Here is a 56,612-nt window from a genome sequence, read left to right as displayed (position 1 = left end):
GGAATTTAAACCAAAACATGTCTTTAAACTAATCATATTGCTTCAAGAGATCAAAGCCAGTCTAAATGTGCATTTGTTATTTAAAGGACTTCTGCTGTAGGACAGACAGTAAATGTCACTTGCACATTAAGACGTGGATGCTCTCCCTGTAACTTGAAACAACGGTGAGAACTACATTACAAATGTCATTGCTTCAGGCCCCCTTTTCTGCCCCTTCACAGAAAGAAGTTGTTCCACATTGTGACTCAGTGTCATCAGTATTTCAGTGATCCTTTGAAAATTCCTTTTTTATGCCATTCTACTCTAGACAACTTATTCCAGCTCCAGATAGAAGCAAACAGTCAGAATTCAAAGATGTCATTAATCTGAGATCTGAGTTGTTTTACAGTCACAACTCTTCACACAAGGCTTGGTTTGCTTTGGGCTGTGTTGAAATATTTCATCAACAGCCCAGGCTGATGCCAGTTAAGAAAGTGAACTGCTCTATTTCAGGAACATGAGTACAATCCCACAGATAGCCTTGCTGCCTATAGGCACCAGAGCCCATATAATGTGTTGTAAAAACATTACAATATAAATGAATTGCAAATACAGAGGAAAGGTTGATTCTTCTTACTACTCGTTAGAGTAGCTGGAATTAGAGCTTTGGGTTATGTTTTCAAATCTTCTTTTAAGCACTTATGCTGGGTTTAGGACAAAGGAGACACATTTTTTCTATACATACACCTAAAGCTAGACAGCACCTTCATTCATACTTAAGCAGCCTGTTTCAAGCCCAAATTTTCTCAGATTCTTCCCATTCTTAGCACTCCCTTTAAAGGGATTCACATATTTTTTTATCTGAGATCATCCCCACATACTATTATGGTATAAGTGCATCCTCAAGGCTCAGTGTCTAGAGGAGACAATGTGGTTTTATGGTAGTAATGCTACCCAGCATGGACTAAAAAAACAAGAATCAGGTACAACCTTAAGGAATTACCTGGTACATTAAAAGCAAGGCAGTCAGTAGCTGAGAAATTCAGCCACCTCCTCCAGGTCACAGTCACAAAAGTGGCATTGCTGGGCACTGTAAGCAGAGCTGAGACATTCCACTGGGGGCAAGAACAAAAGAACAGCAGTGCAGCAGAGAAATAATGGCTGCATTAGAGGCGACAGTCTATCTGCAAGTTTGTCTGCTTTTGTTGCTATTCAGGATTTCTAGTTTAAATTAACACTTTTCCTTAATCTACCCTCATGCACTTTCAAAGGCTCAGAAGCAACCCAGCAGACAATGGGGCTTTCAAGTATGTTTCACAGCAGGGCTGCCCAGTTTAAACTTCAAGACACTTAATGGTCTTCTCATGACATCAGGTACACCACCCTGGCTGTCCATTATATTTTTTGACAACTTGTAATTTTGAATTGTATAAAGTGCTTCTATGCATGTCAAGTTGTCATTATTATCCCATTCTGAGAACATTAGCAAGCCTATCCTCCTTAAAGAAAATATAAAATGGCCGTTGGAAAACTAGAGACAGTTTTTTTTCAGATCCTTGAGAATGGTGGAAAGTATGCAAGAATGAAAAGGGAGCTGCAATTCCTGCCTTCCATCTACAGGAATAAATCATCACCTGGACAGGTGCTGGAGCTTTGTAACCTTATTCTGGGTGTATGAGAAGAGGTATTTTGATTAAGGAGTTTAATCTCATCCCTAACTGAGGCACTTGCATATACCAATGATCTGATTCTGGTCAGACCTGAGTATGGGCTATGGGAAAAATGGGGAGAGAAAATCAGCACAGGATGCCAGCAACGTGCTTTTTCCTTGTGTAAGGTAGCATGAGAAATACTTAACTTCTTACTGCACCACAAAGGGAAGAAACAACACTCAAATTGGATTACTTCAATACTTTAAAAGATTTCATCCAAGACTGTGGGGATTTGTAGCTCAAAGCTAGGTGTGCATTAGTGGAAGGGAGAAACAAAGTTAATATTTGCATTTAATTCCTCCTTGAGTCAAGCCTGATTTTACATTTCATTTCCCTTCTCATTCACAACTTTTTAATATAAAGCTTCTTGTCAGGGAGCAATGAAGGCTGACAGCTCCTAACATGACTGACAGGGCAGGGTCTCTACTCTCTCCAGGTCTCTGTCCTACAGGCCATGAGCAAGGTGTGCAGGGAAGGCCTGCAGACAGTCACCACATTCAGCCACAAGCCCAGATCAGCAGGCACGTTTATAAGAATAAGGCATTTCTAAGGTCAAGCCAGGACATCAGCCCAAGGGCTGATGCAGAGCAGAGCTGGAGACCAGGATCCCATCTATGTCATAGGGGCAGGGACTTATGGCCCCAGGCTGGGCTGAAATGGTGCTCCTGGGCCATGGAGAGGCCCCAGGGGAGAACAGGACTATCTCCTCTGTTTACATAAAGCAACACTGTCAAGTGAGAGCCAAACAATGTACACAGAGACTTTCAACATGGACACCAGGATGAAAATTCCAGACATTCCTATGCTAAGGATTAGGGAAGTAGTTGTTCTTATTATTGCTACTAAAAATTCACAGCACAAAATATCATGGGTCAGAAGCAGCCAACAGATGCAGTTAAAGGGACAGTACACAGTAATTTGTGCTGGGTTTCTGGGAAGCAAAACAGGCTTAGTTTCAGAAGTTTTTTCCACAGCAACATCTTCATATTATTTATTTGCATTATGTTATGTTTGGAAGCTGTGACGGGGGCAGGGACCCATGCACTGGACACTAGATGAATACAGAGGAGAAGAGTGCCCCTGCTCAATGAAAAGTGGTAATTAAAGAGATGTGACTGGCAAATGGCAAGAGAAAAGCTATATCATTAACCCCACATCACAGAGGTATGTGGAAGCAAAGTGATCAGACTTCAGCCAAACAGCATAATCTGCTGTATAGTCAGGACCAAAGAGAACTGAAGGGAGGTGCAATGTCACACTTGTAGAGAAGATAGGAGCACATGCCATAAGATGCAATCCAAAACCCCACAGTCTGCTTAACCCTGAATGTGTCTAAGCAGCCTCCCTCTTGCACCAGGACAATATTTGTACTGCTGCTGAGCATGCCCCAGCTGAGGCACTGTGCTTCTTCACTCCTGCTGAGTCTGACAGAGGCCCAGGAATCAGCATGGTGGCATGTAATACCCCAAGATCACTCAATCTGCCTGATGTGCTCCAATGTATCCTACTGTGCTGAACACAGAATCTTGAAAAAAAGGCCACTCTCCTTCAAAAAAACCCTGTTGGGGCCACTGAATGCCTTTTGTATAATCACCTGTTAGTTAGAGGGAACTGGAAACCTAGTCTTACATTCTCACAACACCTTACATCCTTCTTGCTCACCACACAACAAAGGATTCAAGAGGCCTGGGCTCCATTCCCAAAGCATTTTATGCATTTAGCACTGGGTGAAGACAACCAACAGAAAAGGAGACAGAAGCTCCAGCATTTGTTCCCAGACATAATCCCCAGCTACTAAGTGACACTGTTCCAGCACTCTCAAGCTGTCTATGGATTAGTGTCCAGGGTCTCTTTCTCAGTCAAGTTATCATATTCTGCAGAAAAGTGATCAAAGCTAATGGTACAGGATATTAAAGAGATGCATATACTCATCACAATATTATTCACAGAATTTAGGTGTTCCTTTTTCTATATCTAAACCTCTCTTGGCAGTCCTTTCATAGAACCTGAACTTTTATAAAGGAAGTAAAGAAATAAAAAGTATTGAAAGGTGTTTCAAAATTGGTCTTAATTTTTACCTTTCCTATTACTTTTCTAAATTGTATGTTCAAAGCAGGGTAAAATGCAACTTGCAAGAGCTAGTCTTTACAGCTTGTTAATAGTGGTTAGTAACTACAGGTGCTCCACTGTCTTCTTTGATTGCATGAAGTCCCTTAAAAATCACTGTGGTTGGTTGCTGTGTTTTTTTCAGAATACTACAATGTAATTCCATTTCCTTATTTTCCTTGCCTCTCAAGTTGGATGATTAGCCAGCACAAACAATAAAATGCTGTGATTCTCTGGGGCTCTTATAACATTTCAACAATACAAGGAACCTTTTAGCATGCAGAATAAACCAAACACCACAGCCAACAGCAGGTGAACCCACAAGTGCCTTTTGATAGTTTCAATACTACTATTACCACCATACTATGACCAGCATTAGCTGGTTGATTTTTTTTACCAGTTTTAACCCCTCACTTTAAAACCTCTGTTATTTTTAAAGAGCAAGCTATCAATCTATGCCTAAGCAAAAATGGTAGCTCTCTAACTCCCCAGGAGTACCTCATCTCTTGTTTGGTTAGATACAGAGACTGGGCAGCTCATTCCCTCAGAAAAGCAAGGAGGTGTGGCTTTAGTGTTCAACCTTTAAGCTGATTCACTTGATCTCTGAATTTGGATAGCTTTTTACAGCTTTACAAGGCTTAGGGATGGGTTTTGTTCAACCCAATAAATTCTGTAATATGTGCCCAGAGTGCTCTAACAGGCCCCTTCATGAAATCTACATGAGCAAACAGGCTGTGCCTAACCATTAGACATGTGTGCACTTCTCAAATGACTCAGTCAAGCCACTGCAGTGCCTTCTCAAACAAAACTCATATACAAAAGCATCATAAAACAGTGAAGGAAAGTCAGCTGATAAAGAAGAAAATCTAGCAGGATTTGGAGATGAAGCTCAGTAGATATTTTTCCTCTCATTGCTCCCACCCTCAAATTATCATATAAGCCTTCTGTGGTACACATTCTAGGTACAAGTGGTTTTGAGCACTGTTATAATGTAAGCTGAAATCCATACCAAAGACAACCAGCAATGGTGTCCATCCCATCCCACCAACACTCGTTGAGCTTAGTCCATGATCTTGGCAATGGCAAATGTGCCCACTGCACAAAGGCAGCCTGTGGCAGTGCATGTTTTCCATTTTCTGCCTATTCTTGTTGGAATCATGGGAGTGGCTCCATGCTCAGTCACCATTTACAGATTTTCACAAAGGACCTATCTGTTAATCTCTCACAAGTCTAAATGAAGGGAAATGCTGTTTAACTGTGCCAAAGTAAAAAGCTGTGCTTGTTTCCACAGAGCCGCTTCAGATTAAATACATCTGTAATTTAGGAAGACAGAAGCTATCACAGATGTCCTGAGTATGTATTGGTCAGAAATGGATTATTTTAATAGATCTTCCCCATCTTACATTAATCAGCAATCCTGTAACACAAAACAGATTATCATCTGAACAGCAAAAAAAAAGTGAACCCAGACACCCAAAAGGTGTGGAGAGGTGTTGAGGAGATACAATTCTGTCTTGCAACAGTGATTAAGAAGGTTTGCCTAGAGCTAGGGCAGAGAGGCTGGGAGAAGGACAAAGGCCTCTTGCAAAGTTGGTGGAGTTCACGGATGCAAGGACATGTTTCTTAGCCCTCACTAATCTAATTAATCCTGACAGATTTTGGGATGATGTTCCTACCCTGCATCCTTGCTAACAGCTCAGTCTGTTCCTGCAGTTCCAGGGCCATGGCTTACCATGAAACACAGCCAAATGGCTATCCTGCAGTAGCCACTCTCCAAACCCAAGCACACCAACTTCCTTTCACCCAGTAAATAATCAGGGAAGGAGGAATGGGAAAGAAGCAGTCCTGGCTCCTGAAGGCATGCATGGACAGGGTAGGCATCAGAGTCTTGGTTCCCCTTTCCCAGGGCCATTTTCCCAGAAATCTGCCCTTGTGACCCACCCAAGCACAGATGCCAAATCTACATGATTTCTGCAGGTGGCAGAGATTATAATATCACCATTCCAGCAAAACTACATCAGCTGCTTTCATTACCTTGCAGATTTCTAACTCATGAATGCTATGAAATGCCACAAAGCACTAGTGGTATGTCACTAACCACTCCAGCTTAACCACAGAGATGCAACTCCTGACAGGACTACTATCAATAGTCTCTGAATCATTTTGAGATGAATCAGACTGTTCAAAAATGTAATAGTCATGCACCAGCTTTCTGCTTCCTTACAAATTATGAGTAATACTTGCATTGAACAAGGAACTAACATTTTGAAGAAAAATAATCTCTAATTCTCCCTGCTTTTTCTGCCACTGGCTAATATCAGGGCAACAATTTTCAGACTGCTGAATTAAATCTTCTCACTAGAAGTTATCTTTAAATGATGTGGGGGAAAGATCATTACATGAATGTTTTCCAAGTAGTTTTTATCTTCGTAAATATATTCTGCCATACTACCTGCTCCCCAGAGGATGAGGAGGCTAGGTGGCACTGCAGACTAATGGACTAGCTTATTATTATTGGAATTAATTGAGTTTGGTGATCTTCTCAAAAAGACCCATAACTAACATAGATTTCTTCAGTCCTCAGTCACAGAAGAAATCAAAGGCAATGGACCTAAGCACATAATTTCTTATGGTCAGTGCTGGAATGAACAGCCAGGGGGAGAGAACCCACTGCTCAGTCTCATAACTTTGCTTGATGTAATGGAATAAGGATATAAAAATACTACTTCAGTCAACATTGCTTCAGACATATATCAGAGTTTGCCTGTTCTGTGAGTTCCTCATATAAGGATCATGAACACCAAAGAACACATGCTCCCACCTACAGTCATAACCTAACAAAGAGAGTGATATTTGCTTCTTTCTGGTTAAAAGATATCTTAATAAAAATTAAATAAAGTTTAAAATAAAATAATGGAGCATTTTTCTTCCTATGTTGCCAATGCACTATGCCAGTATCAGAGGACTATCTATGCTCCTATTAAGAAAAAATTATTTTATCAGTAAATGTGTTATGCACATATCATCCTTCTGGCTCAAAAGAATATACACAAGAGTCTATTTCCATCAACAAAACAAAAACCCCGTAGCAGGCTTGTTCCTCCCTGTGCTTTGCTCTGTCAACATTACTTCCAACACCTTCCCTCTGTCTCACCTGATCCATATACACACATGTGCATCTTCAGTTCTCTGCATTTTCAGACTTGCCCAGACCAAACACTTTAGCCTTGTTCAGGCCCCTTCCTAGAATCTACTGCCTGTTGATGCCACCCCCTGACTCTGGTTATTTTATTCCACAAGGATATTTCATTTATCTTTCTGCATCTTGAAAAAACAAAGAGTGTCTGCCTTGCCCTTACTGGCATCTTAGCATAGCAGTAATCACATTCACCTTCTATAGCAACAATAATTCTCATGTACAAAATAACAGCAAGGAAGAATCTGCAACCCTAAATTAGGGTGAAGATCTTAGTTGAAAGGACAGGTGTTTCCAGAAGAAGCTCCGACATGATTATTACTTAGAAAATGACTCCTTATTCAAAAACCCAAAACAGTCTTAGCGGTATTCTGACAGAGGCAAGCACAAGTCACAGCAGTGGAGGCCAATAATGGCTTGAGACAGGAAATAAAAAATCTTCCAGCTTCTCAGATTCTTCACCTACTTCTATAGTGTAATTTTTCTTCCCTGCTTTAGGACTAATATTTTGGTTGTCACATGTTAAATCGAATGTTATAACATGCCTTAGAATCACAAGAGGATTGTATCCTTCAGTCTCCAGTAGACCTTGTCTAAAGAACCTGGGAATTTCAATTATGCCACCTGCTCTTTCATCTGCTCCAACAGGATAATGCTGTGATCCTCAAAGCACATCACACCTGCTACCTTGATTTCATAAGCACTGTTGTTGCAGTGACACCTGAATATTCAGTAAAAACTTAGCCTCACTGCACTTAAAGAGATAAAACGGTTGTCCTTAAGCCAAAGTTCCAAAGATAGCAATTACACCCAGACTGCACTCATATCCTTCGTATGTGTTACTGGAGCAGAAGGGTACTAACCTCCTTCTCAGCCCTCTCCCTTTCACTCATCAGAGGGCTGTGAATTCCCAGACCAGCACACCTCTCTTCCATTTTAACTCCTAATGTCACCCACCAGATGTGGGGAATGGCAGAAGGATTAAGAAATGTGCAAGAAGAAATAGCCTCTATATATCACCACTACCCCTGAACCAGCACCACTGTCCCTTCTCACCAACAGGATAAGAAAATAACTTATGTTTTCTAATCTTATCTAATTTCCTCCCAGTTTCCTCTTACCACAGAAGACATCTGAATCCAAAAGGAAATACTGGCCAAAGAGCTCATGCTGATGCAATGACTTCAACATCTCCTCTGCAAGGCCAGAGGGCAGCCCCTCTTCTTCTGTAACACTGAAGCAGCCAGAAGAGGGAGATGATGTACAGAAAAGCTAATGGGAAAAGGGGAAGGAAAGGGGAAAAAGGCAGAGGCAGCAGCTGAAAACTGACCCTTCTTGAACCCATCCACAGCAGGCTCAGCTTTTTATCTGTTCCCACTCTCTGTTTTGATTTTCACTATGAACTCTGCTTAGTCCTTACTATCTATTATTTGATGAAGGGTAGGGAACTAACTGGACTGCTGGCAGATTTTTTTTCTTTTCAGAAGTGATAAAAAATTAGTGGGAAAATAAATCAACTGGGTTGTAAATTAATTGAGTTTAATGGCCAGTCCTTGTTGATCTAGAAACCAAATATGTCAAAGTAGCCATGGAAATAACAACTGCTTCTGGTACACTTCAACAGCTACAAAGCTCAGTCATAGCACTGCAGTAGCACCACCTGTGTCCTTTGTGAAACAGACCCAAATGGTGTGTCCTAAACATTTTCTGCTCACCATTAAGCAAGAAAGATGAAAATGGCTGGCAGGAAGCAGAAGCCCAGCACAAACCCTTTTTTGGCTTAGATGTGTGTGGGGAGCAAATGAGAACTACACCACACTGGCACTACCATCAGAGCATCCTAGCTGGCAGACACACCAGCCTGCTCATGCCCAGGACACAATTCTAAGTGGGAACCAACAGAGACTGCAATTAATCTATTTATACCAAAGGGAAACTTTACTATCTGAGTGAAAAAGAAGAGACAACTCTCCCAGTGCCAAAGCAGCAGAACTAAGTTAGGCTAAGCTCTGCTATAACACAAGGGCATGCTTCTGACATAGCAAGAACTATGGAGTGACTAAGCCAAGGGAATAGCCTCAACAAAAGAAAATGAAAACAGTTTCCAGAGACACAATGTGAAGATATGCTGAAATAAGTGGGTAGAGGGTAATGAAGGAGAAACATGTGATTAAGATTCATCAGGCCTCCCCCATCCTGCCCTGAAATTACCATCTGAAATGCTCTGGAGGCACCTCTGGGATGACAGAGACTGTATCCATTTCAGTACACAAGGATTCAGAGATTAGAGGCCACACACATCACCAGAGAATGAGGGAGAGGGCAGTCAGACAATGAAAGGGTTTAATACAACTTAGAGACTGAAACTAAAGGGTAAAGTTACAGGTACAGATTTTGATTATCTCCAAAGGAACATGGATTATTAGAGCAGAAAAGGAAAGTCTAATGAAACTAAAAATATTGGCAAGGACATTTTTCCACAAAGGTGCTTGGCTTTCATTAAATATATATGCAAATAAGTGTATATGCACATCTACATACAGAATCACGTACATATAACAAACTTTTGACTGGAGTTCAGTGCACTGTTATTCTCTGAATAACACTTTGCTATAATTCCTTGGCTCACTGCCCCAAGTCTCTTCCTGGAAAATGGAGAAGAAGGGAATTTGCTTCTTTTGGTAAATCCTACTGAAACTGCATGGGAAAAGAATGCCTCCTGGAAAAGGAGAACAATCAAACAAGCAAAGGATCCCAAACAACTCCAGCCTTTTGGATGAAAAGCACATAGCAGTAGAACAACTCTTGCCAATATAAAGAAAGGAACTCCTTGCAAAATGGAATTCCAGCAGGAGATCAAACTTTCTCCTTCCTCAGCTTAAAAGCATCCTGACCTCACCAAGCATTAAGGCCTCAGTGAATTAATCCTCAGAAATTCAAGCAGTGCAACTCCCCTTTAGCTACCAAGTCACACAGCCACATCACCCACTCAGAGAGACATCTTGTAAAAATGCAGGGGTGTTGGCTGTGTTTTATGTTCTGGGCATACTCCAGAGGGGCTCTTGAAATCTTGCTACACTGATGGAATTCACCTTGGCCACATTCAAAATGTTACCAAGATCCCAAATGGAATCAGATACAGGTCAGTGTTTTCCATTATACAGAAGTGCATTGCTTCTGAAATCTCTGTGTTAATCATATCCCTTGTACCTGGTATGAGAAGAGAAATTCAGATGCTAGATTCTAAAAACTGTTGGTTTGAATGAAATTTCTTAAAATCTGCTTAGTGGCATCTCCTGTCCCTGCCACTCAGTTAAACCTGTCCAACCCAGAAATGCATCCTGACCCCAGAAGCTGAGGGAGAGTAAACAATATCTTTTGCTCCAGCTCAGCTATGTTACTGCCAAGATACCCCTGTATCAACTCAGAACACCTGATCTATCCATCTATGAAACCTACTGCTAGCAGAAAGGAAACTCTCACGTGTGAGGTCTTTCAGAAATCCCTAGGGTGTGTAACAGCAGAGAAGTAACCTTACTTTCAATTCCAACAGCATTTTCATCAGGCCTACACATACCCATCTCCCTTGTACTTTACCACTCATCACTGGTGAAACATGAGCCTGCCTTCCTGGGACTACAATGAAAGAGGGAATCCATCATTTCTGTAGGAACTGAAGAATCACAACAGAATGTAATCTGAAGAGCTCCCTGTAAACTGCTCTGCATTGCCTCATCACAGCTCTAGAATCTGTGAGGGAGGCAGCATCCAGCAAGCAGGAAATAGTTAAAAGCAGAAAGTAGAAATATTTCAAAAACACCATCCAGTAGAGTCCCTGAGTTTACAGAGATTGGCTAAGGACCACAACAGCACAGAAATGGCAGTCAGTGGGTATAAGTAGAGCAGGTAGGCAAAAAATGAGGATTTAGAAAAAAGAGACAGAACCCAGAGCTATGGGAATGCAGCTATCAGAGGTATGTTTCACACGTACACAATGGCATCTCCAACCACTCAGGACTGCTAGGGACAATATTTGTACAGGTGCTTGCCACACCTTGCAGCTCTGCTTTTCCTTGATGTGTGTTCTATAGAACAGTTACAGAGTCTGTTACCAAAATTCTTTAGTAATCTCATCTTTAGATTTATTCAACAAGGGTCATACCCTATCCACTGTTTGACTTGCTCAGGTCACTCTATAAGGAAATGAATACCTTTGCTCTCATTCATACCAACCTCATCCTTCCAGCATGCTGGCCTAAACCATACTTTGTTCCTTCCTGCAGAGTCAGTAAAACACTAACAATACACAGGTCTTAAAGTTATGCTGGTCCTTGCACCTGGAGTCTCCCCATCTCACTGAGTCACACTAGCTTCTCAAGTGAAGAGAGAACATGCATAGGCTCAGCAGGAAACATTCTGGTTTGGGTTTCTGGTGGATACAACACATTTCCTGGAAGGTGCCACTATCAGTGCTGCAAACATGATGCTGTTTTCAATCATCTTCCCATTTCCCTTTTGTTCAGCTCACATACGCAGACACTGCCTGGGAAGCATAGCACCCACTTTTGAGCAAAGGCTGCAGACTGCAGCTGTTGCTGCTCAGAAGTGGGGGGGAGACACTTCACTCTGCTCTCGAAAGTCAGCAGAGGTTGTTAGATTTATCTCCAGAATAAAGCTCTCTGCACTGACAGAAGTGAGAGGTTAAAAGAGATCAGATGAAAACTCTACAGGGAATCATTTCAGAGCCAGGTCTTCTAGGAAAGCTTTCACCTCTCTCAGAGAAGCCCTGGAAGATCAGGAGAAATAAGCTTAGCTCAGCTCAGCTTCGCTCAGCCTTAATGTTGGAAGTCTTCTGTTTGCTGGAAAAAAGCCAGGCCAGAGCTCTGAGCACTGGCAGGAGAAACTTGCTCCCACTCAGGCAAGAAGACAAAGTCAGCAAGAGGAGAGGACGTAGCCACAAACATTTTTCCTTACAGCAACTCTAACCCAGTTCTAACCCAGCTCATGTCGCACCTCCAAATTGCAGAGGTGACAGACATGTTCTGCTTAGCACCTATAAAAGAGTGCCAAAGAGAAAGTATTCACTGATCTTACCTTCTTCCTTCTCCAGTATAAAGGAAAATGCTGTTCACCTAAATGAGGAGGAGGCATTCAGCCACATGAGACAGCCACGGGATGGGTGCTCAAAGAATGGATACATCCAACTGAGCAATGCAGAGTATGTATAAAACAGAAGCCTGCTGCCTGAATAAGCCATACCTGCCAAACAAAATGTCTTTAACACATGGTGCCTTTGACATTTGCCTTCAGTTGTGAGGAGACTTACAATGCATAAGTGCCATAACTATATATATAATTCATCAGCTGTCTCCACAGAACTGGAAAATAGATTATGATTTTGATGTGATTTATCTTAAAGATGCTTATTAACATGTTATTCAATGTGTCAAATTAATTTTGCTTTGTGTAGTTAAAGGATTCCTTTTTTAAGGATTTTTCTTTGTTTTTGAAAGCACTTTACCTTAAAATGCATTACATTTTGAAAGGGGTTTCCTGCTCAGAATTCATGCTGATTGCTTTGCTTTTTAAAAGCAACATCCTTCTCCCAATATATTGAAACTATGTACAGAAGCCTCACTGCACTCAGAAGCAAAATCAGACCCAAAAGACATAAGGAGTAGAACAGATTTCAGTGCTAGAAAACAAGAGCAATTTCACAGGTTTGAGAATTGTGGCATGGGGGAAAAAAGGAAGGGTCCTAACCATGCCTGGAGAGCAAGGCAAGTTGTAGGAAAAGAAGGTAAGTTCATGTGGCAGTCAAACCTGCACAATGAGGTGCAGCCCAATTCTGCAAAGTGCTGAGGGCTTCTCACAGTGATGAGAACTTGTGGTGCCAAGCTTCTGTTCACTAAAGCCTAAATGCTCCTATAATGCTTTTAAAAAGAAACTGCCAGGGATTCCTCCCACAACAAAAAGAAAGAATACCCCTACTCGCCCTGCTGCTAGGCCTCCTTACAGTTTTCAATATATGCCCACTGGTTGATGCCCACTTATTCCATCTGAACTCACCATGCTGTTTATAGACAGTAGCAGAGTCTGGATGTGACCATGATTCCCGGGGGGCAAGACAGAATAGGCCCTGAGCAGCCGCCCCTGGGTCACATAGCCAGGACTGCATCACTGTGCACATGCTGCTCCATAGAGGAGATCCCTGTCACTGCCTCTACTGATCCCCACACTGCAAACATGCTTCCCAGGAGGCTTTGATTCATGGCCTCTATGTGAGGAGCACTACTAGACTTTATAGGGGAGTTTGTAAAGACTGTAACTCCTTTTCATTCCTGAAAAGCTGGGGCACAGCTTGCCCTGAGCACCACAGAAAATTAACTCAGTATTTTTTCACCGCCACATGGTTTCAGGCAGCCCAGACCCTGATTCCTCCACCCTTCCAACCCCAGTGTGCTGTAATGGTTCCAATTCCTTCTGCTCTGCTTCTAAACGGCTGGGAGTAGAAGCTAGCAGGGGACGAAGTAAGGCTTTTAGCCTCTCAGTGTAAGAGGCAGCAGCTGCAGTATTCTGGGATGTCCCAGCACTAAAGTAGTAGTGGCTCTAGAAGAGCTATTCTATTGACAATTGCCACCATACAGCTTGACACATGCTGAGCTGGCGATACCCACTGCTGCTTACAGCAGCTGTGTTTATAGCTGCAGCCTGGATTAAATCCAAAGTCTGCCACAAGAGACACATTCTCATACCTTACATGTCTAAATGTTGACTTTTGAATAGCTCTCAAACAAATGGATTTTGTAGGTAGTTCATACCTAATACAGGCATGCAGAAGTTGAGATATTTAAGATTTACCTTTGCAGGGGATGCTTAGAAACAAAGCTGAGTGCATGAAAATGGAGGTGAAGCAGTTGTCAGCCAGAAGTGACAGCCTTCAAATACTATCACTCCTGGTTTAACTTCCATTAAAAATGACACGATAAAATGGCTTTCACAACAGTGGTGCTGTGAGAAGGAACCACTACCAGAGCAGGTATCTCCAAATAGACAGGAGTAGTCTGAAGAGGAACTCAGATTATCAAATTTGTGTAGCTCTACTCTGTTGTAGTGTGTTTTTATGTTTCATAATGGTTTTGTCTTTGTATCCCCTTATTTTCCCCAAATGGTTTACCCCAGATTATATCCTGTCCCTCTACCTGCATAATCTCTTTCCTTTGCTGAGATCATCCCCAAATCCCCACCCTGGCTCTCTGTCAGTCACTCAGCATCCCATCCCCTCCATCTAGAATTTTCGGTCCAGGACATCGAGTGATTAGCTAGAGGCTAGGGGTCAGTCCCCCAAGTGTTACCCCATATGCTGTCCTAATGTCCATTCCCCAGTATCCATCCCTCAAGTTTACTTATTGGCAAGTAAAATGTTACCTATTTTAGGTTTCCACCTCCCTTTAAATGTAACCTCGGCACCTCTCCCGGGGCTCTCAGCAGCAGGCCCTCTGAGGCGTAGAGGGTCCCCGGAGCTCCTGAAATAAACCTTGGATTAACTTCTGCTAAGAGTCGGTCCCTTCACCTTCTGCCGTTGTTGCGGCGTCTCCTGTGCGCAGGCGATCAGCCTGGCTGCCTTCTGTACCCCTGGGGCACAGCAGAGTGCCCCCTCCCCTGCTGTTCACCGTCTGCGGCTGGCCGGGGCTCCCCCAGTGGCACGCAGAGAGACCAGAACACTACTCCACTTAATTAAAAACACTTCTAGTAATTAGGGAACCCCACTGGCTTTCCCTCCTGTCTACCTCCAGATCCTCCTCCTTCTTGAAATTCAGATTTGAACTGCCATGAAGCATGGAGAGTGTTTAAACTCAGGATTCATTTCAACTTAATAAGCAGATGATGGCAAGCAATGGAGTTTGGATTGACACTTCAATCAAAGTTCAAGAGAGTAAGACTGAGATCAGAAATATGCATTCACTTCCATCCACAGACAACTATGGACATTCAGCCTTTCAATCATATCAAGAATTAATCTGCCACATTAAACCTGGTAAATCTGCATAATTTAGATGTGTGGTCAAATAAAGGTAAGTTACCAAACATTGTCATTTTATTGGCAAATTGACTGTAAAATGACTTTTTTTTATCCTATAACTGGGAACAGTCTGAGCTAAAGAAACTCTCAGCAGGCAAAAAAAGAATGGATTCTTTTTTTCTGACATAATAGAAATATGTCAGAAAAACAGTCTGCAGAGTAAGGGTCCAACAAAAGACACCAGCAGCAGAAGGGATTAAATACAAGTATATTGGAAATCAAACCCTGGAACAGCAGTATTAATTCCATAGTTGTCAAACCTACTTCCCCCTACACACACACACTTCCTCTCATTTGTGGAAAACCTGCAAGGCTAAAAGAAGGGCATTGTACTAAAGCCAGATTAAGAGAGGCAACCACGATGTCCCTCTTTTTTCCTTCTTGAAGTAGTCCAGAATCAACAAGTAAGCAACTAGGTCAGACAGAGTTTTAGAGCCCAAACCATATTTTATCAGTTCATTCTGAAAAACAAATAAATAAGGAAAGCCATTTTAAAACCTTAAACTACGTTTTCTGCATTTGCATGCATCTCATTGTTTGGTAGAAGGTTGGGCACAAGCAGTACCTCACCTCATTAAACCCAGCTACCCTGCAAGCACAAAATGCACTCTATGCCACTGTTAGCAACGTTAGTGCGGTTCTACCACCGTGCTGTTGAATTCAGGAGGGATTCCAGCCTGTGTTTCTGCCCATTAGGAAGACTGCCAGCTGCTTATTTGCCTCCCACCCTCCTGTTGCCATAACAGTTGATGCTTGAAAGAGGGAAAGATAAAGCCAAGGAAAGGAAAGGAAAGGGCATTTTGCAGATAAAAGAACCTTATCTGCCAATATTCTTAAGTGATCTTCAGTTCTGAACAAGATGCAAGAGTGTAACAACCTGTAAATGGAAAACAGCTGTTGTAACACCACCAATCACACTGTTCTCCACAGAAATAAGATAACTACCTCTAATGGTTTACATTTATTACTCCCTCAACACTACAGGGTCACCATAGCTTTATTAAATTGCCCCAGAAAACAATTCACTACCTGTTGGGAGATCTTCCACTTGCTTCACTGCAATATTAATAGATCACCCCTTCCTGAGTCTTTCTCAGTGCCATCATCTGTAGAGGACTGGCTCTGACCACCATAGAGCTTCAGAGTTCATGGGAGGCACAACTCAGTGACTCTTCAATGAGCTCAGAACTGAAAGCCTCCCAGAAGAGTCCCTTAAAGAGAAGCTCCTTCCAGAGGCAGGCTTTTGGGTTGGCACTCTTCTGACCTGCAAAGTATCAGGAAAAAGACTAGAGAGTTAGCACAGCTTTCCACTTGCATCTCAACCACAAATCATACCATCTCTTAAGATCAGCTTCTTCTCTGGAGGATAGGAGCATAGAAAACACTGTATTGTTATAAAAAGGCAAAGGAAGCAATCTGGAGAACTATAAGCAGAAAGAATCTTACTTTCATTTCTGGTAAATTTGAGTCGTGAAGGAATAGGAAAACCTCAAGTTCATGGAGGAGTGAAGCAACAAGAATCTCCACCCAGAGCTCACATGCAGAAGGAGACTGGAGCTCTCTCTTTGGGACAATCTTTGCAGTCAATGACACACAACCAGCCACATCAGCACCCTGAAGCCTATCCCCATGTGTGGAAGTTTAGCTGACTTGCAGTTTGATAACAAAGGTAAGAATCTGTCATAATCAGCATAGAATATATTGAAACTAGTAGAAAAGCTAGGAATTATTTAATATGCTCTCTGAAGGACTTTACAGTCTGCACTCCAAACATGAACACACATCACTGTCCAAAACAAAGGCATTTCTGGGGTCACTCAGGCACTCTAGAAAGGAGGCTAAGGATTACATTGCTTTTGGCAGAGGGCTGCACATACAGAGGTGCAAGAGAGTGAGAGAGACGAGTCAGGAGAAACACCACAGGAACAAGGAGAGTAGGAGAAGAAAGCAAAAAACCTGACAGAACAAGCAAATCTGTCTTGAAGAACAACTCAGAAAGAGAGCGTTGGGGTGAGATCTGGGTAACTCCCTGAAAGAGACAAGGAGCAAGCACAAACACTAGCTCCTGTACTAGATGAGAAAAGGACTTTAATAGCTTTTTTTAAATTGAAAGGGAACATCAAAGATTCCTATCGTTCCTAAATTTTATTATCATGTTATTTATGAATAACAACCCAAAGGGATTTGGACTGTGTGCAGCAAAGGGTGAGGCCTACATTTTGAACTTCTAAGTGACTAGATACACAGTAAAAACACACAGCCTTATTAGAGCAGCAACTCTTCCAGAGAGCTGGATAACGTGCTTGCTTTACCTAATTTCAAAAGGTTCCAATAATAACTTGGGCAAGTTATGCCTTGCTCGCTTTCTTAATAAATCAGTTGAATGGCTCCTAGAAAGCAGAATCCCAAAGACACCCTCCAGAATTATGGCATAAAGAAAAAGCATCCTCTATTGTAAACCTTTGATTTTATCAATAAAACATTTAGCAGGAAAGAACAACAGAACAACTCCTCTTTTTTGGAGGCATCTAGTGAAATTCCTCATGGTGCAGTAATGAATAATTTTTATTTGAGTTGCAGAAGTAAAATTTGATTATTCTGACCCATGACTGAGGGCAGAAAAAGGGGAATAAATAATAATAAACTTTATTAAAATTTATTAATAAATTAAATAATAAATAATAAATAAACTTTCCATCAATGACAGAAGGTCAACAGTAGGATCCATCGACTTTTAACACTTGGATATATTTTGTTAAAATCTGAGAACTGGAGGAGAAGACTAGCAATAGAATAACAGTATTTTAAGTGATACCAATATGTAGGCTTTATATGGGGAGGTGATACCCTTACCTGACTAGCTTAAAATATAAAACTGTCTTAGCAGGTTTTCTAGTTAGTGACTTAATTTTCCCTTCTGCTAAGCCTCTAACCTAGTAAAGAATATCACCTATCTAGTTCAACCACTAGCTCTCCCCACCAAAATTTTTTTCAAATATCCAAGAGGTTTGATAAGGCTTTATCATTAATTTCTAGAGAATACAAAGCAGTTTTATACTGTTAAGAGCAAGAACTGTCATCAGGAACCATTTGGGAAGCCAAGTATACTTCTTCCTGCATCATTTCCCTGGTAGAAAAGCTAGTGGCCAAACTTCATTTTCATTTCAGAGAGAAATTTAATCCCCCACAGTCAGAAAAGCAGAGTTTCATGAAAGGGGTACTAAGATAGTTTGTCCTGTCTTATGAAGACAAGGCAAGACATTCGTGCCCAGAAGACATCAAAAGCTCCAAATCTTCATGTAGCAGCATATGTCACAGTTGAGACAGCCATGATACACAGAGTATCACCATACAATATCAGAAAGCTTTAAGCATTTACCCAAACAGAGTAACACCTACCTCACCAGAAGGCTTCAAGTATCTGCCCATACAGAGCAACGTCACTTCAGAAAGCTGCAAGCATCTGCTCTTTCTGGTTCTTTAGGCCAGCCTTTTGTACCCTTATGGTACATGCATTGCACCTTTGTGCTCTTCTGTGACTGCTCAGTGCACCTGGGCATGCTGTGTCTCATTACCTTCAATACTGCTCACCTGACTATAGCTGTAGCCCATTGGGGTTGAGGCTCTGTTGCAGCCCCAATTAGCACAAACTCTGTGCCTACACTTCATGGTGAGTTTTTACAGGTTGTGCTACTAATGAGTGAAAGAGCACCTAAATATATATTTAATATGGATGACTCTTACATGACTTCAGTATTCTAAGGCTGCTATTGTAGCAGGATTTGTGGCCAGACACAGTTGCTGTGGGTCATAGTCAAATCCCTTTCCACTTGAGAGCAGATGTTCAATGTTTGGGGCAGCTGTGCCTTTCCCCGAGTTCCTGTAACCATCTGAGGCAACTTTTGCAATAGCTGACCAGAGGCAAAGTTATCTGTATGAAGGTGTCTTCTATTCAGAGAGAGGACAGAACTTCAACAAAAGCTCTGCAAATCCAAAACCAGCAGGGATTTGGAAAAAGACCAGATTCCTAGAAAATAGTTGCTGCCTGTGAACTATTGCTCAGAGAGCTACGGCACTGTCGCCACTCCAAGCAAACACTTGGTCCAGCAAAGCATATTTGAATTTGTATGACATTTGGACCCAGTTCCCTTGTTTGGGGTTGTCCCTACCATACAAATGTTTATTAATATCCTCCTGAAAGAAGCACAATCAATGCAGCCTCTTCTAAAAGCAGGGAACTGTTTAGGCAGTGAAAGAAGTTAAAGGCAAGAACATCATCCCCTCTCTTGGACACAGATAACTCCACTGGTGGGCAGATTTTCCTCCTGCTGTATGTAACTAGATACTTCTAGTGTGCAACTTATTATGGTTTGTAAAGCTAAAGGTGTGCTGGGTGAAATATTAAAGCTCTCTATTCTCTGCCCTCTTCCTGCCTTTTTAAGGTTATTTCAATAATTGACATGTATCCCCTTAGCCAAGGGAAAACAGTACAGCCAGCTCCTGATTCTGGCATAGATCATCTTGCTGGAGAAGATCTCCATGCAGCCATGTGTGCAAGCAGCTGTGAGCAAGTGGCTATGAGTGTCAGCTCTTGAACAGTCTGTGTTGTTAAAGCCTGGGGATAAATACACAAGCCCCCAAATGATAAATTTAAACCATACTAACAACTATTTGAGAAAGAGTTCCTTCATCAATAACAGCTATTAGCACATCCGAGTCTGACTCATCCCTTTCACCATCTGCACAATGTGTCATTTGCACTAATCTCTCCTTTTCTTTTCTCTACATTCTTCTTAGCAGTCATGCTTCCCAACTTGCAGGAACATTTGTATGACCCTTCCCTATAAAACAACCACCACCAATGTGTATTTAGATAACAAGAACATTGCACTAATTTGATATTTCCACCTTGGAAATCAATGGGTCAAGAATTGCTAATGAATCACTAATGCTCAGTGATTGTATCTTCAACAGGCACTGATTGTTCAGATGGGTCATTTCTGTATTTACACAGTATTATTGTATTCTTTTCATCCATACTTTGCTACACACTTCAAGCTGCATTCAGATAGGTGTATCAAGCGCCCTCATGAAAAGTATGGGTGCTAAAGCAACTTTGCATTGCAAATTATTTATGTGGACAATTGTTAAATGACAGAAATATGCCATCACTGCTGGTTTCACAAAGCAAGCATTCTACTTTCAGCACCTTAGGAGTTAATCCATATGGGAGATGTATGGAATACCTTTGAAAGGCATGTCAAGCAAGCTGAGTTTCTCTCTGAATCAAAAACTCAGGAGGACAGGTATGTAGCACACCTGAACTGCCCTCCTGTTAACTCATCCCTGTCCCACAGCTTGCATTTCGGTGCTTTTAAAATAGATCAGCACTTGACAAGTAACAGCCATTTGACAACTATCTGCCATCCTCCTTCTCCTCCAACCTCTCCCCACTGCCAGAGGAATCCCGGTAGGAACATCAGCTTAAAACTGGGGGTTTTCCTCAATGCTAGATGTTGAACCTCTGTATCTTCTGCTGTTTAGCTCTGCATCAGGAATCGTTGTCCCTGTTAAAGGGCAGCCTACAATTTCACCTCTGAAATGTTAAATGCCATGACGATTGGAATCTATTTCAGTCAACTGCAACCTTTGAGAACAAATCCCTTTAAATTTAACTGCTTCAAAATCAAGACCTTATGCAAAAAAAAAAGCCTGCCTTTTGGGCAAGTAGGACCTGCTTTGCAAAGAATCAGCACAGATACTTCCAAGTCATTGACAGAAGCACAAACCTTGTCCTTTAGCAGCAGCTGTTGAATCCTCAGGGTTATCCAAACCCTTCTCCCTCTCCAGCCCATCTCACAATTAGGGCTTTCACAGCAACCCACATCTCCACACTGCACTGTTCACCTTGAACAGCAGCATACGTGTTCCGGCACCGGCATCTGAAACAGCATTTAGAGACAGCAGTAGCAAAGTGCTTTCTCTGATGTGGCATTTTGACTAAGTTTTCTTGTTTTATAACCACAGCCACAGAAGTCCATGTGCAGGATTGTGTTTGGTTTATTTTCCAGCTTCATTTCACAACTTCAGAACCACATATTCAGCTGATCAATGCTTTTGTGTCATGACAAAAAAAAATGCAAGCCAGGCACAAATGCTAGGCTGCCAAGAGGTGGTAAAGAGATACGAGAGGAAAGAGAACTCTACCAAATGGAAACATGGCTGGAAGACTGGACACAAACATGAGCATACCAGCTTGGTGACCAATCTCCTATCATTCACACACTGCTTTGAATAATTACCCTGCATAAACATCACAGTTACTCTTCCTTAGAGTTTCAGCCTAGGAAAGTTAGTTTGGGGCAGCCAGGTAGGAAATATACACTCACTCTGCAGTGAAATTTGCCCATGATCAGTTACAGCTGTAGCAGCAGGACAAAAGCTGTCAAGTATTGCAAGGAAAGCTATTTTGAGCCTGCTCAACACTGCTCTTCATTAACACCTGTGTATGTTCACAGCACACATAGCCCTGTCTTGAATGAAGCTTTGGAAGGCCTGGAGTCCCCCTCAGCTGCACAGGCAGAGAGAGCAGAGCTGCAGAGATGACAGGTACCACTCACAGCAGCATGGACGTAGCATGAGTCCACCTCAGTGTCACAAGGAAAACCTTGAGAACAAGGGTATAGTCAAGGCCCTCCTTCAGAATTCTCTGTGTAAGCCTTCCTTTGGGCCCCCAGCCTGGGGGACACTGTCCCATTAGTAAGTTATCTGTTCTTTCCTTCAACATAAGCAGAGAAAAATAATTTCCATAAGTAAAGCCCACATCAATAAGGTAGGAAAGAGGATGGGGAAATATACTGGCTCAAAAAGCTCACCTGACCTAATCCTTACCTTTGTATCAGCTCCTGCCAGCAAGAGAACAAATGAAGTTTACTTACCACTCAGACATAATCTACTTAGTACGATGCAACATGCTGAAAAAATTAATACACATTTTTTTTAAAAATCAATGCCATATGGTATCAAAATACATCCATTAAACAGACAAAGAATCCCAAAATCAGATGCCCACAGCTACTGAAAACTCATAACTGTGGGAGGAAGTTGCCCCTGTACCAAACTCTATTCACTATTTTTGTTGATGATCTAGCAGAAGGCAAAACCAGACAGTAACCTTGGCTGGTCAGTGCACAGTGAATGCAAACAGAAGGTCCTGTCAATTCAACAAAATGCAAAGTCAGACACCTTCCCTCACACCAGGCAGATTACATTGGGCATGGACAAGGATTTAAAAGTTGGAATATACAGGCATAACATGCTTCTTGTGTCCCACTATAACCAAATGGAATCACTCTTTTGACCTACAAACTAAGAGAAGTTACCCCTCACGGGGCAAGGGTGTTTTTTTAGAGACTCCTTAGGGCACTTGAGACAGCACATGAAGAAGGGCAAAGCTGTATGCCACTCCTAAGAGACTTGTAAAATCTAGTTAAGAAAAGCAAGCTCTTGGGAGTTGGCTTAAATGTACTTTGTACTTATCCATACTTTAACAAAAAAAAATTAAGTTTGCAGACAAAGATGGTGTTAAAAATTCCTTGTATGGGGCATTGGTATGGTCAACAGTAGGAGTCCCATGTGGTTGGGGTTGTGGTCTGGATTTTACATAGCAATACAGAAACTGGAAAGGGTACACAGAACCACAGAAACTACTAAAAGAGAGAAAGTACCCTACACAGAGAATCTGAAAAGGCTCACTTGGCTTCATCTCTTAAAAATAATGTGAGAGGTAAGGCAATTACAACACAATGAATTCCCTCAAAGGGAGGGACTATCAGTTATTAGAAGCCTCTTTAATCTAGCACTGAATAACCTAACAAACCAGTTGTTGGAACCTAAAGGCAAACTGAAAGCAAGACACTTCTCCCTCCCACACACTGCTTTCTAGCTTGTGTTAATTAAAAACTGCCAGAAGTAGTGCATCTACCAATCTTCAGAACAAGTTTAGCTGCTCTCTCTCACTGTTATGCTCTAGTAAAATATATATTATTAGCACATACAGTTCTGAAGACTGAGACACAAATGCTTAGAATATACATAAAGTCAAACTAGATAGATTTGTCTTTAAATTATGGACCTGAAAATCCATTTTTCAGCAGATCAGCACATTCACAATACATTTGAGGGAACAAATGAGAATGGGAGAGATACATGGGTATTTAAGAGTTTCAGATGCCCTTAGTATTAATGGCAAATGAGTTCTTAAACAGAACAAACACAAACGACAGTTAGGATGCTTTCTGTTTGTCTTCAGGATTTCAATTTATCTTTTGAAAAAAACCCGAGATGTAAGTTGTAACAAAAGGCAAAGCTCTCTCTGATCACTTGTGTTTACAAGCTGTCCTCACAAGATTTTTTAAAATTTGCTTCTTCTACAATGATAGAAAATGTATATACAGTATCTAGTGCAAAGATGAAACTCAAGGCTTCAGAAACCACATGGTGGAAAATACTTTGGAAAATCATGGAAAGGTTAGGTGAGACAGTCAGTCCAGTTGCTGAAAGAAAGTAGTATGAGCCACAGTTCACAGTAGAGTTTGGGACTGAGGTATTTTCCACTTAGGTTTTGTCAATAAAGGGGACAAGAGGTGGATGGGGATTGGAAAAAGAATTGTTTGGTACCGGGCAGGTACACGAAGGTGTTAGTCACTTTTAGACTGGATGGTTTAAATCCTCAGTAAAAACTACTACCCAGACTTCTGAAAAAGCTACTGAGTGGCAGTTCAATAATTGTGAATACTATGCACCAGAAGAGTCTTTTCTTTTTTAATAAGCCACATCAATTTTTTGAGCATTGACTATAACCCTTCCCCTCCCTAATAAACTGCCTGCAATATAGATGGCAATATAGTCTGAACAGTATCAAAGTCACAAAGCTGAAAGGTTAAACAAACAAAAAATCTCAAAGGTTTTGCTTTCTCTTACTTCAATGGGAAATGACTAAAACTAACCATTACCTTCCATAAATTCTCATCTTCTTAGCCTGTTCCGCACACTACTGCTCATCACAGAAACTCAACTCAAGCAAAAGCTAACAAGACAGGCTATTTTCTTAATGTCTGCCTCTTTATTCTGAAGGCTGTGATAAAACAGCATCAATTTCTAATCACCCATCTTAATACACACATGTGCTGCACATGGACACCACAGCCAAATATTCAGAGCACATCACAAACAAGCCAGTTCATGCTGTAGCTGCAAAGATCTGTCTACACAACAGCCCTTCTGCTACCAGGCACAACTGGTTTGCAGGCCAAGGCAAGTCACTGCATGCCTTAGCCCAGGCCAGTCAACATCAATATTGTTCCTAAAGTCCCTTAAGAACATGGAGCAAAATTCCTCCTGTTTCATCTTCCCCTTACACTAGAGCAGTCTATAGGCCAAAGCAAGATTTCATGTGATCCAAGTGCTTGGAAACTCCAAGGTGATTTAGGAATGCCATGTTCAACAGCATAACCACTTCTGTCTCCAGCAGACAGCAGGAACACAGCCCTGAGCAAAACACAACAATTTCAAATACATAGAGAATAGAGATAAGTAAAGCACCAAGACACCAGTTTTACTTTGAAAACATATATTGCATATGTGATCTCTTCTTTGGCATCATACAGACCAGACCATGTATTTTACTTTTCTTTTACAAAAACAACAAAACACATTGATTTCTTGGAGACAAGAGAAACAGGTCTTACCCACAGAGCCCGTATCAAGCTGGGGCATTTAAATCTATTCAAATCACAGTGAGGAGATGAGACCCTGGAGGTAAATTCAGCCATATACTTTCCACAGGAGGGTCTCTCCCCTCTGGTTTTACCTGCTAGGCTTTACCCTGGCTTAAAGCTGACTGTCCATCTCCTGAACATCACGTAACTCTTCACAAACAAGCAGAAGCCAGGACAATCCCAGCCTGCTTTCAGCTTCTCCCTTTCAATCATCTTAAGAGTCTCCTGACTGCAGAGAGCAAGTTAGCTGCTACAGAAAACTTTACCTGAAGTATTCCCTGTGCAAAAAATAACCCCCAAAACAGACCTCTAACCTGAGAGATGCAGACTTCAACCCACCTGATGAATGGAGGAACTATTGCTTCACTACTAATTTAAAACTCTTCTGCAGCTGCAGCATGCCTGAATCTCTTGCCAGCACCTATCCTTGTGATTCAGTTGTCTGTCTCTCTCCAGTATGCTAGCATTTTGTGGAAAACTTTCTCTTACAACTCTGACCCAAAAATGAGCAATCATTTTGACAATCAAAATCTTCTTCTAGCAGCAAGCTATCTTCTATCTTTCCACAACTGGCAAAATGTCTCACCAATACTGCATATTGCTGTTAAATCAGCAGCTACACTGAAGATTTTACCTGTGAAACCACAGATCAGATTTTACACATTTAAGGCATTTATTTAGCAACAACCAAGAAAATATCAATGGGAAAAATGATATATCCTTTGCATTGCTTCTCTTTATTCATGGTTTGGACAGAATTCATTAAATTCAAGAAAAAATTCTGTGGAAACAAGGCAAAGCCTCTAGATAATGTTTTTGATTTAAAACCACTCCCACTCCCTTTAACCAAAAGTTAAACCTTAAAATGTGGAATAGATGAGTGTATTTGAAAGTTCATGGTGCAAAATAGAGGAGGATGGCAAAGCCTCCTCGATTTGTCAAAAAATACAGCTATCCCACTCTTTACATAAACACAGTCCTCTCCCTTCCCTTTTTTCTCTCTGCTTCTACCCACCCTGCAACAAAATCAATATATGTGAACATCAGCAGCAACTTTGATGATAGGCAATGATCCTTTTTGGCATCAGTCTGTGACAAGATTGTTGATTCTCTATCTTTAAATTGCATCATAGCTGTGTAAAATATGCAGTGATATCCCAGCCGTGAACTCTTCACATCCGCTGTCGATACCTCAGCAAGATCCAGACTGCTGTCACAGCAAGCGCCAGGCCTGGCACAAGGATGGCTGCCAGAGGAAGCCCACCTGATTCTCCATCTCCTCCATGACCCACAGGGCCATTCTGTGGCTGCAACTACAAGGAAAAAAACATTATTTATGTCAGAAGCAATAACAAGAGAACCTCCAGTTCTGTGTCTGGACCAGGTGGTTCTGTAAGAATGGTAAAAATAGTTTCCCCAGGTACCTGCAGATTCCACACATGGAGGGTTGAAACAGCTTAGGATGGACTGAACTTAAATGCAGGGTACCCAGTCACTACCAGGCACCTTCACATTTCTCTGCCACTTACTAAACTAGGACTCAAGTGGAGCAGGATACACCTCAAACAGCAGAAAAATGACACACACATACCCAGTCACCCCTTGGTGCACTTGCCACCACACTATTTCCTGCTCTCTTTACCAGGAAAAAGACATCACTAATTCTCTCTGGTTTTCTTACCTGCCTTATACACCGGTCCAGCGGACTTATTCCTTTGTTAAGGGAGTAGAAAAGGGATCTCAAGCCATGTCTCCCCAGCATGCTTTGGGTAGATCAGTATTTCTTTTGTCAGCTTCCAAAATATCTGAGGATTAAGGGTTTATCTCTTTTTACATATAAAATGGTGCCAGTATATTTAAAGAATAGCAGACCATATTTCCTATTATTGTAAAATCATTTATGTTGGAAAGACCTCTAAGTCCAACCATTAACCCAGCACTGCCAAGTTTACCATTAAACTAAGCACCACATCTGCACGCTTTTTAAATGCCTTCAGGGATGGTGACTCAACCACTTCCCTCAGCAGCCTGTTCCACTGCTTGACAACCTTTTTTCAGTGAAGAAATTCCTAATATCCAATCTAAACTTGAGCTGATGCAACTTGAGGATGTCTCCATTTTTCATGTCACTTGTTGCCTGGGAGAAGAGACCAATCCCCCACCTGGATACAGCCTCCTTCCAGGCAGTTGTGGAGAGCAATAGGGTCTTCCTGAGCTAAACACCAGGCTAAACACCCCCAGCTCCCTCAGCTGCTCCTCATCAAACCTGCGCTCCAGATCCTTCACCTGCTTTATCATCCTTCTTTGGACACGCTCCAGCACCGAAATGTCTGTCTTGTAGCATTGGGCTGTACACACAGTTCAACACTAACTTGACTGATGGCCTCTGAAACAAAAGGACTTCTGTCTCCAGTAAGATTGTAGCCACTGAAATAAAACTGGGCAACTTGAGATTCTGTCTTCAAGCACAAAGCTCTTCCTCTGAGAAAGGACAACAGTGGGCAAACACAACACACACCAGCAAAACAAAGACCTGGGGACATCGCCAAACTCACCTTTTCACTGATACAAAGGTTACAAAGTTTTACAGAGATAATTACAGCTAAGGCAATGAGAGAACGTCATAGGTCAAACAAAATTTGTATATGCACATATCACACTGAGCATCTCGACACAGTGCTCTTCTTCCTCATGAAACAGCCACCAATCATAGAAACCAGTCTAAACTGAGCCAGAAACAACCCTAAGGAAGAGGTAAAACATACCCTGCGCTGAATTTTCAGAGACACGTAACAGCCTGCATTCCTGAACAGTTCCACAGCATCCTTGTGCCGCAAATCCTTCAAGTCTTTGCCATTGATCTAGCAGAAAAAGGAAAAGGAAAGCCAGATGCTGAAGGTAAAGAAAGCACATTTTTAATGATGCAGGCTAACATATGAAGGATAAGACATTAAAAATCTTCATGTTTCACAAAATTCTGCATTTGAGGCATAATACTATAAAGATCCTAATTAATTAATATTATGATGTATTTTTATATGTTGAGACAGAACATGAGAAACTCCAAGTGAAAACATAGAGGTACTGAAAAAAACTACCTAGAAGCAAAATAAGAGTAAAAGACCACAGTTTTGTCAACAGCAGCTTCTGATGCTGTTGCTTTACTGGAAAGAAATCAAAGGTGTGATTCTGACAGCTAATGAACATAAAAGAGTATCTACAGCAAAATTATTATTTTAAGTCTCTTCCCTTGTTTCATCTACTGGTATACCTTTGAAATCCCTCTGTTTGAGAGTGTTGTAAACACACTTTTGTAAGCACACTGATGTAGAAAACCAACAAAAAAAAAATTACATACATACTTCTAGGCATCCACTTGATCCACTTGCAAGTGTTGGGATTTTTCTTAATTTAAAGTAATATATCATGGCACGGGGTTTTATAACCCACTTGATTTCATTCAGTGAGTGAATTCATCATATCATTTTCACCCCCATTATCCCTAACTGTATCCCCACTGATCACATCCAGTGCCTCCCTTCTCTTCATATGCAGACATCCCAAACACAAGTACATAAATATTAACCTGTCGGAAAAAAGAGAATATTCTCTGTTTAACTTAGTATCACTTTCTGGATCAATAATAGGCTCCAATTAGTGCAAGGTAGTCTATAGAGGCTAAAAAGATCACATGTGGAACAAAATGAGTAAGTATAAAATAAAATTAGGGAGTACAAAAAGGTTGTGTATCATACTAGGAGAGGCCACTTCTTATCCCATCACTTTGTAAAGCTTTCTTGCATGATTGCCAGCTATCTGAAGAACCAGTGGGTGTGAACATCAGGCACTTGAAAACAATTTTCTAAAAGGAGAAGCAGCCTATGTTATTCTTGAGGAGCTTAAATGAAGAGAAGAATATTATGGCCAAGAAATTTTATCATCTAAAAACCCCCTGTGCAAAAGGATTAGAAATAATGGATTATCAGTCAAAAAATGGAAATTTAAGAGGTGGAAAAACTTTATTTACATGTGTGTAAATGAAAATCCATTGCATGCAAGAGAAGACTTGATGGATTCTAAAACCTTAGGGAGGCAAGACACAGAGGAAGCACAAGCACAGCACCACAGAGCACTTCTGTGGCAAATCAGGTGGAGATAAGCCCCATGTAGAGCCACTCACCTCCCTTGTGCTCAGAGCTCTCCCCAGACCCCCAAGGTGACTCCTCCATGGAGTTTGCTTGGGATCATCTAATTCATTCACCACATTCCTCATCTCTATGCACTGAGAAGGAAAACCTGCCTCTCACACCACATCACTGATCAAGAACACGGGACAACAGAAGAAAGGGCTTACCGCTACTATTTTATCTCCTTCTTGTAATCGGCCATCAAGGTAAGCTGCCCCATCCTTTTTGATCCAGCTGACATAGATGCTGTTGTCATTGGCAATGTACTGCTGATCTGTCCCCCCAACAATGTTGAAGCCCAACCCTAAGGCAAGCCAAAAAGAAAGCTCATGAGAAAAAGCTCAAAGCTTCAAATGTTCTTGATATTTTGTTTGTTGGGGGCTGCACCCTCCCACACTGTCTTGCTTTCTCCACCATACAAAAACACACAGCACACAAATCTCCATTTTCCTTTCCAACTACCTTTCCATTGTCTAGAAATGTTATTCGCATAAAACTGGTCTTGAAAGAAAAGGAGAGACATTAAATGCCTGAGGACCCCATTTGTGTAATACTTCATTACACAAAACACCTGTGAGCTGTTTCAGGTAAGGGCTGGGGAATAGTGAGGGGCCTGCCATTATTTTTGAGATGCTGATTCAGCCCTCAGCAGGAATAAACTTCTTCAGCACAACATGAAAGAAAATGAAAGTATTCTGCATTTCACATGAGATCATAGTAAATCACTACCTTTGAGCTACAAGAAATCATCTCTGACAAGCATTTTGTGAGCTGGAAAATAGTGTGAGGAAAGGCAAGGAGCATTAGACCCTGTCTACAGATGAGGAAACAGGCAAGGAGAACTGTGCTACCAGCTTGAGGGCACCTAGAGCTCAGAAGACTCCCCTTTCACATCCCAGGAGCTGGAAATGGTGTGCTTTGCCTCCAAGAAGATTAGGCTCCATGAAGCTACTTCAAATTGTACACAATCACTTTGTTCTGTTTTATGAATTCAAACATGACAGGAAATAAAGACAAAGTTTGCAGATTAAATGCAAACCAAAAGGGAATACACATACATTTATTAAAACAGATGTCCATATACATTTTTGCCATTTTGTATTATTCTTTAAAGACAGCCTCAGTTACAGATATCTAGCTGGATCCAGCTTCTGGATTAAAGTTAAGGCTTCTTGTTTCATTGAAAGCCAGAAGAACAAATTGAATTTAAAATTTGGAAACCCAAAGATTACGAGATTCCCCACTGTACATGCAGCTAAGTTTCTCTCTAAAAAGGGACAGGAAAGACTCCCTAAGAGGCTTGCAATAAAAAAGACAGAAAAGCCAAGGAAAAAAAAATCAAATACGCAATCAAAGTAAATGGAAAAGAAACCCAACATTTTTTTCTGACATGAACCAGTCATCCAAAAGCTATTGTCAAGAACAGCTGAGGGCAAGTTCTGCCCACGTTCACCCAGATTGATTTATTTGTTTTTGTTTTCTTCCTTATTTTCTCTTGAACTTGGAACTGGAAACCTTGGGAAGCAGAGTTTCAAATGAAAGTAAAACCACCTTATGCCTGCTGGGAAGCAGCATTTTAAATTAGTCACAGGAGATCAAAGCATTTACTAAATGAGTCATGGTATATTAAGTGTGCATCTACAGCTGGGAAGTAAAGAAATATTAGCAGCAATTTTGCCACACCTTTATTTTTCCTTCCCTTCCTGGCAGCTTCAGACAAGTGAAGGAAAAATGAAAGTGAGAGAAAATTGAAGAAATACTGACATTTCAACTAGAACAGTATCTATTCCAAGAAGGGCCAGTTGTGCACAGTAATACATCTTTCAATAGAAAATGAAAAGAAAATAAATTTTAAATCCACACTTCTAAAAATTATTTGCCATAAAGCCAATAACTTAGGAAAGGGGAAAATCAATACTACAGAAAGTATAAGGTTTAATCAACACTTATTAAAAAGCCAGAAAGAAGGAATCAGGATCTCAGAACACACTGATTTTCTCTCATATATAAAAGCTGTAAAATAGAGGTGTGTGTGTGTGTGTGTATATATATATATATATATATATGTATGTATGAAAAAAGTATTTTTTCATATATATATGAAAAATATTACATTTAAAATTTATACATTTAAAAATATTACATTTTAAATTTATACATTTAAAAATATATATTTTTTCATTTTCCAACTTTTTACCCATGACTGGAAAAATAATGAAGATTCACAGCTTTCATCAGTAGAGGCAGATCTTCATGACAGAGGCAGCAGTTTGTGCTAGACCAAGTTAAGTATTCACAGGGCTTTTTCACTGTGTCTTTCCTTTCCAGCACTCAGACTTGCACTATGCCTAAAAATATCTTCCCTATCAATTCTTAAGCTCTTTGCTATTCTCTTCCTTCCAGTTCATGCAGCCACAGAAAGAAACACAGCACAGCTGGAAGAAAAGGAGCAAGGGGAGAGAGCACATAGCACTAAATCTCTTGTCTATAAGGGATCAGAAGCAGAATGGCAGAGCTTTAAAAGCAGGCTCTGGGCTAAAATACTGACCCTTCCTGGGGCTGCAGACCTCCCTATGCCTCACTTATCCTCTCTGAACTAAAAAAGTCCCTCAAAAATTAAGTCCCTTAAAAAAAAACAGGACTGCAGAATTAGGAAATGAGACTGAATACAAGAAAATTTGAAAAAGACAAATATACGCTGTCAGGCCACTGGAAATACATTCACAACCAATGCAAACTTTTGCCAGACATGTTTAGCATCAGACCTATATTTAAAGTCAAAACTCCAATTCAAGATATTACAGTACCCAGTTGTACTTCACAGGTAAGTGTTTTGTTCCTCCCACAGAAATGAGTAATAATTCACATGGCAAGTGCATCAAGGCTGGAAGAGGATGCAGGACCTTCAAATCAAATAAAATACTTAGAAACCTAAATCTAAAGATGCACAGCCCATCTCAATGACTGGACAAATGCTGCTCATGGTAATCGAGACTGAAATCACAGTGGTCATATTCAAGACCATTCTCAACTCTGCCCTTTAACATTCCCTTACACCTTCCTTAAAATTTTAGTTTCCCAGACGTACGGAAACAGCATTCCCATCGGAACCAGCTTCATTTGGCACAGTTTTCTCTGACAAGCACAGCTTCATTAGCTGAAGCTCATGGCTACGCAGGTAGGGCTACACATCTTTCAGACCAGAGGCGAATCTGGTGAGCAGGGGAGGCAAAGGGCTGCTCACACCCTCTGGGCTCTGATCACCAGCATGAGGGCCAGGACCAACCCCAGCCCTGCACAGGACCTACGTCCATCCCGGAGAAAGGAAACACACACACACCAACAACGTGGGTGCTGGGGTCTCTGGGGAGCCCCTGGAGCCAAGGCTGGCCAGCAGCCGCACCCAGCAACTGTGCGGAACAGAAGGGCTGCCACGTTTTCGTTCCTACTCGTTTAAATTACAGAGAAGGCCTCAAACACCGAAGTACAACTCTAGCTCCAAAAGCCTTCTTGGAGCCTGCCATTCTCCGTAGCCAGGATTTTGCTCCAGAGCTGTACATTTCGCGCTTACTTGTCTCACTTTTGAAAGTGAGGTCATTTGAATGGCACCATAAATCCTCTAAAAATTTATGGTTTCCACGAGTGCACCTGCTGCTAAGACATGAAAAGCAAAGCCAAAAAACGCCCCACGAACTGCCCTATTCCCTATTTTTTCCAGCCTATGCTCCTCTCTCTAAACACCCCAAAGCACCTCAAGGTACGCTGCACAATGAACGCCAAGCTGACTACACAGGGGACGGCCACTTGGGCACATGATTTTCAAACGGCCCCTGACTCAGGGCATCCAACGCGGCTGGGCGCTCAGCGGCTGCCGCCTCACTTGGAAGCAACAGCTCCACCGGAGATGGCAACTTCCAGGGAAAACCGGAGGCGAGCTGCCTGCAGGGACACCAGCCTCCACCGGAGCTCCCGCAGAGGACGGACTCTGACCCAGCCAGCTCTCCCTCACGCACGGCGCGAGTTTTTCACGCAGCAGCGTATCCGCCACGGCTATTTCCAGGGAAGGCCCCTGAGCCCTGCACCTCTGGGTGCTGCGCTTCCATCCTCGCCGCCGAGACCCTCCCTCCGCCGCTCCGGTGCCGGCCACGGCCGTCCCGCCGGCCGCCGCCACCCCGGGCTTCCGCTCCGGCCTCGGCGGGGGCTGCGCAGGCCTCGGCGCCGCTGCCCCGGCCCGGGAGGAGCCGCAGACCCAGCGCGGAGAGGCCGCCCCTACCTTACCTGAGGGTCTGCGGGTGAGGCTGATGATCTCCTCGGCAAAGCCGCCGCTCGCCACGCTGCCGTTCATGCTGCGGCCTGAAGGAGAACTCGACTCCCCGGGCAGCCGCTCTCACCTCCTGGGCCGCCGCCGGGCCGCGCCGCGGAGCGCTGGGAGTTGTAGTCCCCGCGGGACGGGGCTGCTCCCACCGGCGCCGCCACGGGCGCTCACCGCAGAGGCGGAAGAGCAGCGGGCCCAGGGGAGCCAAGCACAGCGCGCCACAGCTTCTGCCCCCGCACCTTCCCAGGCCCCTGCGCGGCATCTATGCCTGGCCCTGCCTTGCTTCCCAGGCTGGAGCTGGTTTCCTTAAGAAGGTTAAGGAGTAGGCCATAGTTGTCTAGGGTAGGTGTAGGAGAGAAGAAGGGGGATATATGACCTGTTCCCAGCCCTTTTAACTGTCCTCACAGCAAACTGAAAAACAGATCAGACCGTGCTGGGCAGGAACAAAAGCCCAATACAGGTAAGCGGCACAGAGAGCATGCATGCCAACGCCGAGTTACCCTGCGGTGCAATAAACTGATCTAGATTCAGAAACACAAACGGTGCATAGAAACACCGTGCCGCCACTGGGGCGAGAAATACTTAACTAGATAGTACAGAAAGTGTTTGGTTTGAGGATTTGAGAAATTTCCTCAGATTTTCCTCAGAACTCTAGGTAATTACCCAGCAATAAAGGGCAAAGTAGTTCAACTTGCTGTATAACAGAGGAGCCACTTGAACCTGGGACTCTGCATCTCAGAGTTTATTGAACCAATAGATTATCACGAAATAGCAAGGAAAAATTTATCCTTATCTATTTCAGCACATGCTACAAGTGTGTCAATACAGACAATGACAACAGGGAACAATGTCAGCTGAACCACCTGACTGCTTGGCACAATGAGGACAGCCACATCTACATGCTGCAGGAACCTCTCTGATGAAAAAGAGGACCAGCTTATCTGGCCCTCGATGTTACACTACCATTTTATTTGTTTGGTATTGCAGTAAAAATAACAGATGTTTTTGACTGTATTCATTCCAAGATTATCTGCACTTCTGGATTCCTGAATTTAATAGGGAGAGACAACCTGGGCACTGGATCTCTGACTGCTATAACATTAATGCATAGTGCTAAACTGAGTGTTAGAACACCCACCTCAGAGGTGGGAGACAGGCATTCAAGGTCCAATTACCCTTGCAATGATGGGCAAAACCATGATTTCTGTGACAGACTTTTTTGTTGTTGCTAAGTAGCATTCACCTTAAGTTGAGAACCTCCCAGTGTCTCATACTCTGCCAGTGAGGAGGTGCACAAAAGGTGTGAGGGAGCATGGCCAGGACAGGTGGACAAAGGGATATTTCATACCCCAGAATGTCCCGAATATAAGCTGGGGAAGTTATTTGTAAGGGGGCCCATCACATTCTGGGACAGGCTGGGTATCAGGCAGCATGTGGTGAGCAATTGTACTGGGCTTCACTTGTTTACTTGTTTCTCTTGAGTTCTGTTACTTTCAACTATTATTATTATTATTATTATTATTATTATTATTATTATTATTATTATTATTATTATTATTATTATTATTATTATTATTACAGTTGTTTCAATTTTTAAACTGTTTTTATCTCAACCCACAAGGTTTACCTCTTCTTTCTGGATCTCCTTCCCACTGGGAGGGGTGGGAGGAGAGTGAGCAAGCAGCTGCAAGATACTTGGCAAACTTCTTCAAGATACACAGTGTTTATTAGCAGCAATTTAATGTATTTTAGAGATGACAGCCTAGAACAAAAACAATTTTATCTTGATCTAACTGCAATGTTAAGTTTTCTAAAAGTTTTTTTTTAGCCAGGAAGAGATTTTAAACAGGAAACGTGGGTATATTGTAACTTAGTCCTAGGCAGTTCTAAGCATCACCTATCACTGGCCTGCCACATATTAACAGCTACCTAAGCCTTACTACCCTTACTGCACTGGCACAGACCATTTCACAGAATCAGAGAATGCCGTGGTTTGGAAGGGACATTTAAGATCATCTAGATCCAACCCCCCTGCAATGGGGTTCCACTAGTCCAGGTTGTGTCTTCTTATTTCCTCCAGCACCATTGCATGTACTACACCCACATTTCTTGGGAGACAGTGCAGCAACATTTGCAAATTGCCTCTTCATGTACAAGTGATTTACATATTAACCAAGTTCTCGCATCCATTTAAAGCATTTTAAAATGCAGTAAGAACCAGGAGGGGGGAAAAAAGGAAACCAGAAAGATTAGGACTGAACTTAGACCTGCACCTTCATAGCACCTTCAGAGTAGTGGGACATTTCTAACAAACCACCAGAAACATCAAGTTTTTCATTGCTGTGTTGAAATCTGAAACAACAATATTTTCAAGGAGAAAATCTCAGAAAGGGAGCTTACACATTTTATGAAACATAAACTAGGTTTGTTGAGATAATGTCTTGCTCATATGGCCCAAGAAGAAATGGGAGAAAAGTATACAGAAATACTCTTATCCAAAGCTCACTGAAAGCCTCCTCCCAATTAAGTCCTGGTTTTGCAGAACAATCTTTAAGCATAGAGAAAAACAGAAACTACAGAATTTTATTACTTTATCTTTCCCAAAACTGCATTTGCAAGTTAGCTTTCTGGGCTAAACTGTGCTTTCATTTACACCTCTGTCTCTTCAGTGTGCAGCTCTGTAAACAAGAACTCCCTGACTCCAGTGTTTCTCTGTCTCAACATAGATCTATACTTGGCAATTTATAGTATACTATTGATCAACAATGGCAGGCAATCAAGGTGGCAACCTGAAACTTCTGCCACTCTTTTTGTATTAAAAAAGCAAAATAAAAACGTTTTAATAGGTGCTAGATTGCATAGGTAGTTGGAAGGTGCTGGGTGTAGTGCTTTTGTTACTTTTTATCTCCATCTTTCAATTAACTCACATATCTCTTGTCCGTCTTCTATCCTTTGTTTGCAATACCTGAATTACAATTGTTATTTCTCAGAGGACACCCCTCCTACTCCCCCAACCCCCAAAGGAGGTCTCTGGTTATGAGGAATAGATGTGGTGTTAGTCAAGTGCAGTTATCTTGCCTTTTGACATAAATGCAGGATCAAGTTTTCATCATCTAATCAAAACCATCCATGTTCTATCATGACAATAAGCACAGCCTACACAAACAATGTGTTACCTCATTTCTGCAGACAGCATAGATAAATATTTAAGGATACATTTGCTCTAGACAAAAAGCTGGGAAAAAGTGTGAATCACATGCTTTGTATTTTACATCCCATCATAATGTAATTGGCCCTTTTTGGATACAGGACACCACAAAATACACATAAGAAATTACAGGAAAATGCATATTCTAAAAATATATATATTTGGGATGCAGCAAGAGTTGACCATAATAATTTGTAGAGTCACCAATATCTTTCTTCCCGAACGTTCCCAAGTGTTGGGGTACTTATCCTGCCTTTACGGAATGTTTGCCAAAAGTGTGCTCTTTATTTTCTAAATACAAATAATTCTTTTGTTAGCAGACAAGTGCATTATAGCCCTTTATCCTGAAACACCTTTAAAAAAAAGTTTTAACTGTGATCTGGACTACAGACTCCTCTCCATGCTGATCTGATAGAACGGTCTAGTTACTACTGTAATAGAAATAATAACAATAAAACTTACTGAATGGTATTTCCATGTTCCTAATATTTTTCAGAAGTTGGACATATTTTATGTTGTGTTAAAAAAATTAAAATGACAATGCTTCTGTGTAGCACTCCATAGAGCTGCAAGGACACATTCTGTTATAGCTGAAGAAAGAATCAAAGAATAAGTCAAAAGAAATTCCCTGAGATAGTCAGATAAAGTATCTATCAAATATTGCAGGTATTCTAGGTAGGGAACACTTGCAGAATAATTCCAAATACTTTAGAAATTCAGTTAACTTGGGGAGCCCCATAGACAGCTCCTCTTAGAGACTATAAAATACACAGCACTTCTCAGAAGCAGTCAGCAGTCAAGACACTGGAAAATTTCCAGGAAATAAAACCAATTTGTTCTTGTAAAATGCCAGATTTGGTGTCACTACTGATGGCATATATTTTATGGTTCAGAAATGCAATGCTTACTGGTTGTGATCTGGATAAGCCTTCTCTACTCTTCCACAAAAGGAAGACCCTGTTCCCTGTGGTCTACTTCCATCCTGAAGGGCTGCTCCCTTGGCTGTTCCCAAGTACACAGCTGTAAGCACTTGTGAAACAGACACCTGTATCTCACTGCAATACCTGTTCCTTACCTGTTTGTATGTCACAGATGTGAATTAAATCACAGAGACACAGAACCTTCCAGGTTTGCCTGGAAGGACCCAGCGGAGACTGCAAGTGCAATTTTTTCTCTTTGGCTGTTAACCAATGACAAAAGATATTCATAAACATCTCTCTCACTGAATTGAAGAAAACATTAGGTGAAGAAGGAAATTGAAGCAAGTAGAGTAGGATGTAGAGGAGCAAATAGTTTGACATCTGCTCTTGGCATCCCTATGTGATAGTAGAGACCCCAGCAATTTTTATCTCAAACAGGAGTTTGGACTAGGTAACATGGTTCTGCAAGAAAGGTATTTTGACTATGTTTTCACACTGAATCCTACCACATGTGTCATCTATCTACTCCTGTTTTAAGAAGTTTGCATTTTTATACTGTTGATATGAAGTATAAACACAATACTTGCAGTTTACTTAATTACATCAGTTTAAGAGCTGAGGGTACAAAGAACAGCATGTCTTACTGCCTGCATTTATTAATTTAAAAGAAAATATACAGAGATAAGATTTACTCTGCATTTAATGATATCACATGAGATTAGGGCTGTTCAGAACCTGCTAAATTATTCTGATGAGTTACCAAGGGATAATTCCTCAATAGCATCCCAATTTACTGCTTTTTTATCTTTGGTGGATTTTAACTCACCAGCAGGTGAGTTTTCTTTAGGAACTTCTTTTTTTTTCCGTCTTTGAAAAGCCTTATGGAATTGGGCTTTTATCTTCGCAAGCCATCCCTCTACTTTCTGCCTATAACAGATGGAAAGGGCTACTCCAATGATAAACATAGCAAAAAACCCAAATAGCACTAGTCTTACTATTAGTCTCTCAGTCTTCCTGGGTGGAGGGGGTCCACTGTCAACACTACCTCCATATCCTTCCGTTTCACAATATGGAGGAGCCCAGCCATACTCACAGTGACAGTTCTTGAGATTGTTACACACTCCTCTGTCATGACACTTTGTCATGTTGCAGTCGTAGTTCAGCACTGATACACTCATACACGTCCTGTTGATACAAAGCATATCACTACCACATGGTGTGCCATCTTCCACAGCTCCCACATCTGCCGTTGGGATCCCTACGTGATAGTCGAGTCCCCAGCAATGTTTATCTCGAACAGGAGTTTGGACTAGAGTTACATGGTTCTGCAAGAAAGGTATTATGACTATGTTTTCACACTGAATCCTACCACATAAGACATTCTTAGCACTGCATTTTGCAAAATAGATATTGTCACGAATACCACAATTCCCAAACCGGTCACCTTGAGTATTCACTGCTTTGAAGCAATCTAAAGGGGCAACCTTGGCTTGTTTGCCAAAGAGACGCTGGCACTTTTCATTGTGGGAAGAACATTTTCCTTGATAGCAATAAACACCATCATTGCAAGGAGTTCCATCTTGTAGGTATACATCCAGTGGGCACTGAGGGGAAATCCCATTGCAATACTCTGGCAGGTCACAGCTGCCAGTACTTGCTCTGCAGACTGTTCCTGCTGGAAGCACCTTACAGTTCTTGCAGCATTTTCCAGATGCACAGTCTGAACCTGCAGTAAATGTACAGTTTGCGCGGCAACAAGGATCCCTTCGGCAGCTGGCTGCTGAACCACAGTCACATTGCTCTCCGCTTTCTACTATCTTATTCCCACAGAATTCACTTATCCCGGTGTAGAAAGTGCCAGGTGCTGGTGGCTGACGAAGGCACGGAGCACCATTTACAACCAGCTCAAAGTACTCTTTGTAACTGCAGTCACTGAACGAATCCGTTTCACTGTTGTGTTCATGCATAATGCACGTCTTGCGTTTGCAATTACAGCCCGGTTTATCATGGACCATCCCAAGATTATGGCCCAGCTCATGGGAAAATGTGACAACAACTGAAGACAACTTTTTGTCAGTGAAGGAAATAACAGCCGCTTTCCAGTGGCTGTCACACACTGTCCCTATATATGCCAATCCCAGGCTGCTTCCAAACCACTGATATGCAAATAAGTGAGCAACATCGTGGTTCATCCGAGGTGCCAGGTTTGACTTTCTCCAGCCGTTAAAAGCACTAAGTACCTGGGGAATAGAGTTAGTAATATTTATGAAGTTCTTTTCAGTCCAGATCTCCAGCCCCACAAGAAACAGCCGGACAGAAAGCTGTTTGAACAAAATGTCCGCAGCATTCATTAGTTGCATGATGAGCTTCAAGACTTGGGATTCGCTCCTGCCTGACTTTACAAACCGCACGTGGTCCACGACCGCTGCCATCTTCACATACCTGATGTGCGTCCACCATTCCCTCAGCTTTTCGTTCTCCCCCGCTGACTTGGGAGCCTTGAACCACGGCAGCACAGCCTTTTGTTGCTGCAGCACCTCCGGCGTCAGTCCGCAGCTGGTTCCCTCGGGGCTGTTGTCTTCCTCCATGCGGTAGAGAATGTGCCGAAAGGCCGGATCATTGGGGACGGGCTCGATCTGGTAGGTATCATCCTCCACCCAGAGCACGCCGTGGAGGCCCCAGCCGCAGGTGCTGAGGGCCACAAGGGAGCCGGGGCTCCCCACCACGTCGCCCTGGTAGAAGCAGTTGTCCCGCACGAAAGGGTGCTCCTCCCGGCGGGCCCCGTCCCGGCCGTAGGTGACCAGGGTGAAGGGGCGGGAGACCAGGCCCCTCCTGGGCTGCAAGCGCAGCACCCGCGGCCGCCCGGCCACGTTCAGCCAGTAGGAAAGGGCCGAGGCGTCGTCGCCGGCCCGGGGGCTCAGCTGCCGCGGCACCGTCACCCAGGCGGCGCGCGGCTCCGCGGGCCGGGCCCCCCGGGCCCCGGGGCACCCCGCCACGCCCAGCAGCAGCAGCAGGAGCCCCGGCAGCGGCCCCATCGCGGCCGCCGGCACCGGCCGCCCCCGCCCGAGCGCGGATGGAACCTGGAAGGGCCCAGCCCGGGCGGAAGCGCCCCGAGGCTCCAACTGCCGCCGTGCCGGCCGGGCCGGGACCGCTGCCCGGAAAACGGCACCTGCGGCATCGCCGAGCGCTGCCCGGGCGCCTCCAGGCCGCCGACCCTGCTCTTTGAGCCAGAACAGAGGCTCTTGTGAGAAGGAATCAGTAAATTTGCCTCTCACAAACACGTTCCCAGCTTTTAATAATCTTCATTTCAAATTAATGGGTATTTCTCCTCCTGAGCAGACATAGCAATGACAAACCTCAGTTCAGCTTCACACTCCTTGTCACAGATGTTTGTGTTGAGCAAAGGGATCATTTGGGTAGACCACAAGCGGGAAAATTTGTTTTAAAATCTCAAAAGGTTGGTTTTTGCTTTTTTTTTTTTCTGTTTTTATTACAGGATAATTTGTGAGTGGACATCAGAAACAGGCTAAGGCTTAGAGTCAGAAATGAGTAAGTACAGAAATACTCCCTGTGGTGACCTTAGCATGTCCCTACTACAGCATACACACCCTCTAAGAAAAAAGGTAGAACTAGGGGAGAATTCACTTCTACTACGTTCTAGAATATAGATGTAAACTAATAGTACCAAGTATAAAGTCCTCAATCCTATCTACACCACAGCTGCTACATGCCTACAACAATGTACCTTAATTACAGACAGCACTTGTGCAGCAGCCATTTTCCTTACACAGAAGAGGACATCATGTCCTCTCTAAAGACTTGTGATTTCATAGAAATCACTGGAAAGAGAACACTTACAGGTACATCTACCACTGGCTACCATCCCCATTTTGGGTACAGCTCTGGCAAGACACAACTGTAAGACAGTGATCTGGGTTGTGGTAAGACAAGAGGTCCTTTATACAGAAGAAAGTGATGCATAAACAGATTTCAGAAGTGCTTGCTTCTTTCCCTTTTATCTACAAGCTAGAAATGCTGAACATCCTTTGGAAGGATTTTGGACTTCACAGTCAGACTCTATACCAAGAGAAAAAAGGTTTAGATTCTCATGTACTGAAAAACATTACTGACTACAAGATATCTGCTTAACATTTCAACAGTAATATCTGACATAATGTCACATCAGTAAATTAATATCTCAGCTCACTTGAGTGATGAAATTATAGTAGAATATCTGGTCAGCAAGTTAACAGCATCAGAAGATCTTTCAGTTTCCCATACGGCAAACCTTCAGCACTGGACAGCTACTAGGAAATCAACACACTGGTAACATCCCTTACTTTTTAAAAATGTAATTTGCTCAGGGAAAGATCGTTCCCCTGGAAAAGGTTTATCACATTCAAATTCTTGTTTCAGGAATGGGAGCCATTTTCTATCCTCTCAATAGCTTAGATGCTGGCACTTTAACTCAGATGGGATCAGACTAGGAATCCATCCTTTTTAATGCCCTTTGACACCAGCTGCCACCAGGCATTTCTGCAGAAGACAGAAAGGCTGCTGAGAGATATAAATATGAGGACATTCTGCCTCTTCATGTTCCACCCTTGTCTCTGATCAGCTCAAATTCTGAGCATGGAGTATAATGGTTCAGTCCAAATGTAACTCCAACTGACATTCATTTATGTGTCCCTCTCTTCTTGTACTACAAGACGGAGCAAGAGTCCACTTTCCTATTTGTTTCACTACTCAGTTTTATAAATACTTAATACTTGTCTTCCCAGTGCCATCATATGAGAAACTCTGTCCTATTCATTTTACTGCCCTTAATCAAACCCTTCTACTTCAGGGAAATTCCTTTTCAGACATTGACTTGCACAATACTGAAGTCCCGCAACTGATAGAATATTTTGCTCATACTATATTGCAGCATGCATTTTTTTGCCACAGCTGTGTGTGCCTTCAGCTATAAGCAAGACCTTCTTCTGCTAGTAGTGTTAAGTATTTCCTTGGTGCATGAATAGATAATTTTATTCATTAAAAAAACAAACCAAACCAAAAAAAAAAAAAAACAAAAAACCAAACAACCACCACACCAAAAAACCCCCACACAACTGAAGCCCAATACCCTAGATCTTCATTAAGTGCAGTTTTTCATCTGTCTTGGTAACTTTTCCCTAATTACATACAGGTTCTCAGCTCATTTAATGGCCATTTGCAAGGACTGCTGAGGTACCTCACCATTCATGCCTCATTTCTGGAAATCCTGCATTTCCTTCATGGGGGTGGATGAAGGAATGGCTTTTGTGCTTCTTCCACTACTTGCTTTCAGAGGAATTTCTATAATACAAAAAAGAACAAAACCCCTTTTGTTCTAAGTATATTCACACACCTTGTCTGGTTTTGAGCATCCCAGAATAACTGCTAACTATTTTCACTTGATCTGATAGTTCACACTATTTTCTTATCTACTTTTATCAACATTTTGAGAAATGGCTGTTCAGACCTGATCCAGGTATGAAATAAACCTAATACACACTCAAGTACATGAATATATGAATTTCAGATCTGTATCTGCATTAACTGAGAACAGCTATTGGCATATCTGCATCTTTTAACATTTAAGCTTTGGATTATACGACAAAACTGACATGGATCTTTCTGTCATTCAGTAATGAACAGATCTGACTGGATAGCTAAGTTACTGAAAAAGAGTGTCTTGTAACCTGAAGGTAAATTTAACACAGCTATCTAAGCATACTTTAGTCTTTCTGCCTATCTAAATTTTGGTTGCTGTGTACATTTTTTTTTCTTGCTAACTACAGTTTACTGCATGAAAACAGGTAATAGTTGTGGAAAGAAAGCAAACTATTTCAAGGTTCGGTCCATTACTTCAGTGAAAAACCAAAACCAAACTAATAGTTATTTCTTTTCAACATATGATTTCTAATTTTTCTGAGAAAAAAAAAGGTTTATGTAAGCAATATGCTTAAATAAGTGTATAGGTCTCAGTGATGTTTCTCTTCCACTGTCCCATTTCTGCCAGTCTGAAAGGCACGTGCCTAATGAAGGAACAAGGAAGTGCCAGGAGCGCGGAGGAAGAGCTGTGATTGATATATCTGAGTTACAGTGGAAAATTAGAAATATAAACAGCTTCACTGAGTGTGCAACATCAAGAAATCTTAGCCTGTTTTACACCATAAATCTCTCTCCCAAAACACTAACTTCTGTAATAAACTATCAGCTTAACCATTAAGTAAAACCCTTGTCCAATAATATCTAGAAACTGAGACCATTCTGACATCTAACTACATGGATTTGAGGGTCCAGTTAGCAAATCTTCTATTTTTATCCCAAGCACACTAGAGGCACAGCAATTTGTAGTGGGTAACCTAACTTTTCTTCCTCAAAATAGAAGACAATATCTTCCAATGTCCAAGCAAAAAAAAAAAAAAAAAAAAAATGCTGCCAGCACATATAACATATTTGCTACTAAAAAGGTATACATTTAAGAAAGGCATTCCAGCAGCCAGGAATTTTATTTGCCAAGAATTCCAATTCCTTTTTATATATAAAAGTTTTTTTTTTCTTTTTACATAGGAAACCTAGACACAAAGGATGCAGGAGTTTGTAAAGACTTCGGGAGGCTGCTGAACATGTCCATGTAAAAACCATTCTCAGAAGTCAGCATTCAAAATAAGATGAAGACTGCCTCATTTGAGGCAGCTTACATCCTGACATTAACATTTGCATGAGAGGTTTCTACAGAAAAAGCTGTTACAGGGATCTCAGTCCCTGAATTATCAGTCTCAGTGGAAGAGCTTAAATATAAAGAATAGAGAGCAAGAATCCTCTGTTTTCCAGATTCAGACTAATCCAGATGTGCAATAGCTTCTCCCTTCACTGGAGTCTCATTCGTTTTTCAGGTGGTCCTTTAGCACCAGCACTCTGAGCATTCTTTACAGTCTCTTTTTCCTCTGTCTTGACAGCTTCAGGGACTGGTTCTGGTTCCTTCTTGATTTGATCCACTAAAGATGTAACAGCAAAAGAAAGTTAAACCTCTGATTTTCATTCCTAAAACACTCTTCAGAGTATTTAGAAAATATTGTTAATGTCACAAGGTCAACAATATTTTCAAAGGTGTAAGAATAATAAGCAGAGAATAAATTCATACTTATATCCATTAAAAGATGGAAGAGACTGAAGTGATACAGTTCATGCATTTCCTGTTTGGAGGTTGCCTATGATCAACTCAAAGTCTCCACTCTTATCCATTACTTTGCACAATTTGGTAATGCTAGAATTCCAAACCACCCCACAGCAGCAGCAGCAAGAGCTTACATGGCAACTCAAAGATACTGCATACAGAGTCTATTTTTTAAGTCTTGTGAAAATATTATAGTTTTACCTGGGACAGGCTTTTCTCCAGGTTTTTGCTGTGAGGGAAGAAAAAAAAACACATCAGTGGAAGCGAAGTTGTAATCCTCAACCCTTCCTGCAATTAATTTAGGAATTAAATGCAAGCAATGGACTCTTATATTTAAGAGGTGAGGGTAGAATGGATCCCTAAATACACTTTAAACAAAATCCAGTTAATATTTTATAACATCCAGTTTTTCCTCGACAACTCAAAAACTAGCAGTTAGCTAGTCTTTCCCAGGACTGGCTGACGAGCACTTTTGTGAGATGCTGTAAACATAATTTCCTTTGCTCCCAAGCAGAAGACTTGGGAACTTGGTGGAACAAATGGCTACTGAAGACAATCAGAGTAACCACAACAACTTCACAGAATGCCAAGAATTTCCATGCTAACTAATGATTTTCTAGAACAATGGAGTAACTAAAAATACTGTGATGGGGCTTGATTGAGTTCACAAAGGAGGAAACTGGAAGCATCAGCAACATCAGATAGCTGAGAACAGACCCTCTGTGATCACATAAGGAAGGTGTATAATAAAATTCACTCTCATAGTTTTGCCAAGGTCTTAATGACTCCAGTGATTACAAATGGAGATCCTACACACTATTATGAGCCTTCCATGTCAAGTTTGTGATCCTATCCAAGTTACTATTGCAGAAATACACAAAGTTCCCATTCAGTTTCTCCTGTTTAAATACCTATGACTGTCTTTTAAGCTCTAAGTTACACTAAAACTGTGGCTTTTGTGTGTCATACCTGGACAAATCTGGGTGGAAACTTTTGTCTTAGGTCTAAAAGCAAAGCATCTACTCGTTGTCTTTGGAAAATAGAGCTTGGCTCTTCTTTCTTCTTGGCTTTTGGTTTAGTTTTCTCTGCAAGTCACAGAAATATTAGAGAGAGATGTATTAAAATTTATTTTCTCTTAGCAGCTCTTTGTTGTATGACAAGTTGGTATTTGTCTCTCCTCTGAACTTTGCCTCCACTTTCTTACTGACACAGGTTGTTTTTTTGGTGCAAGACAGATTAAGGATGATTCTTACCTCCTGACAAACTGGTTTGGCTTCTGAAAATGTGTTAATGTGTTTTGGTCCCCAGTGGGTTGAAGAGTTGCCCACTTTGTTGACACACAGTTCATTATTTTCATCTCCCACCCATGCCTCGATGTTCATTCCCACCAGCACAGAAGGGCAAAATTCCTTTCAGCTGGTAGAGAGCCCTAACTTACCCTTCAGAAACTTCATCTCACTTCTCCACCATCACTGTGCATTGCCTCAAGCTTTACCCTTCATTCCTTTCCTCTCCCAAAGTATGCAGGAGAAGCTAGCAATCATACCTCGTTCTTCCTCGTCTTTGAAATGCCACCAGTAGCCCTTGGATGGGTGATAGCGACAGTAGGACATAGCTTCTTCAAAAGCAGACTGAATTCCATGCACTGCAGTGAGCTTTCAGAAGAATGTAAGGCATTGAGTTCACAACTCAAGCAGAAAACACAATGTAAATTTTTGAAAGTATTTTAAAATTAATATTCTATATTCATTTTTGTTCTGGGAAGGGAACTTGGAATATCCAGTTTTGAATGGAGAATGTAATTTCTTTAACAGGTTCTCACAAGGCTCTTCTGGAGTGCTTTTTTAAACTGACAGAGAAAACTTGCAAAAAACCAACAGTTTACAAGAACAGAAGGAATCAAAATAAACTTGAGCATCCAATTTAAGAAGACATACCACATCAATTAAAAACATACACCTCATTTAAAAAGAAATATAATATTAGCTTAACATTAACTTTCCAAAGCAAGCTTCACTGATCATGTATTTAATTACTATTCCATACGTATGTCAAATAATTTTAAAATTTTGATTATTCAAGCTTCATACTGTTCTGCCAATTGTGTAGCTTCGCTAATTCTGATCCCTCGTCCTTAAACAATGTATCCTAGTTTCTGGGCAATACTGCACTCTCACAAGATCCTGCATTTTCATGTGGGATGCACACAATATTAACCAGTGGGGCTTGTTTTAAGTTACTGCACCCTTACTACACAAGATCTTTGCTCAGAATAGTGAAGGAGATATTTAAACAACCTGGGGGACAACCAAAAGTAAAAACAGATATAAACCAGTATGCATCAAATGCACAGAGCACTTACAACTCTGGAGTTAATGACAGATCCTAAGTCAGGGGCTTGATAAATCACTCCAGCAATAATGTAGTAGTCAGCCAATGGCATAACTGTGGGAAGGAAAAGAAGAAGAACGTGGAATCAATTTAAAGCTCTGCCTGAAGGCTGTGTATTTGTTGCTGAATGTCAGTCGTAGCAGCGACTGAGAAATTGCAGTATTTCTCTTATCACAAAATTTTCTCTTGTTAACCTTTTCTTCAAGGTGCTTTATTTGCACCTTAGGCACAGACTGATAAGGAGAGAAAAACCAATGTCTGCTTTACAGATAGAAATGTATGAGTAAAGTCCTGTCCTACTGCAAGCAAATGATTTGCTTCACAGAACTGGGGTTTTCAGAGTACACTAGAGCTACTACTAGTCAAGTGAACTGCTCTGGAAGTAATTCCCCTAGCCTTGGCTACCAATAGAAGCCCACTACAATGTAAGATATCATTGTTCTGGACTCCATTTTCTCTAACTTCTACAGTCCTCTCAGCTAGATTTCCCAGACCCAATGGAGTGAAGCACACACAGAGCATGCTTTTCTAAATTAGTAACATTCTGCCAAAAAAAGACTACCTTCCAAAGGCATTAGCTAAATCAGATTTGGAACCTCTAATGACCAATCAAAAATTCCTGTTCATTAGAGCTGCAGTGCAGAGGAACATTACATTTGCCCCCGTAACTCTGCCAAACACTGTTCAATTGAGAAACCATAGCGATGCCCCAGCTTCACATTCCTAAGGACATTACTTGTGCACATGTGTGTTTCAGTTCCTCCATCTCTACTAACAATTCATCCAGTACTTGCATTTTATGAAGCATGGACACCTACTTAAATTAGCAGTCCCAGACAGCTGGGTGCATATTACAGCCAGTACCACTTCTCCTCAAAAGAAGAAGGATGTTTAGCACTTCTTTACAAATGGAGCAAGACACAGAACTGCAGTTTTATTGTATCACAGCTCTGTGCCAGGGCCTACTCTCCTAGACAGGCAACTCTCCCTAATCATTGATCTAAAGATTTTTCTAATATCACTTCAAACAGTCTTTAAGAATTTAATATGTAAATAAATATGTTTTAAAAACACACAGAAGTCATAAGACAGGCCTGCATCAGTTGCATTTGAGTATTCTACACTAGCTATGAACTCATTAAATCTCAGTTTTACATCCCCATTCCCATGTGTCAAATACACTCATTTTTGTACCCTGATGAAATAAAACACATGGTAACATCTCAGCTAAGGAACTATGCAACTCAATTAAGGTACCCAGCACAAACTTTACAGTCACAGTGGGAAAAAAAAATCTCAGTTAAGTTCCACCAAACATACATCTGCCTCACAGCGTAAGTCTAAACACACATACCATGGTAGCTCCAACTCTAGTCTCAATCTGAAAGGTGTCAAAACCAGAAATTAAGGGTTGTACAATAATTCTATACTCACTTTTAGAAGCTATGTTGAAAATCCCTAATTAAGAAATAAAACAACATACTAAAGAATCAATCATACATGTTTTCTCAGTTTGGAACTGCAATGTAAACAGACTTTTATCTGATACAAGCAAATAAGAAACATTACAAGACAAGGCAAAGCCCTGTAAAGACCAAAATGCATATACAGAACCTAAACCCCTAACAAAGAGAAGAAATAATTAGCACTAACCCTGCCTTTCTTTCCTACAAAGCTTACTCTGAAATAACCCAAATGATGTTATATGAACATGTAGTAAACAGATAAGACAATCCAATAACTATTGAAATGTGGCTACATGTTTGATTAATCACACGGATGCAAACAAATTCAAGGTTAAAAAAGAATAACAAAGCCAGCTGCATGCAGATGGCAAAAAAAAAAAAAGCTAAGGTGTTTGATTTAAAAACTGGAAAATGACACTGTAGGAAGGAATGGTGCTGTTACCACAAGACTCCATCATAACAAGATATGGACACTCTTGCTAACAGATGGCCTAACAGATAAATGGAATGAATGCCATTAGCAATTTCCTGTAGGAAAATGTAGCACAGGGCTGCTCTCTCATTCGCTGTTCCCATTTCCCCACAAGATGGCACTCCCTGCTGCTGGCACGCTGCAGGGAACTGCTGCAGAAAAGATCTCCCCACCACAAAGCCTCATACCCTCCCAGTTAGACTGGAGATTGAGACAGAAATGGGAAGCAGAAATTCTTAAACACAATTTAGGAAGTGATAAAAACAACTGACTGATTTGGCTTCTCAACAGGGGCAAGAAGTGAGTGACAGTACCTTGTGTTGGAGATTGCCTTTGCTGCTTTCGGATAATGAAGAGAATGGGCTCTTGAGCATGGAGAAGGATGTACTCCACTCCAACCATCTGGCTGAGAAAGAAATAACCACAGTAAATAACTTCCTTCAAGTAAAATCTGTAGGACATGAAGAGCAACCAATGGGTCTGGCAACAAAGCAACAAAGTTCTGATGCTCTGAAAGCTCTTCTTTGTAATGGGCAGTAAATAAAGGCAAAGGACTTTCCTGAGCTATCAAACTCTAGGAGCATAGACAAAGGGAGTTATAACAACCTGACACAACACAAGTAGAATATATCAGCAACAGATAAATAGCAAGAAAGATAATCTGTCATCATGGAGATGTCATTTAAATACAGCAACAAAGAACTGGTGTATGATGTGACCATCTGTGTGTCTGATGTAAAGGCCTCTCTGCAACCACACTGAGCACAAGTGACTTTACCAATGGACTTCTAGCTCTGCTCGCAAACCCCTTATCATATTGTGGAGTCTTTAAATAGCTCTCGAACAACTCGCTTGTGCTCAGCATAGCAGATGGGGAACTGAAAACAAAGTTAACTTGCACATGCAATCTCAATACACAACCATATGTGATCAGTTTATTTACAACACTCACTACTCTTATTATCCTAACTAAAAAGCCAGCTCCTTGGAAGAATTATGTACTAATTATGGCACACAGCCAGTAGTATATGGAAACACAAACTATTTATGAACTCAAAGTATCCCCCAACATAAACTCTATTCACTGCAGAAAAAGCATTTAACTACATTACACTACTCAGGTGCTGTTGAGCAGGGAGGATGAGAGAAGACAGCTTTTCTATATCAGAGAAATATCTAAAGGGTGATTTACTGGAATCTCAAAAGATACATAGAATCCTTAAAGCTTAACACCTCCTTGAGGTGGCATAAGAAGAAGGAGAAAACATCCAAATACAGAAAAAGCTGGCCTTGCTGGAAAGTGGTGGGACTAAAAAGCACAGAACAGAATGAGCTTTCCAGCATGCTTCTATTCAGTCACCAAAGCCTCTGAATGGAGGGACAAGGGATACTGCACATCAACCAGATGCAAATTACAACTTACTTCAAATGGTCCAGGGTCATCCGCTGCATTTTGACGACTTCATTGTTACATGTTCGGTCATAGAAAGGGTTACTTCGCTCTGAGAAATAGTCCAACACACTCCCATTGTTTAATATTGGAATCCAGGAGCTGTCAACCCAGGAAATCCCCAACAGATTATCTGGGAAAATAAATCTACATTGAATATCAAAGCAGTCAAAACCATTACAAATACATCCAAGAGTAAATTGACAGCAGTTAACAATTACAGCAGAGAAAGGAGATGGAACACAAGCACACCAGTTAACAAGAAAAAAGTATTTCATAGAGTTCAAATAATAATTGATAACCTTTAACCTTCTTCAGATTTCTTAGCAGTATACAAAAAACAAAGAAACAAAACAAAAAGAACCCAAACACAACCCAAAAACCAACAGTAAACACAAAGATGCTATATTTGGGCAGATGCTTCCCAGTAACCTTGAACAAGAGATTCTACACCTGGCTAAAAAGTTAATCTGCCAAATTGCCTGCAGCAAATTACTTGTTCCATAACTCAGTGGATATTACAGGTATCAAACTACTGACCACTAACAATTATATTAAAAAGCAAGCTTTTTAAATGAACATACAAGCTACAAGTCATAATAGGCCAGTTAAATTCTTGCAGATTTAGGGAAATATGAATTAAAGTCCCTGCATTTTGTTATCACGCTGCAGCAAAATGTTCTTCAGGCACATCAAAGAAACCAGTGTCAACCACCAGTTCCACAGGCAACAAACTTGCTAACTCTGGAGATCCAGGAGGAACCTTGGAAAAAAGCCCTGAAATTCACTCATTCACAGCAGCAGCAAACAGAATTTCCTAGACACAAGAAGAGACATGCATTGTTTAGATTAAAAAAACCCATATGTGATGAGAAGTCACTGAAGACTGATTGAAGATCTCAAATTCCCTCCTCACAGGAACCACTCCCTAAAGTTCACACATTATATGCATACCCTGAACTCCTAGTTATCATTCCAATGAGAATATTTTACTTCTGTGACAATTCAGCATGCTCAAGGATCATCAGATCACTTCCAAAAATGTCAGCTCTACACTACTAGCAGCTTTTCTGAGGAAGAAAAGCAACACTACCTCCTTAGCAAACCAGGGAAAATGCAACAGAAATAGCTACATGTAAACCATTTTTCCTTGCTAATGTCAGAATTTTTAGCCCAACTGTTTCATGCAGGGCAGGGAAAGGGATGGAGAAGTCTAGAGGCATTCAAGTTATTTCACACAGACTATTCTCTCTCCTCACTACAGAAAAGGAAATCTCAGAAACACAGCACTAAGATCCATTATTAAGCACCCAATTTGTTGGTAATGCTGTTTATTCCAAATGCTATTCAAATCCAAAAGAGCTATCCTTTCAAAAATCTTAAGCACTTGCATTCTTCTCATAATAAGCTCTCACATTATACTTCAAATACAAACTTTCTTTGTTTGTATGATTAACAATACCTGCAACTCTCAGAGGATTGTCAGGCGAGCCTTAGATATATATATATATATATATATATATATACATATATATAGCTATCATGCTGTATATAGACAGATAAATGTATCATAAAATGGAATATAAAGTTGGACTCTAAGACTCTATTATCCACAACTGCTTAGTGCCAGTATTTATAACTGCCTTTGTAACTAGCAAGATTGTTCTCTTAACTATTCTTGGGAAGAATAAAACAAACCATGAACCCGACATAGCTGTCATACTGAAGGGTGAACTGTTTATTTTGGGTATAAGAAAGGATGGCATTCCTGCTTCCCTGTTCCTTTCAAAAATAGGACATCTTGTGCAAAGCATTTCTTGTGGAATTTGCATCACAGATACAAAAGTAAATTGCTTCTGACAATACTGCCAATCTGTCATGATTTTCAAGACAATTTGGAAGACAAGCCAGCAATCCATAGCAAAAAGGAAGAGTAATTCACACAATGTGCTGAACCTGGCCTTATTGGCCAGGTAGCTCAGCACTATGCTTCGACAGAGCAAGAGGAATAGTAAAGTAGCCTGACAGGGTATTGGGTTTGCCTGACCAGGTTTGGTAGGGGGAGTTACAGGGGTGGCTTCAGTGAGAAGCTGCTGGAAGCTCCTCCATGTCCTACAGAGCCAAGCACAGACCATAAAGTGGCTGTCCCCCTCAGTGGAGCAGAGATCCAGCTGCAGCCCCTGGAGGACCCCGCACTGGAGCAGGTGGATGCCCAAGGGAGGATGTGACCCCATGGGAAGCCACACTGGTGCAGGCTTCTGACAGGACCTCTGGTCCCTTGGACAGAGGAGGCCAAGCTGGAGCAGGTTTGTGGGCAGGACTTGTGACCCTCTGGGAGAGCCATGCTGGAGCACTTTGTTCACATTTCTCCCAATGCCAAGTGCAATACCAGCCACACCGAGCAGCCCCACAAGTTGTCAGGCCCTGCAGAGCTGCCAGGTCATGTTCACCTGGGCAAAGTAGATTCAAAGCTGGCCCAGAGGGTAAGGCAGGTCAGAGGCCAGGGTCACTGTGACAATGGGCACTTGTCCATCCTGACTCAGCTCTGGATGCTGCAGAAATGTTGGTAATTTTGGAAAAGTGAGGGATTGCCTGTGTAACCAAGATAACCATTCTGCACAGAAGGCACTTAAAAATTGTGAGCAGGTTGGTTTAAGTGCCGAATATTGATCGGCATTATTACTTCTGCCAATTTCAGAGACCAAGATGGATTAAACAATATTTATTGATGACCTGTATTTCAGACCACACATGGCCTGATTTCAAAAATTTGTGGAGATAAAATATTCTAATACTTTTGGATTGGTGAAAATGCAGTTGTTGTAGTTTCACTAATATCTATTTTGAATTTAAATTATAGCCCCACATGATGGTAGGCCCAAAGGGATACATGGTAAAATTACACCATTTTTCAGAGCTGCAAAATTTTGGCTTTTTCATTACTCGTTTTGATGTGTCATGCAGAGAAATCTGGGATGGTTTTTCATAGGTAGACCCAGTGATCATCCAACACTCTACCTTAATCTCTAACCTTTCTGTTCTCCAAATTCAGGGAATATTATTATCAGCTTCACCCCTACCTGAGTCCCATTCATTTTTTAGGTACTTAACCAAAGTGGCTAGGCTTAAATCTGTTTTACTGGAATGTACCAGCTTTTGGAAACTATCATGTTGACTAATAATCCTAACTGGGGGAGTTATGCAGGCTATATTCAATACCTGTTTACAGTGAAGAAGAGGAGAATGGTACTAAAGAAGGTGAAAGGAGAGCAATAGGCAGGGGGCACTGGGGTGAGAAAGGGCTCCCACTCTTTGGCCTGAATCAATGTACTCTTGGCAGGCAGGAAGGGGCAATTAGATGTAAACATTATTTCTGACTATGAGAGGAGGGGACTGGTGGAAAACATCAAGGCATTCCTGGCAGACCTCACAGCTCCAGTACAACCAGAAAATAGAACAATAGACTTCTGATCAATAGCAGAGCCACACATTCAGTAATAAAGAGAGCCAAGGCCCTGCTTAGTAAAGTTACAATACAGATTGCTGGGGCAATGGGAAAAAGGGGGTTATGGCCGTTCTTACAGCTCATGGACTGTCCCAATTGCACCTACTAAACTGACTCATGAGTTTCTACATGCCAGAATGTCCCCTTCCATTGTCAGGACAAGACCATGCAAGCTGAATGCTCAAGTAACTTTTTCTGAGAACTGTGTATAGCTATGCATCTCAAAGAAAAAGGCATGGAAAGCTCAAATCTGCTTACCAATGAACCAGACCTCAAAGGAACCTGAAAAGGACATGCTGGATGCAGTACTGATTGCTGCTCAGAGTAGCAATGTGAACTTAATACCTGTAAAGAAGCCTTGCTCTCAGACATACAGGCTGGTACAGGATTTAAGAGCAGTAAATCAGATACCTCAACTCTGTTGTGTAGATGGGCTTCTTCTACCAGGTGCAAAAGCCCATTTCGGAACAACAGCATTGGAGAAATTCATGGAGGATTGTCTCCTGTGAGAGGGATCCCACCTTGGAGCAGTGAAGACTGTCAAGAGTCCTCCTGGTGAGGAGGACAGACTGGCAGTGTCAACATGCATGAACTGATCACAGCCCTATTCCCTGTTCACCTTTGCTGCTTGGGGGAGAGAAGTTAGAGAACTTTGGAGTGAAGTTAAGCCCAGGAAGAAGGGAGTGGTGGAGGTGTTTGTAAGATTTGGGTTTATTTCCCATTATCTTCCTCTGATCTAACTGGGGAAATTATTTGAATTTATTACCAAAGCGAGTCTGTTTTGCCCAGGACAGTAACTGATGAGTGATCTCTCCCTGCCCAGATCTCAATCCACAAGCCTTTCACTATATTCTCTCTCCCCTCTCTGGTCGAGAAAGGGGGTGACAGAGTGGCTTTAACCCAGCCAGGGTTAATCCACTGCAGATAGATTAAAAATAGAAGTATGCCTCAAAATCTACTTAATATATTGAACTATATTAGATAAAAGACTTTGAGGGAGCTTAAATTAGCTGGAGTAAGACAGAAGGCTCTCACATCAGCTAATAACTTAATACAGCGCTCCTCCATTAATTGTCTACATAGCTCCTTCATGTAACCTCAAACAAGGCAGTCAGAAAAACACACAGGACTACACATAACCATTAAGAATTTGAAGACAAAAAAGGAGGAAACATCTGGGGCATTATCAAAATTGATCCTTCACGAGATTTCCCTAAATACCCGCTCCTGTCCATTCTCTGAGACTCCCACACACAGGCTTGTGATGTTATTCCATCCAGACACTCTTACGGAGAAAAACAACTTCCTTTCCTGTGGCCTCTGAACCCCAGCTTCTCTCAAAGCTCAAATTCTTCGTAACAATTTAACTTCTAGTTTGTTTACAACATAAATATTCTTTAACACTTCAGTCAAATATCACTTCTTCAAACATAATTTCTTTTTATTCATATCCCTTACTCCACACTCAATTTTTTTTTTTTTTTTTTTTTAACTTCAGCTTCTTTCCGGCTTTCCTAACACCTGGTCCGCCTCACCACATCCACCTGAAATGTTCTTAGGATGACTCGCTGCTTAGGAATATTTATGTTAAAGAATATTTATGTTAAAGAATATTTATGTTTACAACATAAATATTCTTTAACACTTCAGTCAAATATCACTTCTTCAAACATAATTTCTTTTTATTCATATCCCTTACTCCACACTCAATTTTTTTTTTTTTTTTTTAACTTCAGCTTCTTTCCGGCTTTCCTAACACCTGGTCCGCCTCACCACATCCACCTGAAATGTTCTTAGGATGACTTAGCCCCACTCGCTGCTCTGGTCCTGTTCAAGTCCCACACACGCGCCAGGGCCTCCCACTTTCCCCCACACTTCAGCGCTGGAACTCTTTTCTTTAGCTGCTCCCTTACGTCCCCATCTCATTGCAGGACCTCTTTATCCCCCCTGAAAAGGCAGAGTCTACCAGAAGGAAACTTGCTTTCCCCAGGCCGCACTGAGTACACGCTCGCAGCCTGCCGCACATCCAAGAAAGCTGCTTTTTGGGCAGCTTTTCCGCCCGGCCGTTCCAGCTTCCGAGGACCGTCACACCACCACACTGACCCCCTCCTGCGGCCGCCCCGCGGAGGGCTCTGCCCCGCAGGCGGAGCTGAGCCCAGGCCGGCGGGCAGAGCCCCGAAGCCGCGGGGAGCGAGTCCCGAGCGCCGCCCGAGCCCCGGGCCTACCTCGGATGTCCACAGCCGCCATGGCCGCGCCGCGCACGTCCGGAGAGGGGCGGGGCGGCGCGCAGGAAGCGGCCCCGGAGCGGGGAGGCGGGGCGGGGAGGAGGGACTGCGGGGCGAGGCGGCTGCCATGTGCCCGGCCGACGCGCCTCGGTCGCTGGCCGGGGAAAGACCTTCCTGAGGCGAAGGGTCGTGCTGCCCCAGCGTCCCACCACAAGTAACAGTGAGCTGCGCTTCGCCTGAGTGGTGCATAACCGGATGGACGGCGCCAGTGCCGAAAATTGACATGCTCGTTCGAAGCTGTTTGCTCAAAAGGGGAGATATCAGGGTTTTGCTGTTTTCACCTGACCTTGGCCCGTTGGTATTTGCCGGTCACTTTCAAAGTGAAAGAGATGTGGGCCACAGGTTGCTGCTCAG

At 41.9% G+C, this 56,612-nt stretch overlaps 3 protein-coding genes across 3 annotated transcripts; all 3 read right to left on the bottom strand.

Annotated features, from left to right (window-relative positions):
• Positions 1-25,571: 25,571 nt before the first annotated feature.
• SYNJ2BP (synaptojanin 2 binding protein) lies at positions 25,572-33,521 on the bottom strand. Its single transcript, XM_009102011.4, has 4 exons — positions 33,321-33,521; positions 29,210-29,346; positions 27,621-27,716; positions 25,572-26,168 (listed from the first exon to the last, which is right to left on the bottom strand). Exons 1-4 carry the CDS (start codon positions 33,385-33,387, stop codon positions 26,028-26,030), a joined length of 441 nt encoding a protein of 146 aa, XP_009100259.1. The 5' UTR covers positions 33,388-33,521; the 3' UTR covers positions 25,572-26,027.
• Positions 33,522-35,012: 1,491 nt separating this feature from the next.
• LOC103826962 (disintegrin and metalloproteinase domain-containing protein 20-like) lies at positions 35,013-40,897 on the bottom strand. Its single transcript, XM_050974918.1, is given in 3 exon segments — positions 35,013-40,632; positions 40,634-40,726; positions 40,842-40,897. Coding segments are annotated over 3 exon segments (2,553 nt in total). The 3' UTR covers positions 35,013-38,228.
• A 3,088-nt stretch (positions 40,898-43,985) lies between these two features.
• On the bottom strand, positions 43,986-56,262 carry MED6 (mediator complex subunit 6). The gene is made up of 8 exons (XM_009102012.3): positions 56,199-56,262; positions 50,442-50,601; positions 49,333-49,424; positions 47,052-47,134; positions 46,236-46,344; positions 45,659-45,774; positions 44,891-44,918; positions 43,986-44,510 (listed from the first exon to the last, which is right to left on the bottom strand). The coding sequence occupies exons 1-8, from the start codon at positions 56,218-56,220 to the stop codon at positions 44,383-44,385; spliced, it is 738 nt and encodes a 245-aa protein (XP_009100260.1). The 5' UTR covers positions 56,221-56,262; the 3' UTR covers positions 43,986-44,382.
• Between the last annotated feature and the right edge of the window lie 350 nt (positions 56,263-56,612).

This window comes from Serinus canaria, chromosome 5, assembly GCF_022539315.1.
Source record: "Serinus canaria isolate serCan28SL12 chromosome 5, serCan2020, whole genome shotgun sequence".
NCBI lineage: Eukaryota > Metazoa > Chordata > Aves > Passeriformes > Fringillidae > Serinus > Serinus canaria.
Note: the sequence above shows the minus strand (reverse complement) of the source record. Positions and strands in the feature narration are given on the sequence as shown.

Coding starts and splice junctions, on each gene's coding strand:
- SYNJ2BP (XM_009102011.4), bottom strand. CDS start 33,387: ATGAACGGCAGCGTGGCGAGCGGCGGCTTTGCCGAGGAGATCATCAGC. Junction 29,347..33,320: donor CCTCACCCGCAGACCCTCAG/GTAAGGTAGGGG, acceptor GGCTTGCCTTAG/GGTTGGGCTTCAACATTGTT. Junction 27,717..29,209: donor AAGGAGATAAAATAGTAGCG/GTAAGCCCTTTC, acceptor TTTTTCTGCTAG/ATCAATGGCAAAGACTTGAA.
- MED6 (XM_009102012.3), bottom strand. CDS start 56,220: ATGGCGGCTGTGGACATCCGAG. Junction 49,425..50,441: donor ATGACCCTGGACCATTTGAA/GTAAGTTGTAAT, acceptor TTTCTTTCTCAG/CCAGATGGTTGGAGTGGAGT. Junction 45,775..46,235: donor CAAAGACGAGGAAGAACGAG/GTATGATTGCTA, acceptor TGTGACTTGCAG/AGAAAACTAAACCAAAAGCC.